We start from the raw sequence: 72,089 nt of genomic DNA on the forward strand, positions 1-72,089 counted from the left end.
TTTGTGGATGGAATATATCCGTTATTCACTCAATACAAGCGGGTTTTACTTTATATTACGCTCGAACGTATTGGCTAGCAAATTATATAATAAATTGAAGTAGAAACTCTCTTACTGGATAATTTCAGCTGATCACGATTTATTTTCTGCTGTGTTTTTCATGATATTTATACAGAAAATAGTAGTAGTAACAGAGCCTGCTTTTTGGCCGATTGGACCTATGAGGCCCAATTGGGCCCCGCATTCAAGGTGCCCCGCGCGTTAGTAAATTATATATATATATATATATATATATATATATATATATATATATATATATATATATATATATATATACATATATTGAAAGTAACTTTAAATCGTTTGAAGAAATGTTCAATTCGATATTGTTTAAAACTTGTTTAAAAGTTTATTTCTAAATGCAGTGCTCACAGGAAGCCCTTCGCGTAAATCAAGGGGTCCCGCCAAAATAATCCAAATCCAGCCCCGCGTTTGCTAGGCCACTGCGTAGTACTAACATAGTTCTCTTTCACAACTCAACGTTGAATACACATAATCTAAAAGAGAAATGAAAAGTAGGTTGCTGGATTCCAACCTGGTACACCTGCGTCATATGTGGATATGTTTACCATCAAACAGAGATTATTACGAAAATACCCTTCCATGTTCTTCGTCATAATGTTATAAACGCCTATCGATTACATTAGGACAAAAACTAGTCTAATTTGATTGGTTGGTTGGTTGGTTGGATGGTAGGTTGGTATTTGTACGTGTATAACACCAATGTATGTGGCTCTACACGGCGGTCAGTATTTGTGGTGGAAAACGAATCCGGGAAGAACCATTGACCCACATGAAGCTACTGGCAAGCTTTCTTGCATGCCCACGTAGGTAGAGTCAAGACTCTAACTCATGCGTACGGAGGGTAGTGACAGTGATATAATAAAGGTGAGCGCATTTGACCACTCGGTCACCCGTGACCCCATTCATAATTTACTCCAACGAATTATGGAAAAATAGTTTAAATGGAAAATCCACTGATTCGCAGATTAGCCTATAATAAAAATACGATAATAATCATGTGAAGTTCATGTATATAACGATTGCTATATACTTAAATAATAAAAACTTAAGCAACAACCTCTCCTAGAACATATTTGCAAAATCGAGCTATATCTAAATAACCATGCCTGTCTTTAAGATTAAAACTTGATACTGTCCGAATTAAAACCATTACGCTATTCCGGATTCCGGCCAGTTATTCCATCCCGTTTAATAAGTGTACTAAAACAGTTGCCTGATTACAAAAAGTAATCACATAAGCCAATATTTTACGGAACGCAGATATTCAGACCGTCCAACGCATGCGATCACTTTATTTCCGTCTCATTGGCAATCGTCATACTTAAATACACTGTATATACTACTGTTAGGGGACATATATAAATTATACCTAGCGAGATATATACTAAACCTTAGGGCGGCAGTAGTGAATAGGGGCACTTTAGCGACAATGGGAGTTAGCATTACAGACCCCCCCCCCCGGCAACTTTAGCGACAATGGAAATTTAACATGGAGAAAAATCGTGGGTCACTCTAGCGACAAGGGGAATTGAACATGGGGGAATAAAGTGTGGGTCTGTCTAGGGACAAGGGGAACTGAACATGGGATTTTTTTTTTTTTTTTTAAAAATAAAAAATAAAAATAAAAAAATTAAAAAAAGGGGTAGGCAATGGAAAGTCATTCTCTTTTCGAGAAATATGGGTGGCCCTGAAAAGGGCCTTTGGGTTTATGTTAATATGCCCTTAACATAAAGGGCATCTGCGGCATCTTCTTGTCCTCAAGCTGCGTCTTACTCGAGGGCCATAAATCAGTGTCCTTTTGAGGCAACCTTGTCTATCTACATACACTCTTCGTATCCACAGACTGGTGTCTGACTTTTCGACAACGGTCCACTTGGACCGGACATACATGAGCATGTCCGTCCTAAACATCATTGAAGACACATGGGTGGATGATTCGACTGTGGTCCCCATCTTGAAGCGACGAGAACAGGTGAATCAATGCAGTGAACTGCGCTTATTTATAGGTAGAGGAAGGATTGAAACGGATTGAGTTCATTCACCAATCCGAACACGCGTTACAAAATTCAGTCAGCCCGCATCCAATCCGAAGAGAGCAGTTTGTGACGTCACGTGGTCTATATAGATTCGCTAGCGCCTGTGTGCAGTCAATCTATGTGACAGTGATTCAACATGACGGAAACTCAGAAAACGATTCATTGGGGTGCACCAGCAGTGGAGACCACCCAAGGGAACCCGGACTTACTTTCAGAAGAGGTAAATTGGGATTTTGTGGATTTTCTTACCTCGCAAGAATTTGTTCCGGAACCTTCGTTACCTTCTTCATTACCGCAAGTGGAGAATTTTAGACAGAGACAGAAAGAAGAATTGGAGAAATTTATACAACGACAAAAGGAAGCGGAACAAGCTTTTCTCCTACAGCAACAGCAGCAAGAAGAAGAGGTAAGAAAAAAGCAAGAAGAAGAAGAAGAAGTAGCAGCAAAGAAACAAGAGGGTGAAAATCAAACGGTCACGGTACTGTTGGACATTTTAGCGGAGTTAAGAAGTCTGAAACAAATGTATCAGACTTCTTTATTACGACCGAAGAGAATACGACCTTCCCGAGCTAAACACGTCAACCCTGTGACTAAGCCTGTCGTACCACCCTTAGTGATTTCAACCAAATCATCATCATCAACAGTACGCAGTCCAGAAGTAGGCCTCGGCCGTGGCAAAGGCTTAAGGCAGTTAAAGTTGATTGCTTAAACTCACCCCTACACCAAAAAAAGGCCCTTTTCAGGGCCACCCACATTTCTCGAAAAGAGATAGCCTTTCAATTTGCCAATAACTCAAAAAAACAAAAAAAAAAAAAAAAAACAACCCATTTTACCCCTATAGTACGTGTCTTTGTATGAGTGCGTGAATGTACGTTCTTATTTTAAAATCAAAACTCAAAGACACTTACCTTATATAATTAATTTATTCTTTTATCCATAAGTACAATCCAATTCACAATTCACAACAGAACACTTTAAAAAAGTTCATTGACTTCTTCTTTCTCCTTGTTTAGTCTCTCTGTTTTTTGAATTTCTTCACCGTCTTTTCGTCTTCTTTCTCCTCATTTTCTTCCCTTCTTCTTTTCTTCTCCTGTTTCTTTGCCTCTTGTAAATAGAATTGTCTTCTTTCTTCCTCTTCTTTCTCTGAAGAATCCCTCTCTTCCTCTGAAGAATCCCTCTCTTCCTCTGAAGAATCCCTCTCTTCTTCTGAAGAATTCCTCTTTTCTTCTGACTCCTCTTGTTTCATTTTTGGGCAATCTGGAGACCAATGTCCTTTTTCATGACAATAATAACAGGTATCTTGACTTTTGTCTTTTTTAGCCCTTTTTTTCTTTTTTGACGGTCTGGACACTCTGAAGACCAATGCCCTTTCTTCTGACAGATATAGCAAGTATCTTGACTTTTATCTCGAAAGGAAGGAGAGTAGCCCGTGGGCTGGTCTCAAGAGAATTTTCTAATGACCCCTCGCAAAGCTCTGACGAAACGTTCGATTTGGTTAGTCTTTTCCATCGTTGTGCTCAGCTTGAGAGTGAAATGAATAGTGAAAGGACAAGACACACACCCTTTTATATACGCTGGTCTGCCATGACTATAAATTAGTCTATGGTGTTTAAACTTGAGTCATTTGACGTTTTTCACTCAAGATGAAACGATCCTATTCATTCGAGAAGAAAGAAGAAGAAAGTAAGAGGCAGAAACGTGATCTATCGCCTCGTACCAGGGCTGAAATCTTGGCACAAATTCATGCCAGTGATTTTGAAGAGGACATGCGTGAACCAGAATCTGAACCCTCTAAACCAAGTTCGGCACCCTTAGTCAACCCTGAAAAATACTATTCCATTCGAGAGAAGGAAAAGCGCTCCTCTAGAAAATTTAGAACCACGGCTTACAAATACACAGTGAAGTTTAAAGATTTCAAGGCTGAAGTACCGTTAGAGAAAGCAGAAGTGTTCATCACTGGGATGTGGGATTCTTTGCTCACCGCACTCAAGCGACAATGTCAACCCAAAGAAGACGATCGCTTGAGACTTTCTATACAACATGACGGTTTGAAATCCCCTGTTTGGATCGAGTTTAGCACCCCTGCAGAATTGACCGCTTCCAAAGTCATGGACAAGATTCAACACGTGCAACAATCTAATGACCAGTTTGACATCACCGATGGAAAAGCCACATTGGACATGACCCACGTCTCTCCTCCTCAAGGGATCGGACGCAAAAAGATGTTATTGGTGAACGAGCTTCGCAGCATTAAGCGTAGTCTTGTCCAAATTCACAATTCTCAAGACCAGATGTGTTTAGCTCGAGCCATCGTGGTGGGACGAACCTATGCCAACAAGAACGACACGGCAGAATGGAAAAGAGCCTGGAAAACTATTCAACGATCCGATCGAGCCAAACAGCGAAACGAAGCAGAACTCCTGTTACAACAAGCCGGACTGTCCAAAGACACACCCTGTGGCATTCCTGAGATGCAAAAATTGCAAGATGCCCTAGCTCCACGGTGCACCTTGAAAGTGCACCCTCAAGAAGTGCGCGGACCTCTGTTGTTTCGAGGCCAAGACTTTAAGGACGGAAAATACATTCATGTCTATTATCACGATGAACATTTCGATACCATTACCAGTATCACCGGATTCCTGGGATACAGTTATTACTGTGAGAAATGTGACCATGGTTATAATAGTCGAGAGCAACACAAGCATTGTGGATTGAAATGCTCAGGATGTTTGGCCTCTTCACCCTGTCTGAGCGAAGGACCAGTGCCTTGTTCAACTTGTCTGCGCACGTTTGTCAGCCCTACCTGTTACCAACAACATCTGAAGACGCAAGGTTCACAGCAGAAATGTGCTTGTCAACTCCTGAGATTGTGCCCTACGTGTGGACAAGGCATATGTACCAATGCTGCCAAGGCACACGTATGTCGAGGAAAGAAAAAATGTCGCATTTGTCACCACATCGTGGACTTGGAACACCAATGCTACGTGCAAAAATACCAACCCCCACCAGAGAAAGAGGACGGTCACAAGAAGAAAGGCAATTTCATCTTTTTTGATATCGAATGCATGCAAGAGACCGGCATTCACATTCCTAATTTCTGCGTGGCTCATCGAGCGTGCGAGAAGTGCATTCAAGAACCTATCTTCAGTCATTGCCCTCACTGCAGCAAGATTCCCGGAGGGCGTGAAAAAATCTTTCGGGGACCGAACACGTTAGCCGATTTTGCCCAATGGGTTTTAGACCCCGTCGACAAGACGTGGAGCCAAGAGGACATCGAACGTTACGGAGATTGTCATCGTCATGCCACGGTGATGGCTCACAATTTCTCCGGATACGATGGACAGATTCTTTTGAGATACTATACGGAACAACGCACCGAACGTCCTAAAGTCACTTTGAACGGAGCCAAAATCATTTTCATGCAAGTGGAACAAGTGCAGTTTAAAGATTCGATGAGTTACTTGGCCATGCCTTTGAGTCGAATGCCTAAAACGTTTGGAATGACAGAAATGGCTAAAGGGTACTTTCCACACTTTTTCAATACGGATGCCAATCAACACGCCGTTCTACCCCATTTACCCGAGGCTCACTATTACGACCCCGACAACATGCGCACCGAACAACTAGAAGCTTTCTACGCTCGGTACCATGCTCACGCCTCAGACCCTTTCGACTTTCAGGAAGAAATGCTGAAGTATTGTCGTTCCGACGTGGACATTTTACGGCGTTGCTGTGGAAAATTTCGAGAATTGTTCATGGAACACGGAGGGGTCGATCCTTTGAAAGAAGCTTGCACCATTGCCAAAGCGTGTTCCTTAGTGTACCGGCAACGATTCATGCCTGAAAACACCGTGGCTGTCATCAGCTCTCAAACGACCAACTTTGTCAAACGTCAATACTCGGTCAAAGCCCTACGCTGGTTACATTACTTGTGCGACAAGGAAGACAAATGGATTCAGCATGCCCGCAACGGAGGAGGCGAAAAGACCATCGGAACGTATTCGGTCGATGGCTGGGACTTAGAAAACCCAAAGATCGTGTACGAGTTTAACGGTTGCTTATTTCACGGATGTCCCGTCTGTTACCCTGATCGTAGCACTAAAAATCATTTTTAGAACGGACCATGGAAGACTTGTACCAGGACACTTGTCAGCGACGCCTAAAATGGAACAGGAAGGATACCAAGTGGTGGAAATGTTTGAACACGAGTACGATCACCGTATGAAAACCGATCCCGGGTTTAAACGCCTCGTGGAAAGTTACCAATTCATGGACCCGCTGAACCCGAGGGATAGTTTGTACGGAGGAAGGACCAATGCCACCTGTTTGCTGTACCAAGCCGACGAAGAGAAAGGAGAAGAAATCAAATACTTGGATGTGTGTTCGCTGTATCCCTACGTGTGCAAATATTGTCGCTTTCCTGTAGGGCACCCGCAATTGTTGACGGAACACATCGACCTGAAAAACATTCGACAATACGAAGGCTTGATCAAGTGCAAAGTTTTGCCTCCCACGAACCTATACCATCCCGTCTTACCTCACCATTGTCAAGGCAAACTGATGTTTCCCTTGTGCCGTACTTGTGCCGAAACGTGCAACCAAGACCAACCTTGTCAGCGCACCCAGGAAGAACGTGCCTTGACGGGAACCTGGGTCAGCGTAGAATTGTTCAAAGCTCTGGACATGGGATACCAACTGTTAGAAGTGTACTAAATTTGCCACTTTCCCAAAACACAACAATACCACAAGGGTGATCCCAGTCAGAAAGGCATTTTCGCTGACTACGTGGATGCCTTGTTGAAACTGAAACATGAAGCCAGCGGCTATCCTTCCTGGTGTCACACTCCCGAAGACCAAATACAATTCAAAGAGAAATACTATGAACAAGAAGGCATCTCTTTAGACCACATCGAGAAAAACGAAGGCAGGCGATCGTTTGCCAAAGTGATATTAAATTGCTTGTGGGGTAAAATGGCACAACGACCGTGTTTACCCAAGACGGAATATTTGACAGAACCTTCCCGCTACTTCCAGATGATTCACGACAAAACCAAATACATGAAAAACGTGGACGTCGTTCGTGAGGATTTGATCTTGGTCAATTACGAAGAAGATGTGGACTTTGTACAAGACGACCCTTTTGGAAATGTCATCATTGCGGCTTACGTGACAGCCCATGCTCGCTTAAAATTGTACGAAGCTTTAGAACTGTTAGGAGAACGCGTCCTGTACTTTGACACGGACAGTTGCATTTATATCCATCACCTGAGTCAACAGCACCCTAACATCGAAGGAGACCGTTTAGGAGCCTGGACAGACGAGCATCCCGACGACAAGATTCTAAGTTTCGTCAGTGGCGGTCCCAAAAATTACGGCTACGAATACCGTGACAAACAAGAAGTGCATACGACGTGCAAAGTGAAAGGACTGACTCTGAATTATCGTACCAGTCGTGTGGTGAACTTTGGGGTATTGAAAGAAGCCTTGCAATCGGGAGAGGATGAACACTTTAAAGTGACCACCTATCAACCGAACAAGATTGTACGTTTACCCACTCACCACATCGTCAGTCGGCCCTTGGAAAAAGTCTATCAAATCGTGTACCAGAAGCGAGTTCGACTTCCCAATCATTTCACCTTACCGTATGGACACGTCGGTATTGGTCTGTATATAAAAAGGAACCCTAGGCAAGATTGATAGTTCACTGTGACTACCAAGACCGAGCGAACAAGATGAATATTTTCAGAGAAACACAAAACAAGTTGTTTAGAAAGCACAATTCAAGTTTGGGGCTTCTGAAGTGGAATGCGATTGTGAGCCTTGCGATGGGTACGATGCTGTACGTTGTGACCTTAGCGATGCCGTAAAGCATCATGGGAACTTTAGTGTCACTACCCCTATCATGGAAAGTGATGCTGTGCGTGTCAAACCTGAGGTATGCGAAAGCGATGCCGCTCGTCCTCTTGGTCATTTTACTGGGTTTCGTTTTAAAGGGGAATGTTCACCTTCACGCCTACCCCCCTACGGATGTCATCCAGCCCTGAGCAAACTCCTGTTCATGTCACCCAACCCTCATCGAAACGAACCTGTGAAAGACGAATATTCGTTTCCTGTGCGTTTGTCGGAATACTGCGACTTTGAAAATCGTCTTCAATCGTTCAAAGGAAAATGGCCTAAGTATCTGGGAGGACCGACCCCCGAAGAATTAGCCAGAGCCGGATTTTTCTACTTGGGCGAAGGAGATAAAGTCAAGTGCTTCAGTTGCGGTGTGTCACTTCACCACTGGGAACCGCAAAATTCGGCCTACGTAGAACATGCTCGATGGTCAACGAATTATCATTACTTACCCTTAGTGGGACCGAGACATTGAAGTAACTTACCATAATCTGTTCATGGATACTTTACAAGAGAACATTCGTGCTTTGCCTGTGGAGTTGAGAGAACGCATTTACCGAGAGCTGGTCAAAATACAAGTGAAACGTAAAGAACAATTGCATCCGTTACGTCACCGGTGTTTGAACCACTGGTACCTGAAGGCTATACAAGGACTGATTGAGTTGAAAGTGTTCCATTGGACAGACATTGATCAACGACCGCCTGGTTTTAAAAAGGAATGGTTTGGTATTGACGATTCTATCTACTACATTGTAAACGTACTGCATCGAATTCCAGAGGAAGAGTTAAAGAATTACCAACATCTTGTACGCAATGTCAACTTGGTGAAAGAGGAAACTTCTGAACGAATTGTAACGTGTAAATTAGTAACTAAACGATTTAGATTCGACAATGAATTAAAACCATGTCTGTGCAAACAGTACATGTCTTGTGTCAGACAAAAGAGGATTTAGTATGACCTATTCATGGATACTTTGCTAGAGAACATTCGTGCTTTGCCTGTGGAGTTGAGAGAAAGCATTTACCGAGAACTGATTAAAATACAAGTGAAACGCAAACGCAAAGTTATTCAACCGTTTTCAAATTATGCTCTGTTCCAAAGTATAAGAAGACTGATTATGAGTGGATATTACATCAGGCACAAAGGTAAACGAGGCTATTGGCCACCACCCAAGGATTCCAAAAACAGTGTATATACTTATGGATACTTTACAAGAGAACATTTTGGGCTTGCCTGTGGAGTTGAGAGAAAGGATTTACCGAGAACTGGTCAAAATACAAGTGAAACGTAAAGAACAGTTGCATCCGTTACGTCACCAGATCTTTAACCACTGGTACCTGAATGGTATAAGAGGACTGATTCGTCAGAAATTTTTTCAATGGTCAGACCTTGTTGAACACTTTCAGTTTGTGAATGATGATGAACTAGACGTTCGTAATTTTGGTTACTTCGAGATTCACGTATTGAGGAAGACGAGTTAAAGGATTACCAACATTTGTTACATGGAATCTGCTTAGAGAAAGACGAAACATCTAGACAAACTCTGCGTTTCAGTTACAGTATGCAACATTTAAATTCCCTACTGGAGAACGAAGATGTCTAGTTAGAAATTACCTTTATTGCTTCCGAAACAAAGAGACTATAAAATCAAGTTGCCATGCCACGTATTATGTCACATATTATTGAACAGATTCCGTGGAAGGAACTTAATGACCATATTCAAACCGTGGATCATTACCATCGATTATTACAAGAACTGTATCCATTCAATTTGGGTCGACAAGTGGTGTGTGTCTTAGTGACTTGTTTCCTGGGATTTCGTTTACCAGCCGATTCTTTGTGGACTCTTTACGAACAGTACTTACCACATCCCCATGGCCTGTTGTTTGAACGTCTTGAAAGGCACGATCCCTTTGTCCAAACACCAGAAACAATGCTTATGCAAACATCGTCACGTTCTTCGCCAAATGGTTCAAAAGAAAATTCCCATTCGTCAAAAAAAGAAGATGTTGGTCCAACGTGGAGGTATTTTACCCCTCTTGTTAGGTCCCATACTGAAAGGAGTCTTGGGAACCATGTTGGGAGGACTGGTGGGAGCAAGATAAAAAGGCCTCGGAAGTCCCAAGATCTCAGAATCGACCCCTGACAATCCCATGGAAGGACGAAAACTGGCTTTAGTGCCTTACAAACGATGGATGGAATACCATCGGTGGCAAGAACAACGCACCCCGCATTTACCTCCCAATCCCAATTTGAGCGAGATGTCCCAGTTACAACACGAATTGCAGTCCTTGATGGATCGCCAAGATTTGTCCGAAACAGAAAAATCGCAAAAGTACGGTCAACTCTTGCAACGACTGCAACTCTTTCACCAGAAAGCTTTAGACGAAACAGCTCTACCCATTCTGAAAGATTTTAAGGCCTTCATGAAAAGTCCAGCACCATCACCAGTACCAGTACCAGTACCACCACTACCAGTGACCAAGACAGAAAAAGGAGAAGAAGAAGAAGAAGAAGAAGAAGAAGAAGGGTTTCAAACTCCACCAGAAAAAGTACGCAAGTTAACAACACCACCTACCTCCAGAATTGGATGCATTAAAAAGATGATGGCCACCCCTTCCTCATCACAAGAGAAAAAGAAAGTGAAGACAGAAGTGAAGACAGAAGTGAAACAAGAACCGATATCCCCTGCTCAGACATCCTCCTCTTCAACACCTATTGCCGGTCGCACACGCAAAGCATTGCAATCCAAGAAAATACCCCAAGAGAAAAAGAGTAGCATCATCCAAGAGTGGGTGCCTTATTAACACACCAACCAACACAAAAAAATGGAAGTCTTAGCCAGCATTTACTACGATCCCTCCCATCCTGCAGGTTACGCAGGAGTTCAAAAATTGTATCGTGCTGCCAAAACGCGACTGAAAAGTCTCCGTTTACCTCAAGTGCAACGATGGTTACAAGAACAAGCTACCTACACTTTACACAAACCCATTCGACGCAAGTTTGCCAGAAGTCGCACCCGAGTGGAAGGCATCGATCATCAATGGCAAGCCGATTTAGCCGATGTCTCTCATTTGGCCAGCTATAATCGTGGCTACAAATATTTGTTTTGTGTCATCGACGTCTTTTCCAAATTTGCCTGGGTCGTGCCCTTGACTTCCAAATCGAGCAGCGAGTTAGTGCGAGCCCTGCAACGGGTGTTGAAACAAAGCGGTCGTCACCCTCTTCGATGGCAAACGGACAAAGGCACCGAATTTCTGAACCAAGCTTTTCAAAAAGAATTAAAGAAACGTGACATTCATTTTTTTTACCACAGACAATCCCGAAACCAAAGCCAGCATCGTGGAACGTTTTCAACGCACTTTGAAAGAACGCATGTGGAAATATTTTACGCATCACCACACTCTGAAGTACATCGACATCTTACCGCATCTGGTGCAAGCGTACAACCAATCTTACCATCGAAGCATCGGACGTGCCCCGCAAGACGTGACTCCCGAGAACGAAGTGTAGGTGTTTGAGCGCCTATTTGGTACGTCCCCGACGAGGGCTGTCCCCAAGAATGTTGGCCGTAAGAGATTGGGTGCGCATTGGCAAAACCAAACGCACTTGCGAGAAAGGTTACTTATACTTATTACTGGACGACCGAATTGTTTCGTGTCACTGGACGAGTGCATGGCCGTCATCCTACCGTCTATAAATTGGAAGACATGAACGGAGAAGTGCTCAAAGGAACGTTTTATTTGCCCGAGTTACAACGTGTCAACAAAAAAGAAGACGACGTGTACGACATCGAAAGCATTCTCGAACGCAGAACCCGTAAAGTAGGCAAACGACGTGTCAAAGAAGTCAAAGTACGTTGGAAAGGATATCCACCCAGTTTCGATTCTTGGATCGACGCTTCGCAAGTCATCGACTATAAAAAGAAGTGACCATCATGCCCTTTCACACAGACGCAGCTACGTCGACCACTCCTTCACCTAGTTCTTCTCTGCAAGATTTACAAAAACAACCCTTGTGGATGTGGTGTGGAGAACGTGTACCTAAAACGCAAATCGTCTTTTTCTGCCAAATTTTCGTGATGTATTGTGTCATCGGGGCAGCCATGGCCAATTTGAGTTTGCAACAAGGAGACAAACAATTGTGGACCATTTTATTGAGCAGCTGCATCGGTTACCTACTTCATAATCCCTCCCTGAAATTCTCCTCGAACGGGAACCACTGGAACCTTGTGTCCAGTGCCAGTGCCAGTCACCACTCCAATAACAACCACAACCAGAACCCCATTTTGGGCGGAGACATGCCTCTGACGTCCAGTAACCCCTCGGACAGCCACAGAACTCTGGAATTATGAGTCACCAAAACCAATTTTACTTAACCTTACCCATAGACAGTTCCATGGAGGTGTTTCCCCACAACACGTTGTGCTGTTACACGGCCAAATTACCTCAGCCATCCCGTTAGATCACGAAGCCCATTGGGAAGTGGCTTTAGTGGAAATCATTCACCCGACCCAAGTCCTCAATGTCCTTCCCAATCAAAATAAATTTGATGTGGAAGTTCATGACGAACAAATGCAACGCTACTTGGATGACAACGTCAAATATGACAAGAAATCCCGTGAACAAAATCAAAAGTACATCACCTATCACTTGTTCATTCCCCCAGGCTATTATTTTAGTGGTCAACATTTGGTCAGCACCATAGCCACCAGGTTTAATGGCGTATTTCTTAGAGCTTTGGAGAGTGTCAGAAAAAGTGTCACCTTGGAATACCACAAAACAGCTCGTCGCTTCCTGATGAAATTTCCTGACGGGGGTAAAATCATGTCTTTCTTATTTTGTCCAGAATTGTTTGACATGTTGAGTGGAGACATAAACATGAGAATGACCACGATGAAGAAAAACGAATTACCCATCGTTTACGACAACGAGTCTTTTAGCAAGTTATTTCGTACCCCAGTAGAACTGAATCAAGGACTGAATTTGATGTTCGTGTATTCCGATGTGGTGGAGTACAACGTGGTTGGGACACACCTCCGTACCGTTACTGCGTGTCATTCCTTTCAAAGTGGATTCTGCCACGAACGCTGACGAGGAAGGTGGAAACACTTATCATGTCCACCGCGAATTTGTTTATCCTCACTATTTGCCTGTCAGCAAGTCGTATTTGGACACGGTCAACATTACTATAAAAGGCAATTTGGGGCAAAATATTCCATTCACCAAAGGAAAAGTCACGGTGAAACTCCATTTTCGAAAACGGTTCTCTCACGACTCTTAAGTCATGTATCCAGTGTACCGAGGGGTTGCTCGACAGCGAGGACACGGCTTAGGAGATATGTTAAAATCGGCCTTTCGTTCGGTGGCCCCCGTGTTGAAACCGATGGTGACACGCGGATTGCACGCCTTGAAAGATGCGGCACTGACGCAAGGCAAAGAATTTCTCCAAAATGTCATCATCGACAAACAAAACCCTAAAGAAGCCTTCATGAGGGCATGCAAAAATGTCTTGCTGCAAACGGGCAAAGACCTTTTGGGCCGATGAGAAACACCTATAAATGCCCTGCACGCTACCGAGTCAGGCATTCAGCAAGGACAAGGCAGAAAGAGACGACGAAGAAAACACCCTTTCACCAGTCTTCACACGTCTAAAGCGAGAAAGACAAAGAAAAGAAGAACCGTTCTAGACTTAGACGTTTTCGATTATTGAGAAAGAGAAAAAAATGATGCACCGAGAGTCTTGCGCCTGTTCCAAGTCGGAACTGGATCTGTTTGCCATGCCACCCACCATGATGACCATGCAAGAATCCCAATGGGTGGAATTTCATCCCGTCTCCTCATTGACCGATTCCGCTCCCATCGAGTTTGAAATCGAAGGACAGCCCGAAGATTACATCGATCTGAATAGCAGTTACTTGTACTTGAAAGTCAAAGTTCAAGATAAGGATGGAAATGCTATAAACACTGAGCCAGTAGCTCCCGTCAACAATTTCATGCATTCCTTGTTTAGCGGAGTGGACTTGTACTTGAATAACAAACTAGTCAGTAGCAACATGGATACTTACCCTTATCGAGCGTACCTGGAAAATCTCTTGACGTACGGAATAGACGCCAAGAACACTCATCTCAATGTCTGTGTGGTATGGGAAGCTGACGAAGCAGGTAAATTTGAAACATTCGAAATTAATACAACCAAAGACAACAATGATGGATTTGTAGAACGAAGAGACAGAATCAAAGATGGAAAGAGTTTAGAACTGATGGATCGTTTGCATTTGGACATGTGGCTGCAAGAAACGTATTTGCTGAACGGGATGGATGTTCGCCTGAGACTGAATCGTAGCAGTACCGCTTTCCATTTATTGGCTGATGCTGACGATTACAAAACCAAAATCCAAGAAGCCAGACTCTACGTACGCCGTGTGGAAGTGTTACCCAAAGTAGGTAACGACATCAGTCAGACATTGAGCAGAACGACCGCCAAGTATCCGATCCGACGCGTGGAAGTGAAAACCTTCACCATTCCCAAGGGACAGCGATCCATGATCCAAGATCATCTGTTCCAAGGACAGCTACCCAAACGTTTAATCCTTGGTATGGTCGCGAATGAAGCCTTCAACGGAGCTATCGCTAAAAATCCTTTCAACTTTGGAAACTTCAACGTGTCCAAGATTGAAGTCAGTCGCGATGGCAAAACCTTGTGTACCAGACCTTTTGAGCCTGACTTTGAGAAGAAGAATTACTTGAGATCGTACTTGTCCCTGTACGAAGCCACTGGACAGTTAGGAACCAACACCAGTCACGGCATTACGTACGAAGATTACGCAGGAGGCTACGCTTTGTGGGCTTTTGATTTCACTCCAGACCAAGGCAGCGACGAGGGACATTTCCACCCTATAAAATCCGGCCAGATTCGTGTGGAAATTCAGTTTGGAAACCGAACCGGTGATGATGATGTAACGTTGAACGTCATCCTGTATGCCGAATTCGATAATACCATAGAAATCAACAGTTTGAGAGAAGTTATTCTAGATTACTAGAAACCATGGAAGACTGTTATCCCTCTTTACCTAGTGGAGAAACTTTGGACATGGAATGTGAGGAGACCGTGGAAAAAGAAGAATCCCAAGACAAAGACAAAGAAGTTATCATGATGAAGTCAAGATGGCCAGAACAAGAAGCCCATTTAGTCTCCTGTTTTGCCAAACTCTTGGTCGAAAAAATGACGGAATTGATCAAGAAAAATTGCTATGGATGTCAAAACGATCATCCCAGTCAAATTCAACACGATAAATGCCTGATGCTGAGTCAAGAAGAAAAATTGGACGAGTATCTGGACGAAGCTTGGAGTCTCATCTCGGATGAAGACGTGTTGCATCAGTGGTATAAAGACTTGCGTGAACATTCTTGTCCACCATTGACCACTCAAGAGATCCATCGTATCGAAGCTCTCCTGAATCAGAGTGAGGAGACGAAACGAAGAAACGGTTATTTGTCAGACATTTTCAAGCAAAAAGTCAGGATCGAATTGACGACTTATTATTACCTGTGAAGAAGAAAAAAACAACACACAAAACATGGATACCTGGGAACTTTATTACCTTTTGAACCACAGTTCGTATACGGCTTCTTGGAATCCTGTCGTCTGTGCTAAAGATGAACTCCCTCATCGCAAACCTCAAGACCATCAAGCTTACGTGATCAACACTGACGACAGTCATCTCCAAGGAACCCACTGGGTAGCCGTCTACTTTCCTCAAGAAGGATGTGTGGAATATTTCAATTCGTATGGATTGCCCCCTTTGGAAGACGATATCATTGACTTTATGAGAAGAAATGCTCAGACCACCCGATTCAATAATGTGAAATTACAAGGCACAGATTCCTTGGTGTGTGGACAATATTGTGTGCATTTTCTGCATCATCGCAGCCTGGGCTATTCCTTAGAACATTTAGTGACTCATTTTGATCCTCGTTCTTCTTCTAGAAACGATGTGAAAGTAGATCGATGGTTTTGTGACCATTATGCTTATCTTTTGTCTCAAGCTAGGAAACGTAGTGTCCATCAATGGCCTAATGACTTCCAACAGTGGAAATCACAATTTCATTCACAGCGTTGTCAGCCCTGTTTAAAGTAGATTGTAAATTGAAAAAATGTTTGTCATTTGAAAAAAAAAATGTTTGATGTTATATGGTTGGATTATGGTTAAAAAATGTTAGAGTTGTTGGTTAGTGTTAAGTGATTTTTGAATAAAAAAAGGTTGTGTTTTGAAAAAAATGCCTTTGTCTTTTGTTGGATTATAAGAATGTTTGATTCATGCTCTTTGACTTCTTACTATCCCTCTCATGACACTCATTGAACGTTGCGGCTCGAAAACCGTAGAGGGATGTTTTCCTTCACGTCCGCGCTTTGACTTTAAGAACCGGGGTTGTTTCCAGTCTAACCATCCATTGTCGACTCATCCTCCTACGAAGATGTGCTCCAAACTAGCTAAGCTAAACGAAGCCTACGTGAATTTGCATAGGGTCAGACACAGTCTGATACCGAAGCCAGAAGAAATAGAGAATGTGAGAATGTTAAAAGTCACTGAAGACCTGATAGAAGAGCTCTTCAGAGAAGAAGTGAACAGGGAGAAAGAAGAATGGACAGAGAAGTACAGACTTCAGAGACAGCAGCAGCAACAGCAACAACAGCAACAACAACAACAGCAGCAGCAGCAACCTGAACCTGACAGAGGCTTTGTCGATTGTCGTATCGACACCAAAGAGTTCTTCTTCTCTTTCCGAAGAAGCAGACCTATCGTCAGAAAGTCTATCCTCAGAGGACATCTCATTCTTAGAAACTAAAAGATTGCCATAGCAAACAAAAAAACAGCCCTTTTCAGGGCTACCCCCAATACTCTAGAAAATAAATAACCATCAATTTGCCAATGTGTGTAGGTAGAGTAGTGTGAATATAAACACTAACTCTTTTTTATAGTGTGAGGTTATGTGTTTGTGTATAGGATTGTGTGTTAGTAAGTGCTCACGTACGTTGGTGTGGATAGTAGATTAAGATCATGTCTTTTTATTTTTGGTGTTTGAGGTGCGGGGAGAGTAGATTTAAGGTTAGATTACTTTGCGTATGTGGATAGTATATTGAAGTGATTAATGAACATTTTTTTTAGAATAGTGATGGGAAGTATAAAAAAGTGAGTAAGTGTTTCTTTTAGGTCCGCGCGTTGTTTTTGGTCATGATCTAGGTAAGATCAATTTTATGTTTTTAGGGGGATGTTTTCCTTCACGTCCGCGCTTTCACTATAAATTGAAACTCGCTGGACAGTCTAGCTACCCTGTTCATTCGTTGACAAAACAATGAATACCAGAATTGTGAAACTGCTAGAACTCCAGATGCACTTGGAATATGCCAGGCACATACTAAATGAACTGGCCGCGGAGGCCATTGTAGAAGAAGCAAGAATGAAAGAGGAGGAGGAGGAAAGAAGAAGAAGAAAAGAATAGGAGGAGAGAAGAAACAAAGAAGAGGAGAGAGGAAATTTCAGAATCCCAGAGACAGAAAATCGGGATTCTGAAGCCATATATTCCGCCTCTGCACTCCCAAGAAAAAAGGTGAAAGGAGACTGGGGAAGAAGATGCCTGTGTGGCGCCAGGCCAGGAAGGTGCCATCATTAGATAGGTGCATCTGGAGTTCAAAAAAAACCAACAGCCCTTTTCAGGGCTACCCAATAATCAAGAAAAGAAATAACCATGAATTTGCCAATGTGTATAGGTAGAGTAGTTTGAATATAAACACTAACTCTTTTTTATAGTGTGAGTGTAAGTGTTTGTGTGTTTGTGTGCTTGTGTTTGTAACTGCTCACGTAAATTTGTGTGAATAGTAGATTATGGGTTTCTTTATTGCTTCTTAGCGTATGTGGAGAGTATAGTTTGGGATTTATTATATGAAATGAGAAAGTGGGGGATGTTTTCCTTCACGTCCGCGCTTTTCGTATAAGAACACACAGTATTCGTCGTGCAAACCATTCTACAAAGAATAAAAAAGAAGATGGCTTCGAACCACCTTGACAAAATGCAAAAATTACAAGACGTTTTGGACAATTTGGGAATGATGGAGCAGATGTTAGTGAGACTCAATGAAGACCACTATTCCTATAGTCCCCATAGAGTAAAGATGGAGATCAACAATTTAAGAAAAGTAAAGGACATAATAAGTGGTGTCATGAAAGAGATAAAGGAGGGGAAGGAGGATGAAGAGGAAAGGATAAGGATAAGAGAATGGAATTAAAAAATTGAAAAAGAAGAAGAAAATGAGAAGAGGAAGAAAGAAGAGGAGGAAGAGAAGAAGAAAGAAGAGGAGGAGAAAAAAAAAGAAAGATAAGAAGAGAAAGAGTGTAGGAGAGAAAATAAGAAGTTGGTTGAGAAAAAGAAGAAATTAGAAGCAGAAGAAGAAAAAACCAAAGGTCCTTTTCAGGGCCACCCATATTTCTCGAAAAGAGAATGACTTTCCATTGCCTACCCCTTTTTTTAAATTTTTTTATTTTTATTTTTTATTTTTCTTTTTTAAAAAAATAAAAAAAATCCCATGTTCAATTCCCCTTGTCCCTAGACAGACCCACACTTTATTCCCCCATGTTCAATTCCCCTTGTCGCTAGAGTGATCCACGATTTCTCTCCATGTTCAATTCCCCTTGTCGCTAGAGTTGCCCACGATTTTTCTTCATGTTAAATTTCCATTGTCGCTAAAGTTGCCCGGGGGGAGGTCTGTAATGCTAATTGCCATTGTCGCTAAAGTGCCCCTATTCACTACTGGCGGCACATTAACCATTCGGCGACCGGTCGCCCAAAGGTTGATATTGTGCATGAGCGTACATAGTTTTACCTTTTGGCGAGAGTAAATAGGCGAGAAAAAATGTATGCTTGTCATTTATTTTATTTTACCACTTTTTCGTGTATTTTCATATACCTTTCAGTAGTCTATACAGTATTCACTATATTGGCACAATCATGACCCACACATATTCAATATACAACGATGTCGCCGAAAGGCTGCAATTTAGACGCTGTCGCCTAAAGGTCGGATTTGTGCATATATATATATATATATATATATATATATATATATATATATGTACACAGATATATATATATATATATATATATATATATATATATATATATATATATATATATATATATATATATATATATATATAGTTCTCTACTTGACATCAGGTCACAATTAGCATTTATAAAAAAATTATAACCAGTTGGAAAATTTTTTAATTCAATGATCCTGATGTTTTCAAATTAAATATCACGATCTGGATTACTGAGAAAATTCCAAAACTTAGACAAAAACAAAAAAAAAACAATTTTACTTCTTTTTTAATTATAATACTGATTTTAAACTCATACATAGAGAAAATAGTTTAGCTGTGTATAGTTGCTTACAATTGAGAAAATAAAGATGTCAGTTAGGGTCAAGGAGAAATTAATTCAATTATGGAGATTGTCAAGTTCAGCATACAATTCAACATTACAATACGACGTAATAGCAAATAACTCACAAACAAAGCAAATTAAATGCACATAAGATAATCAAATTAACATAACATGCAATATATATTAATATTTTATTATTATTTGTCTCGAATATTGCTGTTGTTAAGACATATTTTGGGGGTTAATTCTCGACCGGAGATAATTTCCATTCATTAATAACGCATGCTTTCGAATGATCTTTTTCTTCTGAACTCCTACATTTATCGGGATGGACTTATTTTCAAATTTATGTGACTCAGAGTTCCAGGTTGTTTATGTAATCCTAAAGACAACTGGTCGCCTTTTGAGTTTACTGGTTACAGGAAGAAATGTCAGAAAAATGCCTGACAATAACTTTTCTTCAAAGAACATAAGAAATGGATTGGTTTCGTTTAGGATAGAATTATTATAACCGAGGACTTTAACATGTTAATACTAAAATGAAGTAGAAAAGAATTTACATACGTTCTAAAATTCTAAATTTCTATTTAAGCTGAAATACTTAAACGAGTCCAATAAACAGACTACATACTATCCGATTGTTTGGTAACCATGGAATGCAATATTTCTTCGCATACATAAAACAAACTGAAGCAAATCATATTTACTTCAAATGCGACATTGATTGTGATCGTTCCATAAGGGTCTCACAATTATGCACAATGCGAGAGAGGTTATGTCCACTGACATCCACATGCATCATTGTAAATAGCGCCATCGTTGCGGGAAGTAATGGGGGAGATGTGCATTTAATGCTTGGTGAACAAAGAATATTCATGGTGAATACAGTCATCAAAAGAGATAAAACTCACGAAGCATGAAAAGAGATACCAAATATGAATTCTACTATATTGCTTTCACAAGTTATTCATCAAAGTCACAGTATATTTCTTTGAGGTCCGTGTCATTTAGGTTCAATTGCCAAATGTTACATGGAAATACTTCCAAATACGAGTCCAAATTTAATTAATATTGATAACTAATGCATTTATACAAATATTTCGGTTCCACTGAGCTGGACGTCTACCGTATGGTACATGTCATTTTCGCCTGCTAAATATTTCAATTCCAGAATAGACAAATATTTTCGTAATTTAAATGTATTAATGTTTATGCAGGGAAGACATTCGTAAGTGTACTATACCATTTCTTCGACCAAAGGAAGTTCTTCAGCGGGGGCAATAGCGTTTTGTCTCCTACTGTGTCGAAAAGATTCACTTGCTACATGAATTATTCAGTCACAAATTGTGTTCCAGGAGGGTCGAATGACAAAGTGGCCTTCATTATCTGACCAGGTTCCTCTGGTGTACTGCCGTATCAGATTTTGTATTGTAACAATTGCCCTAGATGTGTCGGTATGCTGCTTCATTAGACTTACAACTTTCCTATGTCTATCAACGGCAGCAACACATTCTTCCTGGCTCCAGTGAGACTTGAGAAATGACGATGTTATTACAGGGACTACGACTAGACTCTCAGAAATACATCGATGTATTTCTTCTATGATGCGCATTCCAGGAATAAAACTATCACATCCAGTGCATACTAGTTCCTTTTCAGTGTGGAACGTTTCCTGGAGATACTTTTTTTAAAGAAGGCAGGATATTTTTCTCTACGATTTCAGCGTCTTGGCTGCAATATGAAAGAAATACAAGAACTCTAAAAGTTCCGTTCTCCTGCAGAATTTCTCTTTTCAAGTATTCAAAGTCCTGATTCAGACGTGCCGATTTACGCCGACGATTGATCGTAATGGCGAAAGTAAATATGCTTATTATTAGTGCAACTGATGACGCAACTCCAATGCCGATAGTCTTTGCAAGCCTGCAGTTTTTTTTACCGTTTCGAAAAGTTCATTACTTAATAACTTTTCGTTATTACCATATGTACATGACAATGCTGTCCTATTGACGATGTCAATATCTGTAAACAAAATCCATTCCATAAACACAAGTGTGTCACAATCGCACACGAACTGATTCTCCAATATATTAATCGTTAAATATTGTGGAATTATTGAATGTGATTCTTCGAATTGTATATCTTCGGCAGCGTTGTATCCATACCTGTACCGCTTTCCTACAAGACTTTTATCTTGGAACTGTTTGAGCAAAATGTTTGTCACAGAGGTTCTCTGATTGCTTGCATTGTTTTGTTTCCAAAATATTTGCTCCAATTCATCCAAGACGGTCGCAGGTAAACTTTTCAGCCGATTCTTTCTTAAATTAATTAACTTCAGATCTGCTACGTTGCGGAGATCGATAGCAAAGTATGCGAGATCGTTCTCACTCAGATCAATAATGCGTAGCTTTGAATTGGATGCGAATAAATTTGATGGTATGAAAGTAAGATGGTTATCACGTAGGAAAACTATCTCAAGGTCTTTATTTTGGCAGAACAAATAGGAAAAATCGTTCATATCCTGCATCGTGATTAATAGGTTAGTGGACAAATCTAGAATTTTCAGTGAAGGAAAAATGCTTAAACTATTTGATGATATATATTCCATATCATTACTCGCTAGGTTCAGTGTCTCCAATTCATGTGCACGACAGGCTCTAGGAAATGTAATATTACAAATTGTTATCCCGTTTTTGCTTAAGTCCATCATTTTATAAAATTTGATGTCACAATTCTCAAAACTGTATTTTACATTCCGCCATAGTTGAGTATATCGATTCATTATACCCTGGGCAAACAAATACATTACAGTTGGAAAGAAAGACACTTGCCTCAGCTTTTCCTGTCGCGTCGAAAAATAGTTATGATTATAATACTGGAAACCAGTAAGATCCATAAGCTCGATATTTTTTAATAACATTTTGCTCAAGGACAAAGGCGAAACTATTGTAGAATAAGACGAATTGAAGTATTTTAGATTTGCGAACACAATTTGTGCGATGTCATGGTCCACATAGATAACCTTGACTCCACTAATATCCATTTACGTAAGATTCTTTCCATGAAGAGCCTTCGAAAAGTTATCTCCCAGGTCAACATGCTGCCGAATTGCTTGGATTCCAACTAAAGACAAATACTTAAGATTACTCAGTTTATCAGTTAATGCTGCTTCTACTGTATATAGTTTTAGTCTTGGGTTCCCATCCAAATGAAGAGCTTCAACATTAGGTGTAGAATGAAATATATCTGGATCAATTGAATGAAGATCCGTACATGACGATATAGAGAGATATTTTAACTCGTTCAGTCCGTTAAGGAAACCCCTTTCAATCTGATCAGCGCTAGTAAATCCAAGAATGGAAAGTTCTGATACATTATTCCATGTTTGATGGTTGAAAAGTCCATCGGGGAAGGAATTTTCAATTTCATGTGTTCCCACCAGCGTAACTTTCTGCACATTTGTCGGTAATACAAGAGGGAAATCTGTGTTGTTGGCAATATTGTTGCAGAGATAATGAATTCCATTCACAGTACAAGTAGAACTTGCTTGATAAATAGGTATAACAGTCACTAAGATACTTAGGTACAGAATTAGTCTCCATTCTTTAGCTAGTCGATCAAATGTTTGAATCGAGTTGGAGATCAAAAATAAATGTTCATGTTTTAAAACAAAAGCCATGCCGGAAAGAATGAGATCAACTTTACAGTCAGCAGAATAATTTATATGGTCTTATCATCTTGAATGATCGGTTTTCTTTTCTCGATTAATTTTCTTACTTTGATGCCGTTCAGAGACGCTTTTCCTGAATAAGAAACAAATACATAAGATAAGATGGAAATACACAATTATAAACATATACTATTTGTCAGATTCCATATATACGATTCCTTCACTTCTGTGGAAAACAATCTTGATTTGTAACTAAAATTCTTCAATTTAGTTTATATTCTTCTTCAGGCGTAACAAACTGATAAGAGCATGTCAGGGACATTTTTTACAAAGAACGTAAAAGAGGTTACACTTAGAAATTATTTGGTCCCAATGAATATCGTATATCTATTTCAATAAATAAATATCACTGTTGATCGTTTTTCATTCGAATTTTCATAGAGTTTCAAATAAGAGAAGAAAAAGAAAAAAAAAAAACTACTTGATTCCGCAAATCGAAAGTTGTATCATATTTGCAGTAGTTCATTGATATTTGGCTGGGCAAAGTAAAACATTTCAGTTCAATGACTCCTGGATGAATTATCACATTGTCTCGCCGATATCAATCCAATATTGTGGAAGTATAATTTAACTGGCGAGCGTCGATAAATCAGATTGTTCTGAAATTTCGCACATGGACATTCCTTGCTGCATACATAGCCATTTTGGGTATAAACCTCTCTGAAATCATCTGAGTGACAAATATCGATAAAAGTGATAGGCAACAAGCTTTGTAATATATAACATATCAATTGTTCCCTAGAATACAAAAGTACAAAGTGAGACCCATAATGATCCATTAATTACAGGAACAAGTCATAGTAAGTTAAAATTCTGAATAAAATGCAGTATAAGTCCAAACAAATTTCAAAATTGAAGTTGATTACGTTTCTGTGGTAGCTATTAAACTAGTGATAAGTCAACAGTCTTTTCTTGAATCACGGATATATAATTCCAGGTTTGAATATAATATAAATTCCAGTGAATGTCTCTATTCAAGAATTTTATCAGAGAACCTTTCTATTTCTAGAGAAAATGATCACGTGAATGCAAATATTACAACAAAAACGATTCCAGCCCACAACTACTGATCAAAATATATTATATACAATTTGAAAGTGCTAAATGTTATAGTACGAATGACCAAATATTATATAGCTTTCCATTTGACCTCAAGTCAGGTTTAACACTTTCTAAAACAAACCATTTTCTAATGGAAAATAACTTTCTAGAATGATTCTGATGTTTACAAAATCAAAACCATAATTCTATAAAATTCACTTAGGGAAGTCCTGAACCCTGACCCAAATAGATATATTTACTTCTTCTAATAATAAAGATAATTATATTAAGCCCATTCACATATATAATAATTTAGTTATGTATTAGTTGTTTATATAAAATGAAATACAAAGGGTCAAACAGGTCAATCAGAAATGAACTCAATTTTGGACATGGTCAAGTCCAACAAAGAATGTTACATTACAAAAGATTGTAATGAAATACATTTTTAGAAACCTAAAACACAAAGAATTAAATTAAATATTCATAACAATATATATATATATATATATATATATATATATATATATATATATATATACATAATTTGTTTCAAAACTTTCTACATGTTCTTAGTGAAATATTCAAACCACTAACGTTTATGAAGCCAATGGTTGTATTGGGAAAACCCATAGTGCTGCGTGTAACATATTAATTTAAATTACTCACGTGATCACTTACATTCACAATGGATCATACGAAACAACAACACATTTTTTTGAAGCCGAGCGGGTGTCTATCAAAAAAGAAAATCAGTTAAGAAATTTTTTATGTACTCGGGTCACTTTCGCATGCATCGAATCTCAAAACATTGATTTCATGTCTTGTCACATATTTAACTTATAGATCCTTTGCGTGCAACTGATGCCAATTTTCTAGGTACAAACCTTGGTAAATGCAAACATTGCAGAGAGGCTAATTCATTAAAAAAGACATTCTCTTAAAATATCAATTTCATTCAGTATAAAAATAAATACTTTGTTTATAGTTATATTTAACGTTATTACGCAACTGTGATCTATAAGATAATACATTCCTGTAGACTATATATGTGTGAATTTGAAAGTCGTATGATAAGTATAGACGTACATAATTACAGTTAAGTCTTATGATATGTATTGACGTACATAATTACAATTCAGTCTTATGATATATATTGACGTATATAATTTGTCTTATGATATGTATTGACGTAGATAATTACTGTTAAGTCTTATGATATGTATTGACGTACATAATTACAGTTAAGTCTTATGATATGTATTGACGTACATAATTACAATTCAGTCCTATGATATATGTTCACGTATATAATTTGTCTTATGATATGTATTGACGTAGATAATTACTGTTAAGTCTTATGATATGTATTGACGTACATAATTACAGTTCAGTCTTATGATATGTATTGACGTACATAATTACAATTCAGTCTTATGATATATATTGACGTATATAATTTGTCTTATGATATGTATTGACGTAGATAATTACTGTTAAGTCTTATGATATGTATTGACGTACATAATTACAGTTAAGTCTTATGATATGTATTGACGTACATAATTACAATTCAGTCCTATGATATATGTTCACGTATATAATTTGTCTTATGATATGTATTGACGTAGATAATTACTGTTAAGTCTTATGATATGTATTGACGTACATAATTACAGTTCAGTCTTATGATATGTATTGACGTACATAATTACAGTTTTCTTATGATATGCATTGACGTACATAATTACAGTTAAGTCTTATGATATATATTGAGGAACATAATTACCGTTAAGTCTTACGATATGTATTGAGGTACATAATTACAGTTAAGTCTTATGATATGTATTGACGTACATATTTACAGTTAAGTCTCATGATATCTATTGACGTACATAATTACAGCCTAGCCTTATGATATGTATTGACGTACATAATTACAGTTACGTCTTATGATATGTATTGACGTACATAATTACAGTTAAATCTTATGATATGTATTGACGTACATAATTACAGTTGTCTTATTATATGTAATGACGTACATAATTAGAGTTAATTCTTATGATATAAAATTGAGGAACATAATTACAGTTAAGGACTCACGGTACTAATTCCACTCCAATGGTAAACATATGGAAACACTATCATATTCAAAATTCAATAACTTAAAATTTATGGGTGCTGATAATGACACCTATAATTTTTCGTGCACATCTAACCTTGGTGCAAGTTTATGTGTGGAGAACACCATATGACCCGCGGCAATTTGTTTACATACATGTGCATGAAACACGTGTTATTGATTCTGCACCAAATGAATCAGGTGCTACTTTCAGTATTGAGTACTCCTGAGTCAAGCCTGTAAAAATGCTAAAATTGCATCAGTAGAAATTTGTCAATATTTTTCTTACATTACATATAGGATAAGCTCTCAAAAGATATTTTTCCTAAAATTTTAGTTTTCATTATTAACCAATTATGGACCACCAAACCTGTAAATACTCTATCATTTCTTCACCCATTTCTAGACTGGTTCACAGTTCTTCCGTATAATTAGTACCGTGTGTCCTTAAGTCTTATGATATGTATTGACGTGCATAATTGCAGTTATGTCTGATGATATGTATTGACGTACATAATTACAGTTCAGTCTTATGATATGTAGTGACGTACATAATTACAGTTTTCTTATGATATGCATTGACGTACATAATTACAGTAAAGTCTTATCATATGTATTGACGTACATAATTACAGTTCTTACATGTATAGACGTACATAATTACAGTTAAGTCTTATGATATGTATTGACGTACATAAGTACAGTTAAGTCTTATGATATATATTGAGGAACACAATTACCGTTAAGTCTTACGATATGGATTGAGGTACATAATTACAGTTAAGTCTTATGATATGTATTAACGTACATAATTACAGTTAAGTCTCATGATATCTATTGACGTGCATAATTACAGCTCAGCCTTATGCTATGTATTGACGTACATAATTACAGTTACGTGTTATGATATGTATTGACGTACATAATTACAGTTAAATCTTATGATATTTATTGACGTACATAATTACAATTGTCTTATTATATGTAATAACGTACATAATTAGAGTTAATTCTTATGATATAAAATTGAGGATGATAATTACAGTTAAGTCTTATGATGTGTATTGACGTGCATAATTACAGTTAAGTCTGATGATATGTATTGACGTACATAATTACAGTTACGTGTAATGATATGTATTGACGTACATACTTACAGTTAAGTCTTAAGATAATTATTGACCTTCATAATTATAGTTAAGTCTTATGATATGTATTGACGTGCATAATTACAGTTAAGTCCTATGATCTAGGTTGAGGAAGATAATTACAGTTAAGTCTTATTATATGTATTGAGGTGCATAATTACAGTTAAGTCTCATGATATCTATTGACGTACATCATTACAGTTAAGTCTTATGATATGTATTGACATGCATAATTTCACTTAAGTCTTAAGACATGTATTGACGTACATAATTACTGTTAAGTCTTATGATATATATTGACGTACATAATTACAGTTAAGTCGTATGATATGTATTGACGTCCATAGTTACACTTCTTATAATATGTGTTGACGTAGATAATTACACTTGCATTATGATATGTGTTGACGTACGTAATTACATTTGACTTATGATAAGTAGTGATGTACATTATAACAGCTAAGTCTTATGACATGTATTGACGTACATAATAATTACAGTTAAGTTTATGATATGTATTGACGTAGATAATTACAGTCAAGTTTTATGATATATATTGACGTATATAATTACAGTCAAATCTTATGTTATGTATTGACGTACATAAGTACAGTTAGGTCTTATGGCATGTATTGACGTAAATAATTACAGTTAAGTCTTATGATACATATTGAGGTACAAAATTACAGTTAAGACGTATGATATGTATTGACGTTCATAATTACCATTTTTATGATATGTATTGACCTGTACATAATTACAGTTGTCTTAAGATATGTGTTGACTACGTAATTACATTTGTCTTATGATATGTATTGATGTACATTATTACAGTTGTCTTATGATATGTATTAACGTACATAATTACAGTTAAGTCTTATGATATGTATAGACGTACGTAATTACAGTTATGTCTTATGATATGTATTGACGTACATAAGTACAGTTAAGTCTTCTGATATATATTGAGGAACATAATTAGCGTTAAGTCTCATGATGTTTTGAGGTACATAATTACAGTTAAGTCTTATGATATGTATTGACGTATATAATTACAGTTAAGTCTCATTATATCTATTGACGTACATAATTACAGTTAAGTCTTATGATATTTATTGACGTACATAATTACAGTTAAGTCTTATGATATGTATTGAGGTACATAATTACAGTTAAGTCTTATGATATGTATTGACGTACATAATTACAGTTAAGTATCATGACGTCTATTGACGTAGATCATTACAGTTAAGTCTCATGATATGTATTGACGTACATAATTACAGTTAAGTCTCATGATATGTATCGACGTACATACTTACAATTAAGTCTTATGATATGTATTGACGTACATAATTACAGTTAGGTCTTAAGATATCTATTGACGTACATAATTACACTTAAGTCTTATGATATATATTGACGTTCATTATTACATTTTAAGAGTGCGTTATGAGCAAGCACCGGGTTATACACAGTTCTAACTGCTGCTACAAATTTGTAGTTTTGCAAATTTTATGTTTGCTTACCGTTAACAAGAATTTAATTATTTTAAAAACAAATTTATCTTGAGTTTAAAGAAAACAAAATATCCAATTGAAAGCACCCTCCCCCCAATACTGGCTGGTTCCCCCTGGACTTCAAGTTGAAAGATGGTCCCAAATATTCAACAGACAAACCATACCATCTTTTATGTAACGAACTGAAATTGTGGATCAACATTTATATGACTAATGCGGTCATTACTTTGTAAAGTCAAAGATCAATTGAACATAGTAATAATTAAAGGTTAAAAGGCTGAAGATATGCATGTAAACAACATAGAAAAAAGCGTGGGGGAAGGTCAGTATGTGCATATAGCGTTTATTTTTGCATAAAAAATCATATTGTATTTGCCTGTACTTGTAATTCCTCCTTGACATATATCATATATGATATAATTAATTTTGCATTTCAAACTGCAATGCCTACTATTATGCAAGCTTAGTTGTGGGATTGTATATTTGTTATTGACGGAATAAACATGCAACAGTCACATTCATTCAAACCGTATGATCAACCAACCTCTTCCATACTTTGGAATATTTTTCCGACTGTCTGCACTGCTAGATCCCTGTTACGTCTACAAAACCCTGCATTACCTTTGTAATAAGTACAATGTGATTTCCGTAAGGAAACTGAAAACATGCGGTTAGTTTTGAAACTATCGAGATGGATCTTTCGGAAGCTGATTAGGCCAATAAATAAGCATGTGCATCACGCTGAACGGTATCACTTCGGCGGTTACAATTAGAAGTTTTCAAAATATCTTGCTAATATGTGGGGCTATTGTATTTAATTATCTATCAATCAAAGAACATGCTACTCAACACTGATTACTTTTTAAAAAAGTCCCATACAACATTAATATCAGGGTGTACACCTTACATTGTAATATTTGGATTAAGTGTAAATAATTCCCACTAATTACAATTAAACTTTTGCTGCCATTTGTCTGACATGTGAGAAACCTCATCATTCCTGGCACAACAGACACATATTCTTTGCTTACAATATATCGACAAATTATTTTTAACAACCCATATGTTATTGGGTGTAGGATAATACAAACACAAGGAAATGAAAAATAGGACATAATGCCATTTGCCAGAACAGGTTTGAACTTTTTAAACCGTCATAAATATAGTAGCCTATTTTAAAATGGGATAGGGGAAAACATAAATCAGAACTATTAATATTTACTTTAATTAAGGAATTTCATGATAATACAATACTTGTATGGCTCAGATTTGATGTAATTCACAAAATAATAGTAAAATACAGTACACTCAATTCTCAGTCTATCTCTATGCTAGTAATTCTCTATTTCCAATGGATATGGTATACTTTAAAAATGCAAGTGATAAATATGAGCTGAAGGATTTCATGCAATGGATTAATAGTGTGTAATGATGTTTATAAAAGTGAGGTGAAAAACAAATGTGCGTGCAATAAATTATTATATCATTAGGCAGAATAATCTCCTTATCTGTTACAGTTATGATCTAACATCTAATAGGCACGAAAAATTTCATTTATCTACTCAAAGGGTGTCCACACTAAGCTTAAGAATCAAATGGTCCATGGCGACACAAAAAGATGTATATTTGTAATGGTTAAAACAAAACGTTTAAAAAGGGATAAACTTATACTGGGAGAGGGAATTATGTCCCTTATTTTAATTTTAAGGGGTAGGAGGTGTGCGTTGTCCTTGTGGTAATTTATATGTAACCGAGAGTCTTTATAGGTAATCATGGTGTATGTCCTATTAGGCAAAAATGACTTTAATCCAAATAGTCAGTCATGTATAGGTAAACTACCCTAATCAAGGATACAAAACACACCCGACCCCTAAACTGATAATACATTGTGTAGTATCTCCACCACTTAAATTGCATGTATATTAAATCAAAAGTCAATATTTAATCTACATTATGCACTCTATCTAAGAATGATGCAAGTTACTGTGAGCTATTTTGGCCCATTTTGCAACAGGAGGTACTGACGGAATAAACATGCAGCAGTCACATTCAGTCAAATTGCATGATCAAACAACCTCTGCCATACTTTGGAATATTCTTCCGACTGGCTGCACTGCTAGATCCCTGTTACGTCTACAAATCCCTGCATCACATGTGTAGTAATTACAATGATCTTTCTGTAAGGCAAGGGTAAACCCACGATTACGTTTGAAAATATCGAGACGGCTTTTCTTGGAGCTGACTTGGCCAATATATACGCGTTCGCATCACGCTCGAAGGTATCATTTCAGAGGTTATCCCTAGAAGCGGGCAAAATATCTTACTAATATGTGGGTTTATGGTATTTCATTATATATGCAAATGGTGCGATACGTGAAAACGATGATATTACAAAATAAACTTAAAATATATTTTAGTGATATAAACATACACGCTACTTACAAAGATATACGTAATAAACACGATGTCTCCGCAAGGTTGCACCGTGAATAAAACTAAAACAATTACAATTGAATCATCTAAGCATTCTTTTAAAACAATTTGACTTAAAAATATGTTTTAACCTTATCAATCTCTCAATTATATATATCAAGTGACTAATACAGTTTTATTTTCACAGAAACAGTAGAAAAACTTGTCTGAGTTTTGGGCAACACTAGATGTATCCTATAATTGACCGCAGTCGCCTAGGTTACTCATATGTTGCGATATATATATATATATATATATATATATATATATATATATATATATATATATATATATATAATTTGATTCTAAACTTCCTTCATGATATTCTTGAAATATTTAAACAATATACAGTTTATGATGACAATGGTTGCATTGGGAAAACATTAGTTCCGCGCGTAATATATTAATTTAAGTTACTCATGTGATAACCTTTAGTCACAATTGATCATATGTAACGACAATGTAGTTTTTGAAGCTGAGTAGGGGTCTGTCCAAATATGAGAAGAGTTAAGAAGCATATTTCATTTACTTGAGTCAACTTCGCACGCATCGAAACTGAAAATATTTATTTATATCTTGTCACTTATATAAATGTATAGATCATTAGCGTTCAATGGGATTATATACAGCTGTCTATTCTAATCTGACTGTCAATTACTAAGCTTTTAAACATCCTCTGTCTTCAAAGTTGTGCAGACAGGCTTATGTTTCTATCCAACATTAAGCGTAGGACATATGCTTGTATACGAATTATATAACTCTTTGTATCAGATCTGAAAGCTGAATCCAGAATTAGTCTAGGTAAAAACCGTGCTAATTGCGAACATTGCAGAGAGGAAATTGATTAAAGAAGACATTATTTAAAACAGATCATTTTAATTTTCGTCTAAAATTGAATAATTTCTTTAAATTTATTTTTGAAGTTCACACACAACTGCGAACTATAAGATACATCATTCCTGTTGGTTATACATGTGTCATTTTCAAAATCTTATAATATGTACTGACGTACATAATTACAGTTTGGAAATATTTTATGAGTGAAAACCGGGTAAAATACAGTTCGGACCGTTGCTACAAGGTGTAGTGATACAAAGTTAATGTTTGCTTACCGTTAACAAGAATGTATTGGTATCAGCGAAGTAATTTAATGCCATGAATGAAAAGAGCCTCCCGTCGCATTCGCAATTAGCGTGTATGTAACATATAAAGCAATATATATATATATATATATATATATATATATATATATATATATATATATATAACCTGTTCGTAACTACCTTACTGGCCGTAGTGTAATATTCTAATAATTTACTACACACGAAAGAGAACTGTTATATTCGGACAACCCAACATTAAGTTAATAACTTGTACAATAAGTCAAACATAAAATCCATGATAGTAAACGATAATATATATATCTTGAAGCGCCAGCAATGTTCTGTAAGATATTAGAGATCAATGTAGAACCCTGTTTATGCTATATTAGCCAAGTTCACCATTACGATAGATAAGATAGTGGTTGAGTTAAGAAAACCCCAAATTGCGAACATATATACAAAGAATAAAGGCAAACAAACATTACATATATAATTATGCATTCTGAAATAGCAAAGTAGTTGGGTGAACACGCTAGGTACTTGATATTGTTTCAACGTTGGCATCATGAGAAGGAATGAAATTGCGAAGACCATCCCCAAACATATCTCACAAAATTCTCTTTGTGCCATTAGACTGAACAATGAATGAAAATACAGTTTCTATTGTTGCTAGGATATCAATATCAGACTGATATTTTCTAATTGAATTTGATTGAAAGAGACTCAGAATATAATCTGTTCGAAGTGATAAAATATTCATTAAAATCACTTTTTACGTTCTGATTAAGCTATGTTTTCCTCCTCTACTGAACGACCTGATTTTCATTGTTAGCGAAACTCTTATATTTGTTCATTTATGAAAAGACTATATTGCCCTTATTGAACTTTTACTTATGTTTGTTTGGCAAGATGTAAGATATTTGCTTGCGTTAAGTTAGCAAGAGCACAAACCAAATCTTGATAGGTACTAAGAATATCGTCACAATTTGCCTGTTCCTGAAGTCCCATAAAGCTATATTAAGCACTCAAAGTGAGTGAAATATTTGATTTGTTGTTGTTGTTGTTCTAGGGTTTAACGTCATTTTACAACACGATATTCACTATATATGGTGATCATTATAACTCGTGGAGGAAGAACCCTGGAAAACCCAGAGAAGCTACTGGCAGGCTTTCGCACATACCCAGGCTATCCGAGCCTTGGGTTCGAACCCAGCAGACATAGGTGATATGGCACTAATCCGGAACGCAGAAACAACGGCCATAAAACTTTTGAAGCTAACGCTTTGTTGATCCATGTAATTGAAGATTTCGAACAGCTTAATATAAATATGCTAGTGTCGGACCATTACATGTTTCAACTTAAATGGAATTGCAATGTAATTATTTCCCCAAAGTTATTCGCCCTTTCGTATACTTATGATATATGAGTGTAAGGCAGCATCGCCCCATGGTAAAAGTAACGACCGACTTAAGCACACCTCTTGCACAGACGTTAGTAAGTTCCTAGGGATACACTTTTCGCTAGACGGTTCCAGAACGTTAGCCTTACCTTTAGGTGATGCTGTCATACCTGTATGCGACGGCAATTTATAACAAGGTAAATAAAAGATGGATATACGAATGTTCTGATATGACATCGATTAATAGTAAAATTAAAATTAGTATTCTGAAGGATTTAATGCCATGAGTCCGAAAACGAGTGATTTTACGTAACATCTACATACAATGTTCAGCTGAAGTAAATGTGTTCATTGCTAGCGAGGGTCATATAATCCGAGTTGAAAATAGGCTGAAGCTTAAATTGAAAAAGTGTCATATACTGTTGGTATCCGCTAGCGGTAATTTTAAAAAAAAAACATTGGCGGCGACCCATTTATCAGGTCTTTATAGTGCAAAGAAATTCAAGGTTTCTTACATGTCAGAAAATGGCAGTAGCAATTAAGTTAAAAGCAGTGCAAATCTTATACACGTAGGTGCTATATATGTGGTCCAAGGTTGACATTGCCTGGGTGGGAGTGGGATACAAGCCCCCAACTCATCAACCCCATACGGCTTGCACATCTGATCGCCTCTGTCAACAAAAATTCAGCTCCTGGCCTTCGCGAGTGGCTTAGTTTCGAATTTTGGCTGTTTCGAAGACCATGTTTTCCACTAACAGGGGAGGGGATGAAGGCGGGCCACTGTGCCTTAAAACCAGTCTTTTCTGGTTGATGGGACTCTCAAACCTTGAATGGTAGCTCATGTTGGAGAATGAAAACTCCGAATCCAAAAGAATGTTGCCTTGCGGCTATACCCGCTGGACAGAAAATCCGGAAACGGAGTCCCTATGACGGTCTGATTTTAACGTCAAATCCAGCAACTCCTGCGACGCCGTTGCTGACAAACTGTATCGGCAATCGTAGTTCCCTTTAGTCCACCAGCTGAGTGGAGAGACAGGCTCTGCTGCATAGGCAACATCTGATGCTCCATACCACCCTGCCCAGGCTTCATAGCTCCACTGAAGAGGACACTCCAGGGCCATCGTTCGGCGTCGGCAGAATTGGTTAAATAGCAGTTAGACGGTTCTATGTCATAGCTTCATTGGCATAGAGCATGACGGACTGGGTTACTTACGATTGTGGGAGAGATCACCATGTCTAACTGGACAGCTACCGCCCGCCTCAAGCAGGGCCGTCCCAAGTCAGTAAGGTGCTGCCCGCCATGGCCTGCCTGCTTCACTGGGTGCGTGGAGCTTAGAGAATCATCTCGACAAATGGGCCACAAACTTCGCACCAGGATATACACAAAGAAGAAACAAGAAGTCTTCAACTCTTCGTTGTGCAACCTGGAATAACAGGAGCATGTTTCCTGGATTGACCGCTGTCTTACAACACAGATCGACTATGCACAGAAGACTGCCTTCATTGATATAGAACTCTTCCGACTAAACATCGACATTGTCTGCCTCCAGGAGACCCGATTGGCTGTCAGCGGCATCATCAGGAGAAGCCACTTACACGTTTTTCAGCAAGGGAAGCCCTCGAATGAATTTAGGCAGGACGGTGTAGGCGTGGCCGTAAAGAACACGCTAGTCTCCTACATTGAACCTCCGTCTACAGTTACTGAGATAATCCTTGCAGCCCGGTATCAACATCATTAGACCCGTTCAGCATCTATAGCGTGTACGTCCCAACCCTCTGGTCCACCCACGAGGAGAAAGTCGTGTTCTATGAGGCTATGGATCAGGCAATATACAGTATCCCCAGCAATGAAGGCTTACTCTCCTTAATAGGAGACTTCAATGCTAGCGTGGGAGCTGACCAAGAGGCCTGGTCCACCTGTCTCAGCTTTTACGGAAGGGGCAAGATCAACGAGAAAGGTCAGCGACTGTTGCATATGTGCTGCTCCCACAGCCTATATGGGACCAACACTTTCTTCACATGCAAGGAGATCCATCCACCAAGTGTCATGGAGACACCCACATTCACGCCACATACTCTAGCCACAACGGTGCCGACTGTAACAAGGACCATTCCCTTGTGGCCAGCAAGGTGTGATTATTACACAAAAATCTGCACCACGCCTATAAAGAGGGTCGCCCACGCACCAACACTTGCTGTACAAGCAACCCAGATAAAACACAGCCGTTCATCAGCAATCTGCAGGAAGCTCTCACGAAAGTGACACCTGATGACACCATCGACTCCAAGTTGTTCCAACTCCTTGACTATGTGTACAATTCAGACATCACTACTTACGGGAATGGGGAGCGACTAAAAGTTGACTGTTGAAACCAACTTGGAAAAGATGGAGCCCTTGACTTAGGTAAAGAGGAAAGCCCTGATGGCATACAAGGCTGCACCTAGCTCAAGAACAGCACAAGCCCTCCGGACTGCCATGAACAACGCAAATAAGACATCCTCGCCGCTGTGCCAACACCTACTGGCTGAACCTTTGCACCAGTATACAGCTGCCGAAACCGGAGATGCAAGAGGAATGTATGTGGGTATCAAGAAGTCGACAAGACCTGGCAAACACCGACCCCCTCAAGTTCAAGACGGGTGAAGTCATCACATACCAGGGGAAACAACTGCAGCGATCGGTTGAGCACTATATCGAGCTGTATGCAACCTAAATCATCCTCACTGACACTAAATACCATCCCAGACCTGCCTGTCATGGAGGAACTATACAACCCACTCACCCCGGAAGAGCTCGGAGAAGGCATTGATTGTGGGAAGAATTCTGGAAGTGACGACATTCCGCCTGAAGTCCTCCAGAGCGGGAAACCAGTACTGCTACAGCCCATCCTCTGCCTCTAATGGGAACATATATACATCCCACAGGACATGCTTGATGCTAACATCATCCCTTTGTGGAAAAAACAAAGGAGACGTAGCGACTGCAACAACTACCGGGGCATATACCTCCTCAGCATTGTCGGAAAGGTTTTATCCCGTGTTGACTTTGAGCGTTTGCAGAAAGTAGGCTCTCGCGTCTACCCAGAGTCCCAGTGTGGATTTCGAGGAGAAGTTTTGCGAGCAGCAGATGCCCCTCTACCTTGCCTTTATAGACCTCACGACGGCGTTTGACCGGGTTAGTCGGAGTGGACTGTTTAGATTCCATAACATATTGATTGCCAACCAACCAACGACTGCTTGCTGCCGTCACGCTGTTCCACGAGAACATTCACAGCACAGTTTGCTTCAATGGTGCAACATCGGAGGTATTTCCAGTCATCAGCCAAAGCAAACAAGGCTGTGTACTTGCGCCGACCCTCTACACCATGTTCTTCTCCATGCTTCTCCAGTACGCTTTCAAGGACTGGAGCGAGGGAGTGTACATCCATACCAGGGCTGACGGTGAGCTGTTCAACCTCGCCTGCCTCCTTGCTAAGACTAAAGTAACAGAGATAGTCATACGTGAATTGCTCTTCGCCGACGATGCAGCCTTGACATCATACACGGAATATAGACTTCAGTAGCTGCAGTGCAGCCCCTCCCACTCCTGTAAGAAATTTGGATGATTATCAGTTTGATGAAAACTACGAGCATGGCGCATGACACAGACTTCCCTCACCATCGATGAGTAATACTTGAAAGTTTTTGAGAACTTCACGTTCCTCGGATGCAACATCTCTACCTCACTCCCCATTGATTCTGAGGTGAACGGCAGGATTTCCAAGACACGAGAGAGAACTCAACAGCTTCCTCCTGAGATGCCAGCATATCTAGTGGCAGGACAAATTACCCAACATATACGTTCTTCATCCTCAGCGACAGGCGCATTCGCTGGCTCGTCCATGTCAAGATAATGGACATAGGTTGCATTCGCAAGGACTTGTTCTGTTCTGAGTAATAATTTCTATCCGGAATGTAGCCAACGGATCATTAATAATGTCGACTTGCTGCCTTATTAAAGCACTCGGAAACTCCTGATGTAAACGAGCGAACAGACTGATCCCATACGTGTTCTGGTCTCTTGAACTGTTCGTTTCGGTAAAAGCTGTGCAATCTACGTCCAGTTTTAAAACATTTAAAACAAATCTAAATAATAAAACTCATGCTCAAACGGAAGCATTGCGATTCTCGGTTACGGTAAACTGCAACAAAAATGTCGTTGAAAAAATATACTCTACCATGCACATTTTGCGACTGTGCTACTAAACAACCTCCAGCTTGATTGAAAACGTAAATAGGCTAACATCGGTTAAGACCACCGGGCAATTATCAGGTTAGACCTTGTACATCAATGAAAAATATTACTCAATTTTGAACATTTTTATTTATGATTGAAGCCAATTTTCATCCAAATACGTAATGCGCACAATCGACCTGGATAGTGTAGGAATACCTTAGTCAGTCCTGAACAACGTTGGAAATAATCTAATGAATCATAAGAACATATTTACATAGCGTCAGCTTGAAGATAAGACAACCATTCAACACATGTTCTCAGCCTACTTTGAGAATAACAAAGAAACAATTTTGTGGTCACAAATGTTATGATGATCACCAAAAGAAACAGTTAGGTATCTTTTCATATGCTCTGCTCACAGGAGTTTCTGTATCTTCTATCTGCATCAATCAATCTATATATCGTACCCATCCCAAGTATATTCAAAATTTATTACTTAATATTAATTTCTATCTCACCTTGCACGGATAACCAGTTATAATTGGATTTTGCGTTGTCTTGTACGGTTTATAATATGACATACACAATTCTAAGGGTATACTATATCGAGTTAGTGAAATCGAGGAAATAAATACTGTTGCTCATACCACGTTGACAGGTGCTTCCTTCATTCTGCAGGATTCTCACCACTACTCTTATATTTGCGCTTTTGGTACGCTATTCATTCATCCATTACAGATTGCCTTCTGGTGATATAACTAATGCATATGACAATATTGACAGTATCATTACGTCACACATTACAAACTAAGCGGCACGAAACAACACGCACCAAGTGTGTTGGTACAGAGGAATATTTATTTCTCTGAGAGATAAGTTTAAGCTGCAAGTCGACAATACAATCACTACGTATTACAATTACCAAGAATATGCACCCAACTGATATAATTACACAAATGATAACTCAAATGAACGAATGAAATAATAGAAGAATGCAACATCTTTGTTTAATGTATCACACATTTTTTAATTTTTGTACGCTCTAATTATCACTTTAATGAAGTCAAAATAAAATTTCAGTAGACATGGGCTGTGCAGTTCCTACTTTTCTATATACATTAATTTAAGTTAGCGACTGCTGTAACGTTTCAACTTATCTTTGTTTTGTACAATTTGTACAGTGGACTCCCCGTAGCTAATAATAGTTGTATTTATTATGTAAACTCCATTTAAGTTTAATTGAAACAACACTGATAATGTTACTTGAGCCTACATTTTGCAACTCAAGGTGAGAAAGATCATATTTGGTATAGGTCACTACGGTTATCTGGACAATTAATATAGTCATGGCGTAGCATATCCGTGTATACCTGTTACATTTTTTCACAGGTATTCAGTATAATTTATTTACAAAAGCGATCTTAACTGTAGTGACTCATCCATGTGGTTGCATGCGCAAGCTCAACTAACTTGCTATAACAATACCGACGTACAGGTAAGTGTACCCATCAACGGGTCATGCCTTTAATACAACAGATCCTACACGCTCATACTGTAATACAAATTGGTATGTACGAGTAGTAAGACCTATAATGACAACGTGCTGATTTATGCCGTCCCTACGTCTTGCCTTCGTTGTATTAAAATCATCATTGTTTGCAAAGATACAATCATGTTGAGATGTGTAATCAGGTCCTATGGCTTAAAAGTATATACATTCATGCTGATCATATATAATATTTAGGTTTTGTATGCAATCACCACGTGAAACTGACTCATAGTGAAATGGAAAAAATTTCACACATTCTAAAATAATGCGGTTGAATATCTGTTTAAAGAAACCAGCAATCCAAACAAACACACACACACACACACACACACACACACACATATATATATATATATATATATATATATATATATATATATATATATATATATATATATATGTGTGTGTGTGTGTGTGTGGGTGTGGGTGTGGGTGTGTGGGTGTGTGAATATATTGCAGTGTAAAAGGGGGCTGAGTTGCCGAGTGGTATATATATATATATATATATATATATATATATATATATATATATATCTACATATTGCAGTGTAAAAGGGGGCTATGTTGCCGAGTGGTCTAAAGCACTTACTTTTAAGGATCATTGCCATTTTACTTCTGTCTGCATGAGTTTGAGTCTCAAGTACGCCAATGTTGGTATATGAGAAAGCTCGCAGTAGCATCTCGACGGTCGATGCTTCTTTCGGGTTTTTCATGGCTTCTTCCTCCACGATTTGAAATGTCGCTTAACCTGAAGGCAACAACAACAACGGCAAATTGCGTCGGGTATTATGTGAACTTTAATTCCAAAAGCCGCTGTGGTTTGCTAAGAAAGTGAGTATTATCGTATAGAAGTATACTGGCTAGTATGAATAAAACAGTATTGAAAGATGTGCTGGATGTTGCCTGCTGTCGAAATAAATCAATGATTGATAATATATATATATATATATATATATATATATATATATATATATATATATATATATATATATATATATATATATATATATATATATATATATATATATGTGTGTGTGTGTGTGTGTGTGTGTGTGTGTTTGTTTGGATTGCTGGTTTCTTTAAACAGATATTTGTGTGAATAAAAAAATGTTTGCATGTATTTAAACGTAGCTTGACATTCCTTTAAAAATAATACTTTTCACTAAAAGAATCAGTCCTACTAACTTCGCTTTGAAATTGAACAAATAAAGTAATTATCCAGCGTTACAACAAAGACTTATCACAGGTAACTTCAACACGTCACATATATAAGCAGTGTCAGGTTTTCTAAATGTATAAGTAATGAGTAGAAGACATGAACAACAACTTAATCTAATAGTTTAGATTTGTCCTCATCTTGGTATGATTTGTATTACTAATATCAACATATCACATTGGATGTTATACCTCTTTGAATATCAGCACTTCCTGACACTGATATACCGTATATTCAATGGTAATCACTAGCATTTGTTTTGGACAAATGTGTTATAAAATTGATCATTTAATGTCTCAATTTTTTATGTTGTTCCGGGAAATGAATATTAACGTTTATTTCTTTGTTTTATCGACAAAATTCATAAACATGTTTTTAAATAAATTTAGAAGAGAAAGACTCACTTTACGGGGTATACTAGAGTATCATGGCACATCTCCAAATTACATTGTCTCTCTAGTCTCTGGCTGTCCACAATATAGTTTAAGAAATCTTACCACTTACCCCTGCTTGTTATATGCACATTTGTTATGTAAATTGTATGAGAAACTTAGGAAAACAATTCAGTTCTCGTTTGTGAAAAACCTGTAAATGTATATGAACGTAGACCGTAAAAACGCAATAACAATACTTGTTTACGTCAAGCTCGGATAATATAATATATAAAATGTTTGAATTGTATAGCCTCAGGTTACAATGTTGTTTGCATGCGTTTTATGAGGCAAGGTATTAATAACTAGCCTAAATAGCTACATATAAGCCGGTAAATACAGTATGGATCCAAGGTATGCCTAACTAGCTTGTATTGTAGACCAACGCTACATAAGGGAGACTACCATGGATATACAAACTCTGGGTGCAACTATAAAAATAAATATGTTACAAACTGACACGTGAACGAATACCTACAAGGTAAGTAGTTTCATTCCAGGTAGAATCCATGTTTCATACAGACAACAAAGTGACACAATTGATACAACAATACATTTTCCTAAACAAATCACCATCATTCCACTAAATACTGAACACTTTCTATACCACAATTATCAATGTGCATAAGTGACGTTCGAAACCCAAACGCAGATAGCGAGGAAATCACACATATATCAGAATTTTCTGACAACTGACTCCAAACGTCTTTTTATCTACAATGGAGTAGTCAAAACTCAGTTAAATGCTTCTCTCAATGGATCTATAACTAATACATAAGTCATATTAAAGTTCAAGTATATTAGAGTACATGCTTAGAAATGAGTACCAAAATGTGTTTTATTTGTTATGCATAGTAAATTGTATGTTTCGAATGATAATACACGTATTTGATACCACTACTGCTGCTATAATGCAATTCCTATACTACTACAACTACTAATGCTTAGAATAGTTAGATGATATACAAGTAACTGAAACGCATATATAGAATTGCAACTCTTAGTTGCTTTACTATTTTCAAACTATAACATAGAATTGCAACTCTTAGTTGCTTTACTATTTTCAAACTATAACAAACCTTACTTTGCATAGATTTGACAGGTATATGAAATTATACACTTAAGAGTACACACTCATACAAACCTACTTCTTTGTGGAAACTAAAGATACATGCCACATATTAGAATACATAATGGATCAGTAGCGGAATCTACAGCTCTGTTAATCTACTACACTACGACTAGTGATACTAACACTACTAATAATAATACTAATAATACCGAAGAATTATAAAAAGATGAAGGATGCATTATGTATGTTGTCGTTATCTGCTAATACAATTCAGAATAGTTTCCCCAATAATTTAGTTCTACATCATGAACCCCCACTTTTTCTAATTCGGGAGATCGTTGCTGTGAGCTCATTATGATGTTATTTGTTTCCTAGATATTTGTACACTGAAATGTAATTTTGGTTACACTTACCTGCATGTAAATCGGGAACTGTGCTAACCTATTTCAGTACAGTCAGTATAAATATAAACAATATCAATGGCAATGACACAAGTAACTTAAGAAACTTTAACATCATAACAAGACGTCTTTGACAGATGTTTTCAGAGTTTAAGTTCAGTTTTATAAACACTTAAGTTTTGTTTAATAATATAATACAATGTTATCAACACAATGAAGCAGAGCGATATTTTATTTCATAAAGCTTGGGTGATACTGATCTTTTTGATTTCGCTAAACTTTAATAAAACCGTTTTAGAAAAACAGTTGAATAATTGGCAAAGCAAAAAGGAGACGTCCGATGAGCCACATAAAACAATCTAAATTACATTAGCCATTATTCTGATTCAAATTTCATGGTTGAAAACGATAAATTAATACTTAAAGCACTAGCATAGTTCTCCATAAAACGGAATATATTTAGAATACTACTTATTTTACATATCCCTATTGCTCATTGAAACCGAAACATGCGGTTGCCTACATGTTTTGAAAAATATATGGATTTATATATCTTTAATTTTCACGGGATCTATCAACCCCGTTTTTCACAAACACGTTTTTGTTTTTACAAAGAGTAATATATATGTGTAAGTCGGTGAGTTAATGTGGGCACTATTGCACTCGAAGGCCAGCTCGTGTTCAACTCCTACATCAAGAGTTGTCGATCTGCGTATCTAATCTCATTATATTTTTGCGTGGCAACTATAAAAGGAGAGTGTTAAAAACATGTATTGGTGGACACTGATACGTAGCCATCTTAGATGTAAACTTCGATATATGCAGATAATATAGCAACCGCAATTATTATAACAAGGCATTTGCTGAAATTTTTCAATATCAACTGACTACGTAATTATTACTTTGTTTGAACTGATATTCACAGTTAACACACGAGTAACTTGTGCAAAACGTCCTATGAGCAGACATTTCAAACATTTCGTTACAAATCTTATACCATATATGTAAGTATGTATTTGCTTTGCACGCAATCTAGCTTCACCCTATTTGTTTTATTGTAAACTTGATTTTATGAAATTTCAATTGTTATTACAAGTTCATACTTCAATGACTTTAACTGTGTCCGTTTTTTGCTTGCATAAGATCATCCTCTTGTCATACGTCCGCGAATTAAAACGAAATTCGATTCGCAGTCTGTCCGCAGGTAGCTTGCAGAACACATATTGGGCAGCATTAATGACACACGAATCTAAACTTCCTTCTTGTTAAAAATGAAAGCATTCAAACCGAATTGAATAGTCTGTTAAGGACACCTCATTCATAGTAAGACCTGTAATGACAACGTGCTGATTCTTGCCGTCCCTATGTCTTGCCTTCATTCTATTGAATATCATCATTGTTCAGTGAAATGTACCCATTTCTCACATTCTAACGTGATGAGGATGAATTTGTGTTTAAAGAATCCATCAATCCGTATATATATATATATATATATATATATATATATATATATATATATATATAGATGCTATTAAACGCATATATGGAATTGCAACTCTTAGTTGCTTTACACTTTACAAAGTATAAGAAGTCCTACTTTGCATAGATTTGACAGGTATATGAAGGTATACACTTAACAGTACACACTGATGCACACAAACCTACATCTTTGTTGAAACTAAAGCGACAGACCACATATTAGAATACATAATGGAGCAGTAGCGGGATCTACCTTACTTCGACTAGTGATATTAACACCAAAATACTAATAATAATGCTAATAATAAAGAAGATGAACGATTTAATATGTATGTTGTCGTTTTCTGCTAATAAAACTGAGAATATTTTCCCCAATAATTTAGTTATACATTATGAACTCCCACTTATTCTAGTTCGGGAGATCATTTCTGTGAGTTCATTGTAATGTTATTAGTTTCCTAGCTATTTGTACACTGAAATGTACATTTTGTTACGCTTACCTGCATGGATATTGGGAACTATGCAAACCTATTTCAGTACAGTCAGTATAAATGTTAACAATATCAATGACAATGACACAAGTAGCTTAAGAAACATTAATATCATAAGAAGATGACTTTGGCAGCCCCGTTTTTCACAAACATGCTTTTGTTTTTACAAAGATTAATATAAATATTATAAGCCGATGAGCTTCGTTGGGCTCTACTGCAATACAAGGCCAGCTCCTACATCAAGAGTTGTCGATCTGCGTATCTGATCTCATTATAGTGTTACTTTGTAGCTATAAAATGAGAATTTTTACGACATGTATAGGTAGACACTGATACGTTGCCATCTTAGGTATAAACCTCGATAAATGCAGATAGTATAACAACCGAAACTAATGTATCAAGGCAGTTGCTGAAATTTGTCAGTATCAACTGACTCCGTAATTATTACTTTGCTTGAACTGATAGCCATAGTGAACACACGAAAAACTTGTACAAAACGTCGTATGATCAGACATTTCAAACATTTCTTTCCAAATTTTATGTCATGTACGTAAGTATATACTTGCTTCGCACGCAATCTCGCTTCACCCTATCGTTTTGCTGAAAACTTAATTATATGCAATTTCACTTGTTGGAAGCTCAATATATAGTCATTCCTTTATTTCTTTATCTGCACGCTGGATGTTTGTTAGACATAACGTTATTACAGCTACAGAAGGAGAATGTTATACATGGGGACATAAGGTACAGGGTAACTGATAATTTGAGGCATTTACTGTGCCAATTATCTATATTAAAACTTAAGCAAATTATCAAGCAAGTCACTTTTAAATAGTTAAGTAATAATGTATATATATTATTATTCAAAATTGTAAAGACATAAAGACACTTGTAACAAACATTATGCACGCAGTCTTTTCAAGCGTCGTTTTGCAACTACACGATATGTATTTATACGCATAATTTATTCACTTATCACGCATTAAGCTTTAATCTTACACTAACAATGGAAGCTAGATTATTTAAATTAGTAAAGGTTACTAAAAACTATGTAATTTACTTAACTTAATGTTTACTTACCTTTAGAATCATTCACTAGTATCTGTCCTGACTTATACGAAGATACCGTGTTTAAAATTGTCGGGACACAGTGTTCGAAATGATAATACAAGTAATGCGAGAATCATTCATCGGGTAATACATATGACAACTATTTCTAAACTTCCTTCTTGTCAATAATGGCATTTTCACTCCCAATTCAAGACCCCTCTACTGAGTTATAACTAATAAGTTTACATCTTGGAGTTCATATATAAAGCGTGTATTGGTTTAAAACGGCTACCCATAACAATTATACACTATTCCAGTAACCAAGCAGCAGTATAATAATAATAATAATAATGATAATAATAATAATAATAATAATAATAATACATACTGATACTATTGAACAAAGGGAAGAAGAAGAAAAGTAAGCATGAATACATTTTACTTTATTGACTATACACATGCTTTTGTCTTTATCAATGTAACATTTTGTGATCAACATTATAATATCAGAGCAATAAATGCATATTGAATGGACAGAGACACCTCATGCTTACGACAGTGTGAGCCACACTCATGAAATAATGGTAGGTCTAGTTTGACACACGTACTTAAATTTTCCACTTAGATGCATACGTATACTTAACGTTATCCAAACATCCAAGCAGACATAAACACATACCAGGAGAGAGAGAGGGAGACACAGACAGACAGTGATAGACAGGTATAATCATTTACAGGGACAGGACATGAGAGAGAGAGAGAGAGAGAGAGAGAGAGCAAAAATGAAAGAGAAAGAGGTATACAGGTAAACACCAACACAGTTCAGAAAGAGCTATCCGTGGATTGTAGAAACGAATGGTTGATAATACTTTCATTTTTTTAAAAATAAGGTAAGACAAGATAATGTATGTATGTATGTATGTATGTATGTATGTATGTATGTTTGTATGTATGTTTATAAATATGAATGTCTAGTATGTCTGTATATAAATATGCTTGTATGTTTGTATGCATGCATGCATGCATGCATGCATGCATGTATGTATGTATGTATGTATGTATGTATGTATGTATGTATGTGACAACGTTCTGAAGAAAAATAAACTATTTGGTGTTTCCATATTTTACCTATGGTCGTTTAGAAAATGTAAAGCGACTGTAGAATATGAATTAAGTTTCAAAATATGATGACAGTATCATTATTTCACCCTACGAATTACGTTGTGCATTATGCATTTTAGTCCTGCCTTTGAGGATGCCCGAGTATCAACTTACTGTCTGGCAATACTCATCTTTAACCATAGGTTGCAGACCTCATGATTGTTTCATTTCTACTGCGGCAAGAGATGCAAATCAAATTTAAACGTTGAGCTGCCATAAATATTTTTTTATATAATGCTGAGGAACATAGTTACATTTAGGAAACATGAGTCGTTTAGACGATTATATTTACGTAATAAATTTATGAAAATCAGGAACTGTACAACATCCGCTATATTAGTACATAATGTCCATGGATATATATATTGCATGCATGTATATCTTAATCGTAAACACGGAAAATTAAGACAAACATTAAATAAACTATTAAAAGCACTGCATGTATTCAGTTATCTACATCTATAATGTATAATGGTGGTAAAATTTATTGAAAATGCAAGTTATCGGACGCTTGATGCGAGTTAATGATAGGAGATGCATATATCAACTTTTAATTTACCGAATTTAATGTTTACTTACCTTTCAAAACAATGTAATACTATAACGGCCGTCGTAGAGGATCTTTAAAAATAATACCAACTATATATTCTATTTGTTCAGCAAATGGTATATTATTAAATTACAAATCATTTTTGCATTGTACTACTACTATACTACTACTTCTAATTTTAAGATATGCATTTTCGTTGAGCCTAAACCAGTCTTATATGTAATGCTTAAACATCAGCAGTACATGCAACATATGTGAACAACAGAAAATCTTACAGACGACTGTGCCTTGCACACACATATGAAACCATAATTGGTCGCATTTTCCATAAATACTACTATTTAATACACATATACCTATAAAGTTATGACTAACGCTAAAACTTCTCATTTACTGAATTTAATGTTTACTTACCTTTAACAAAATTATCACGGCTGTGGTAGAGGATAGTGCAGTAGTTGAAAATTGCGCACATTACCTTCGAAGTTACAGCTCATTAACGTGGTTCAGAACTTCCTTCTTGACAATGCTAGATTATTCAAAATGAATTCAATACTTCGTTCAACGGATGGATGATTAGTTAGGTTACATTATTGTGTATGATTTAAAAAGGGAATCTCGAAGTTGTGTTCAACCAATAATATGATATTGACGAAATACATAATCGTTATATGCTACTAATACTACTACTGTCAGTACTACTAATAATAGTACTACTACTACGCCTCTTACTACTACTACTACTAATAATAATAATCATATTAATTATAACAAAATAAATGATAGTGAAAAGATGAAAAAAGGAAGTTAAAGAGGCACACCTTTCATTTGTCTGAACACAAACTAATACATTCATTTTTGTATTTGATGGACATCGAGGACAAGGGTATATAGCTCAGTAGCATGGAAATTTCTTTTGGCTATCTTGGAGCTAAAGAAAATATATTTTATGACAGCAAATTGATACCAATTGACCATATATAGAGAGGTACTGGATGAGTAATTCAAAGGAATATGAAATTTAGCTCTGCAAGCGGGGACAAACACACTTTCAGAAACAGTCTGTAAAATACATTCAAACTATGGAAACAGTCCGTATATATAGCAGTGTCAATTTATGGACAACTGGGATTCACATTTTCTTGCAGAAGTAAACTTAACAGAAACATTATAAAACCATAACTGTTCTGACTTGAATTGTTGTGCTAGCAGAGGTAACAATGCTTCATTGTTTCATAAATGTTGGTGCCCCGAGTGGCCATGTGGTCTAAAGCGCTCTCTGTTACGGATCACTGCCATCTCACCTCTGTCTGCGTGGGTTAGAGTCCAAGGCTCGGCTAACGTTGGTACGTGGGAAAGCCTGCCGGTAGCTTCTCCTGGGTCGGTGGTTCTTCCCTGGGTTTTCCAGGGTTCTTCCTCCACCAGGTATACAGGCCGCCATATATAGCCTTTCTTGTGCTGAAAAATGGCGTTAAATCCTGGAACAACACCATAAATGTTATTATCTTTGCATGTTTCGAGAACAAAAGGACGATGATAGTATTACTAGAGATAGTCTATCCAATACACCAATTATTAATTGCTACTTCAAACAGCAATGTGGTAAGAATGTCGTAGCATTGTGATTCCAAAGAGTCCATAACTATCGTTAGAACGAAGCACAGGACGGAATATGCGAATAAGCTCGTGTATAATAAATGTTTTCGGCTGTAGTAATGGTCCGTATATATATATATATATCACGCAAACTATTAGTATTGACATTTCTTTTGTGGATATATGTATATCATGGACAAATAGAACGTGGTTAAATATCTTGGCTGAGCTATGAGTACAAATTAATGACGCAAGTTATTAAGAAAATCATGGAGAGCATGTATATATATATTTGTACAAAATGGACAACAATGACACCTGTATATATCTTGACTGAGTTGTCAGTTGAAACTGACACACACTATTAGCAACAAAATAAAGCCCGCAAACATATATATATCATGGACAACGGGGACGTGCTTACATATCTAGTCTGAGGTCTCAATACTAAGCAAGGACGCAGACAATTCAATTAGAAAACCAGAAAGACAGTTAACATTGGCACATCATGGACAGCAAGGACATTAGTACATATCTAGTATGAATTATCAATATAAACTAAGGAAAAACACACTGGTCGCAACAACATCTATACACATTGAACATCGTGGACAACGAGTATATAAAAACTGCATGCAAACATTTTACATCGATAAATTACAAATGAAAATACAGTCTGACAAGTTCATTGGGTGGGCAATTAATGTCATGTTGCAGGTCCCAAATATGCCAAAGAACGCTGTCCTTTTGATTTTGTTTTCATAGTGGGAATACTGTGTATACGATTGTCAGAAGAGCGGCGTAAATATTATGCTGGTGTTTAAATATGGTTGAGGTTGGGTAGGTATGTTGGACTGGAGTCCGTCAGTGAAACGTAGCACAGATAAAGGATATTCTGTTTGATTTTGAATCGAATGCATAGCCAGCGTAAGACACAATGCACCGTGGAGGTGTGCTCTGATAGTGGTACCCTAAGTATGATCCTAGAAGCTGTGTTTTAAACGTTTTGAAATTTCTGGGGTAGATATTGAGATGAACCATACATAATTTTCGTTACAATAGTCGATTCTTGGAAGTACTAATAAACACACGAGTGTTTTAATGGCATCACCTGAAATATATTTGTCTCAGTTCAAGATATGCAACACTGGTGTAATGTGGGAGTACTGTCCAGAATAACACCTAGGTTTCGTACTGATTGTGTGAATTTAATTTTGGTGTTGTCTCATATGTTACTTATTCTTCATAACATAACCATGTCACAGTCATACATGGTAAACGTTCTTCATGACATAAACCAATTAATCAAATCAAAGATTGGTCATTTTGCATGACATAAGTCGTAATCGCATATGGTAATTGTTCTTCATGACATAATGTCACTATCTCGTATGGTACTCATTCGTCATGACATAATCAAGTCTAAAGCTCATGTCAGTTTTCATGAAAAAGGAATCGTCTAGCTTGGTAGGTGACAAAATGCAAACAAACATGCGTTAGTTGACGTACAGTTGTCAACAATATGGTGGAAATTAACAGTGGGTACTGTGCATACAGTTTATAAGATTCGTCATAAATCATCGAACCCTTACCAAACATATCAAAAAACTAAACCGCTGTACCAGCTAAGAAGACTTGGCATCAATCATAAAACACTTATTTGGTCTGCCAAGAAACTAAACCTCTATCAGATAGTGTACTATATCATGTGAGACTTGCTGAATCACTGACAAACGCATTATTGTTATATTATTTCATGTGAGAGAAAGTCAAATATGCATTGAATGAATCAACGTTTGACATAAGAGTTTAAAGTGTTCAGCTAATCCTATCAAAGAACATGTCCATGAACATTGTTGAAGGAAAAATGTAGAATACTGCCTCGAAGTACTTTATTATGTATATATTGATAATAGTGTAACTTCAAGAAGAAACTGAATGCATTTTTGTAAATAACGATTATAACTAGGACTGATAGGTCAAACCAGACAAGTGTGGATATGTCCAGCACTACGTCATCTAAAGGTCTTAGTTACATGTCACATTTACATCGCACGTGACGTCTGAAGGTCTTGCTTACATCTTACATGAAGAACAATACTTTATCTCAAGGTCTTAATTACAGCTTACATCTGCATTATTGCGTCATCGGTAGGTCTTAGTTACAGGTTACATGTACATCAGTACGTCAACTCATGGTATTAATTACACCTTACAAGTACGTCATCATGCCATCTCAAGGGCTTAGTTGAATGTTTTATGTACATCAGTACGCGATATTTCTGTCTTAAGTACAGCTTACATGTACATCAATACTTCAGCTGATTGTCTTAATTGCAGCTTACATGTACAATCAGTACGTCATCTCAATATCTTAAGTACGTCATAGCAATGTTTTCATTACATATTACATGTACATCATTACATCATATCCATATCTTATTTACAGCTTACATGTACATCCATACGTCATCTAATCGTCCTAATTAGAGCTAGCATGTACATCAGTCACAAGATATATTCATGTTCATTGTCGTATACATCTCATATGTTGTAAACTTCACAGCCAGTGGGCAATAAAGTCTTGTCTGGTCGAGTGAATACTACTTTTTGTTTTCTCTAGACTAATGTTCTTATCATATAAACACAAAACAAAAACTAAAGTTGACATATGACTATATAGAGGAAAAATGTGACAATATTTAAACTTTATTCCAGTTACACTAAGCAATATTGGGTAACGTTCTACATGTGGCATCTTCGACGAAATCCAGACAACTGCAATACATCACACTGCTGCGTATACAATAATACGTCCGTTATCCGATTTTATCACCATGGCCAATCTCTCTTGATGTAGTGGAAATCCCTCATTCGCAGACAAAACAACAGTACTTAATGTATCAAGTCTGCCGACAAAGCAAGAGAGCGAAACCCTTCAAATGGCGTCAAAGCTGCCATTGATGTTGATTATAGTTTATGCACCTCAAAAGTTATTTCATGTTTGAATAGGTTTCCTTCACATGGACTGTACGACCAACTGGAATTAATGACATAACATTGCCATAATGACGCAAAACAGATTTAAGACTCGTTGTCGATGAATCGATCCACATTTTCCAATGATATAGATCATATAGGATGTTGAGGGCTGCCATCACACCATCGATGTTGTTGCAGGCTGCAAGATCACATTCCGTGAAGAAGAATGGGACAGGAACCTTTTGATGGTCACAGAACAGTGAGACCATAATATCACCTGCCAAACTGTGTTACTGCTGTAGTCTGGAGCCCAACATATTTGCCTTAATCTTAGATAGTTCCAAATCCCTGTCAATATCATTTAGGCCAGATGTGTTATGAGGCGGGGTACATAGGAGGACGGTGGGGAAATATTGGTCACGTGACATTGATGGTTCAGGACGAGAAGTTTCATCCGTTTCCTCTTGCTCATCTGATTCAAGTGAGAATGATGATGGTACATCAAGAACTGGCAGTCGTTCTCCATGGGGTACTGAACGTATAGCTGATAGATTATTTGGATATTGCACCAGTCCGCATTTCTTCCTTGACACACCTTTCCCAACTGGAGGTACCAAACTAAATGAACAATTGCCGATATGATCGGCACTCTACAATGAATGTATATCCTTTCCCACTGACGAGGTTATGTTGCACACGTGTTGCAGTATATGTGTGGGAACCATATCTGTCCTGATCTAAACCTTTGCAGCAGAAATAAAGGTGATAGGCTTTTTTAACAATAGTGGATGAATAGAAAAGTCACTTCACCACATAGTTTACTTTAACTGAATTGTTCACGACACTGCATGATTTATATAGCTGATATAAGGCAATGTATTCCGCAAAGGGATGTAAGCTTAGTTATGAATAACATGATGCAGTTCATATAATGTATTACGCAATATCAGCTTCAGATTGCATCATTTATGTTTTGGTCTTATAAGCAAGTACTGTCCAAACCCAGTCATAGATTTATGTATAAATCCAGTCAAAGATGTAATATAATCATTTCAGGTTTAACTTGGGATCCCTAAAGCGTAATGACTCACTTTCCCATGTCACGGGTCATATGTACGGATCCAGTATCATATCATAAATTTAGAGCCTATCAAAATGTGTAAGCATTATTTTCGTTTTCGGTGATCCAGAAATACGAACGTTTGACTGCACTTATTTCGGGAGAATTTTGGCTGTAGGTCAGGTTGATCAGTTAACCAAACCGTAGTCTCCAGATATACTTGAGATGTAGCAGGAATTTTGTAAAAAATATAAACTAAATAATGAATCAAAACTAAGCCAAGATATATCTGAGAATTATGTAAATAATCAAATAATTAGTTAACCAAAATGTTGTCAAGATGTACTTGAAATGTGAAAGGAAACATTTGTTTCATAATCATACTCAAAACGTTATCCACGCCTTAAATCAATAAGGAATACACACATGCCATACTGAACAAATTCCACGTGTCAATGTCATGCATTACTGCATTGTCATAATTGCTAATTACTAAATATAAATGTATACCAAATATAAACTTGAAATGATTTAACTTGAAATTCTTATATATTGTTTTAAATTCTTATATATTGTTTTCAAGCAGTTACCATTATTATGTTGACATTTCATATGATCAAAGAACTTCAGATCTGCAAAGAGAAAGTATCAAAATATGTAATTTGCCAAGATTCGAATAATTTCATACCTGTTAGGAATGATAGATGGCTGATAGGATTGAAGACACAGCTACGCTTGGTCTGTCACCCAAATACTCCTTAATTAGGTTTCCTTGTCCGGAATTTTGCGAAATTTGCCAAAGTACAGGCACATTATCCCCATAGATAAATAATGTTTATCATTACGTTCTGTATCCATGTTATCAGTATATGATTGACATAACGTTACGGGAAGGAAAGAAGACGGACTGATAAAGAAGTGGAATATGCATGTGACTGATAAAATACAAGAGAGAGCAGCAGAAACGACAGTTACTGGCTCTGTTCCTAATAATCCATAGGATAGGAGTCCAGATAACGTACGTTTAACAGTACACCGTTTAATGCTTGTACTGAAAAAGGTTCGCGGGATGCATCTTTATGTCGACAAGAATTATCTGTCCCTAACTGACAATATCACGGGAACGCTGGAACGATGAAATTAACAATACCTTACTGTTAGTATGAAATAAGATTTTTCAAAAAAATCTTATCAATTTCAGTCTTAGCAATGACATTGCAATTTTATTTGTATGAAATGCTTGTTCACTTCAGTCGTAAAAATATTATTGTAGCTTTAATTTTTTGAGATAATAATGATCGATCATTTGCTTCTGTTTTCTGTTACTCTGTTTGTATCACATTAGGGATATTTTTTGAAGTATCTAATAGCTATACCTTTTTAATGAAATGAAGTAGGGGGGAGCAGATCGGAAATACATCCAGAAGATCTGAAGATCAGCTTGTGTACGTAATATGTTTATTTGCTGATCTATTAAGCAACTAAGGAAGTCGAAACAGAAATCTTCGCGGAGTAACTTTGAGTTTGATAAATCAGTAATGCATTAATAACACCCACTTTGCATTATCTAAGTCAGCAAATCTAAAAGGTAAAACATTTGAAACTTTAACATATTTCTTATAAACTGGATGTATCGGCCTTATCAAGAATTTTCGAAAGTACTATGTATGACACATACATTGATTCGTGTCAGTTTCACTAATGGAAACTCAAAATAAGTAAATTTCTCCACATGGATATAAATCCCAATGGAAGAGCTATTCAAATGCATCACGGGAATTGTTATAAAGGTCAATGGAAAGATGTGCGCACGCACCTAAGCGGAAGGGGGGGGGGGCACATTCCTCCTCCCTTCATTTTGGATTTCACTCTTGAACACTTTTTGGCCTTCATCTGAAAACGCAATAACTGACCACTACGTGTTTGCAACGAACATCCACACCCAGACCGACAGATTATATATGTGGACACCCGTGCATGGAAATGCTATTAGGACACATTATGGAAGGTCCATGAAAGTGCTATAAGAAAGCGTTATGATACTTATTATAAATGTGCTAAATGTCCATCAAAATGCTATTATAATGCATTATGGGAATTTATATAAAGCGCCATGGAAGGGCTATTATAATGTATCATGGGAATTGTCATAACGGACAGTATGAAAGTACTGTTAAACTGTGATATAAGTGATACAAATAATTTAATTAATTAAAAACTTCACTGTTTCTTGGTGATATAGTGGCAGGTTGTGTACATGGTAACAGTTGGTTTGACAGAATGCTTTTAATTGATATTTCTCTCTTTCGCTCTCTCTCTCTCTCTCTGTTGACTTGCAGTAATAACGTTATACTGACTGTAACGTTTCAATACACAGTGGATTGTTTGGGGATCGATAACTTGGTATTTATCGCAAGTAGGGGTTGGGGTGAATTGGAGTTTACTTTCAAGAATTTATTCTTTCATCTCAAGATATTAGTTTAATACACTAATATAATGTATAAAGTGGTTTGTCAACGTTACTTTAAAAAAAATATTTTAGTTATTTAGGAGGCGATTTTACATTTTAAACAAAATTTTAGCCCCACAACCCGGGTAGTTAAGATGGTCCTCTAGTAGTCCGAAATAATGAAATTCCAGTGGCATTCAAGTAATATAATATACTTGTGAGTTGTATCAATGTATGTGGCATCCTACTGAAATACAACGATGTGTGTGTATATATATATATATATATATATATATATATATATATATATATATATATATATATATATATATATATATATATATATATATATGCGTCATGCCATTGGTTCTGTCATGACACTGCTGGACTAGCATACATATGAGTCATGCTTGTGTCTTTGTCATGGCACTCATAAACTATTATACATGTGAGTTGCACTATATTCGCAGTATTAGGCCTGAAGTACTACCATACATGAAAGTTTTACAAGTGGCTGTGTTATGTCACTAAGGTAATGCCATACATGTTAATAGTCTCAATATCTAACACATGACACTGATGTATTATTATACATGTGACATGTTAGTCCTGCCATTGGCTGTGTTACGGCACTGAAGTACTACCAAGCATGCGACTTTTGTTTGCAGCAGTGCTTTGGTCACCATACTAGTCTAACCAATGTATATGTCAAGGCACTGAAGAACTAATATAAATACGAGTCTTGCCAGTTGCATGTATTATCCTGGTTATATGATTCGTATCACTGTATGTGTTATCACTTATGGCAATGAAATGCTACCACACTTGTGAATGGTAACATTGTTTATCGTATGGCACTAAAGTACAACCATAAATGTGAGTGGTACCAGTGACTGCAATGTGTCACTGGGGTATAAACGTGAATGGTAACATTTGCTATGTTATGGCACTTTTTATATTACCATGCACGTAAGTGGTACCATTGACTATCTTATCGCACTGGGGTATTATAATACACGTGAGTGGTAGCAATTTCTGTCTTCTGACACGGAGGAGTTACCTTACAAGTGAGTGGTAAATACGGTTCTCTTATGGCACTGGGGTATTAATACTGTTCCAGTGGTTTCAATTTTGTTGTAGAAGCGGGGAAAAGTCATATATATATATAATGACATATGGTTGGGTGGGCACGGGGACAATCAGTCAGGCAGAGAGACAGATAGACACAGTGACAGACAGACAGAGGGACGTATATATATTGATACGTAGACAGATACATAGATAGATAGCGATATTGATATATGAATAGATGGATATATATATATATATATATATATATATATATATATATATATATATATATATATATATATATATATATATATATATATATAATTTCTTTATTGTCATAATCAGCGGTCGTCACATGATAGAAATACAGTTGATCAGCATGTCCATAGGTCAGGTTAGAGCACACCTGTAAAATATAAAATAAAAATGCCCTTTTAGCCTGATACTTCAGATATTCCAATCTATTCAGTACACTTATTTGCACATTTGTTGTCCAATCCCTTTTTGTAAAGGTTACATTTTTAAATATGGTCTTTCATTCCGAGACACAGTGCTAACGGTTAGAAATGTATTGTTGCCTATCACTATTAATCCAGGCCACCAATAAAACATGACATTACTTTGTTCAGAGAAGGATGTTTGCCCGGTCTCTATAAGATTAAAACTTGCATGACAAAATCCTTTTGAATGCAATCATACAGCATTGAACGTGTAAATGAGTCACTGGAAAATATTAACTTATACCTGAAATGTATGACTCATACACCTTCACATCGGCACAGGGATAGGTTTAAAAGGAAGTGGATGGGGCTGGGTTGTGATTTGCTAGTTTTAATGTGGCATGCAAATATTGAAGTCCTTTATAACCTAACATAACAAACCACGTGACAATCGTAATTCAATCGCTCAATAAATCATCCTTACATAAAATACATACCCCCTCTGTGACATTCGTACCTCAAATGAAACTTCATTCCGGAACGAAAATAAATTTGCATTAAGTTTTTTGTTAAGGAATTGCAATTCAAGTACATCATTTCAAATTTAAATCATTTTAAATTAATATTGTCTGATATATTGGATGATATAATTGTTGTCGCATGTAATATGAGAGATCCATGGAATCTGTTGTTGTTGTTGTTGTGGGGTTTGACGCCAATTTTCAGCACACTATAGGCTATGCATAGCGGCCAATATCAATCGTGGAATAAGAACCTTGGAAAACCCCGTTAAGAACCACTGACCCACGATAAGCTACTGGCAAGCTTTCTCACATACCACATAGGCCTAATCCTAGACTGGCATGCAGATGTGAGATGGCAGTGATCCGTGACGGAGAGCGCTTTAGACCACCCGGCCACTCGGGGCCCCTTCTTGAATCTTGACGCGACAGTTGCTAATGGTCATACAGTACAATACATTTTAATATTTGAGAAGCATAGAGTCAGGATAAATCAATTATATTAAACGAAGACCATGTAATTTGGTGTATGTATGTACGTCAAGTCCTCGTTTTCATATCTACATATTTTATGTATGCTGCTTTCAATCTACGAAATGATGAAATAGAAATGAGTGAATAAATAATGCCCCATGCATCTGTTCTACGCAATAAATAAATGACTACCATGCGTCTGTCCTACACGATGTATTAATCCCGAATCGTGAGTTTCTCCTATATAAGTAATTTTTTACGACCCATGAGCTGACATAAACACTGAATGAATGGTGACCCATGCATTTTGTATAGACCCTGAATCAATACTGACACGTGCATTTGTATTACACGATAATTGAAAGTCGACTCACGCGTCTGTCCTACACAATAAATGAATGACGACTCATGCGTCAGTTACACGCATTAAAAGGATGAAGACTCATGCGTCAGTCTACCACAACGAATGAATGTCGACCCATGCGTCGCTTGCAAACACTTCATGAATGATGACACACGCGTGTGTTCCTTACATTGAATCCAGATTTATGCGCTTACTCTACACAACTAATTATTCTTCTAATATCGTTGAAGACAGTAGACAATAAGACGAAAATGTGTTATAATTTTAACATGACCATATTTATTACTAAAGGTTGACAATGTGACCAAATTTATCGCATATATTGTGTATGATATATGAAGTTGTGTGTGTGTGTGTGTCTGTGTGTGTTTAAGAATCATGCAAGCTTCTTCGACCATTCGTGGACTTATATTTTCTACTTTGAATATACAGGTTCAAGCTTCTATGGATTCTGGTCCCTGACTATATAGCTATATAATGTTTGCCACTCTTTCCTTCATCATCATGTACTCGGGGTGACGAAGGTCAATTCATTTTATTTTCGTTAATCTTTGTTTTACGTATTACGTTATGATAGTGGTATGGACACGTTTAGACAAACATTCACGTTTCATTCTGCTCCATTCTTTGTCTGCCTTTATCCAGTGATGTCCAGAAAGAAACCTAGTATGTAAATCGTAGCCATTGGGAACACTATTTTGAGTTTCATTTTGCATGCAATAATATCGCCGTGGAAGGAGACAAAGTCACGATCACAACAGTGTTATTCATTGCAGCCGTCACCTATGTGGTGTTCTCCGCCGGATGTGAATTACAAAACGCATCAGGTGAATGTGTTATATTTCATGTGAAAAGCAGTCTGTTTCCTCTGGAGTCTCCATGACTCACTTAACCATCCTTCTCTCTCCACCGTCTATTTTTTTCTCTCTCGTCGTGTAAGTGTCCTTTAGGGATCAAGAAGCAACGACATGGAATATAAAATACACCAGGCATTCACCTTCCTCAGAACCTTCAAGACATTAAACACGTGCCAAGAAAGGAACTAATTTAAAATGGCAGTCGACGAGGAAGAAGAGTGTAATCATTCAAACACGCTTACAAATATTATGTAGGTATTATAAATAAAAAAATAACCTGATAAAGGACAAAACATAATAAGCTAGTACGTTGCAATATGTTTCAAATTTGTTATCTCTCTTTCTCTCTCTCTCTCTCTCTCTCTCACACACACACACACACACACATACTCACACGCACTCTTGTATTTGGTGGATATCGAATATGTGGATATGGAACCGCGTTCGGAGGACATTTCTTCTGGCTATCATAGACTGAAAATAAACATAATTTATGGCAGTAAATTAATTGCAATTTTTGATATATTGGGTGACTGTCACCATGCAAAGTCATGCTAATTCTCAACAGACTAAAGCCTCAAGCAGTGAAAATCTCAATAACTTGATTATAATTGAAAAAATATTGGTTTTAATTTTGATATCCTGAATTGAAGTTTGTCCTGAACACCTCTGATTTGAACATGGGGAAAAGTTGTATTATTAGGTGCGGACCAGCCGCCCGGTGTCAAAACCACACGAAATCCCCATGCACACAACATAACACCAGTCTCTTACATTGATTATAACTGAAATATTTTGCACGGAAATCCTTTTGCAGCATTTTCATTTTATAATATGCTATCGTTAGGTCTTTAAAGAAATCAATCAGGGGTCTGTTTCTGTAATATTCAATCGATGAATTTGTTCCAAATTCGTTATTTAATGTATGAGACATTGCACCAAAATGGATAATTCTGGAACGCTTTTGTGAAGACGGAACAAATGAAAGTTTGTATGTAGAATATGTTGCATGACCCTTTACAACTGCCCAAGATTTAGATCAATTGATGGATTCTATTCTATTTATATGAGATTTAAGTTTACTTTCAAATATACGTGCTATTGACCATTATTGTACATCACTAAAACTCATGAATAGTTGCAGCACAGGTACGGTTAATAACTGAGAATATCTGACGTATTATGTAGAGATGCATGTCGTTTATAATGTAAAAGCAGCAAGTAGAATCGCAGAGTGTAATACAGCGCAGTCACTAAATGCACAGTGCTATTATATATGTCATTACATTTGAAGTCAACAATATTGTCTGTAACATCTACAAGAAGATCACGTGTGTTACATCATCTCTGATCCGTGTCATATGTCACGATTGCACTATTCTCACTGGAAGTGCCATGAAAGTGTGATATATTGCCACCCTTCTCGCATACATTGCAATCCAGAACGGTTTCCAATACCGGGATGTGTATATGTTATTTTCCCTTGCCATTTGTATGAGAGTTTGCGTATTATCCCTTGCTAGTTTCAGAACGTTACATTTTATAGTAGGACCTGCATGAATAATCGAGTCATTTAGAATAAACGATCGTAATGCCCATATTAGGTCAGATGTATAATAGGGAACTGTGTAACTTCATTCCTTCTATTTCATAATACCCATATGTGGATATTTCATGCAGGCACATCTGTGTTGAATATAGAGGATACATTAAAGGCGTTTCAATTATTGATATACATATGTAATGTATGAGCAGGGTAAAACAAATTTAATATTTGTGAACCACTAATTGATAATAATCCAGAGAACTAGTATAATGGTGGGGGATAACATGTATCGTACTCAAATCGTGGAGATGTATCATTCGCATGTAAATGGATTTAAGCTTTTCCACTGTACATTAAATATACTTCAATCTGTATACTGTAGCTGAAAACACAATTATTTTTTTATATCATGCGTTCAGTGTCCTACAGACAAAATAGAATCAGGACCGTGGTTACAGTATTAGGTGTAGATCAAGGAGTTTTCTTTTTTAGCAACACTAGTCGCAAACGCTCGAACACTCTGTCAAGGCTTATGACATATCTAAGCTTAGTGTACGGAAGCATATATGGATGGAATGCCAAACAAATGAAGAAATTAATTTTAATAGTATTAACATTAGCTTCAGTGGGAGAAGAATGCGCTAACTGAACCGATCAGTGAAAGGGGTTGGGGTAGTGCATGTATCTATGACATGTATGTATATTTATGCATTCTGTTCAGTGTCGTTGAGTGAGGTATTGGGATATTACAGTACAATGAATCACTTCGAGAGTAATGTAAACCAATCACAAACATAAAAGGATATAGTTATGGACAGTATGCTATCGAGGGTTTGCAAACTAATTGACCCATCGTTTGCATCCACAACAATGAAGTTTAAGTTTAGGTTCTAATACAACACAACGCTGTAACCACCATCGAAATCCATAATTCCAATACATGCAGAGAAATCAACCTCTTCACTTGTATGAAACTGATCACAAGATAAAGTTTGATTGTTATATTAATTGCCTTAATGCAGTTACAGTTTCATCCTATATTTAACACGCTTGAGTTACGGGGTGGAACAAAGGTTTCCCAACTCATGAATGCACTGTTGTACCTCCGCTATTGCATTATAATGCCATTTTCTTGGATTTGCTCTTATCAATGGTCCTTTTGAATGTATTACCTCTCTTGTCATATATAATCTAATATTAATCATACGCTAAGATGTAGAAATGGCCGAATAGGTTGTCTCCCATCGAACATCAGTCTAAAATTTAAACATGTACAATGATTTTTGAAGTTCAAGATTACATTTATCAACTGTTTGAAGAGCTCTATATGGGAGAGAATAATCTTGGGGGCAAGATCTTGTCAGTTGCATTTTGGAAGATTTTGCTCTTTTTATGCCTTGTTTGTTGTTGCGGTGGTTATTTTCTTTGCATTATATTACTAATGCCATCCTTTTACTTTCTTGTATGATTTTTCAATAGCAACTCTCCTTCCTTCGGAGTCTCCGGCACGCAGATCTTCTTAAAGATCGTTGTTTTAGCCTTAGCTCCAAACGTCTTTTTAACTAGTATGATCTCAAAATGGTATTGTCCAATGTGTTTTATATTTTGTTTTGTTTTGTTTCTTCATTTCTTCTCTTTTAATTCCCTTGGTATCAGAATATTTATTATTTTGAAATAAAAGAGTCATTTATTAAAGTAACTGTTTGAATCCTATTGCATTTGTTGACTTATGAGCTTCATTGGTGACATAATTTTTAATGTGCATCTGTAGTAAATATAGCACCCAGTTAGCCGTATAGTTTGTACTGTTCATGCTATTTCGTTTCAAAAAGGGGAATAACTATTAACTGGTAGTCTTGCATAATAGATGAACTATAATCTTGTGGAAACATGGGTTGTGTTAATTTGATATATATATTAAATATTGTCATATTTGTGCTTTTTAAAAATATGATTATGTTTTCACAAAACCAACTCATAAAAGTTCTTTAATCATTCCGGTGTTGTTATCATTTATTAACCCGTACACATTTCGTGCAAAGCAACGTATACACTTATTATCTGACGGCATTCTATAAGTGATGATTCTTGTTACTGAATGTGCTTATAATACGACCCACAGTATGGATGGTCTATAGTTAATTTGCTCATTTCACAATGTTTGCTACCGGCTGGAACTTTGAGATCTAACCACTTCTCCATAAGGTGTTTATATTCTGTATCTAGAGGGAACCATACTGACATAACTCGTTTTCATGGAATAACTTTCCTCAATGGTATTAAGAAAATATGTGATAGCAAAGTTGAATATTTACGTTATGTCTTAGAATGTGTGATATGACTCATTTACCAAGAACTATAATTTTGTACGTACCTGGCACATAAAAATACGTATTAATGAAAATAAAATGAGTGACAATTTAATGTAATACGCTAGCGCAAATATTATTCGCAAGAGAAAAAAAAAATGTTTGGAATGTATAGAGGTAATAAAATGTGCTCATTCTTTGAACTAGACCATTATTTGGAACTGTTGTAAATATTCGAAGGAGCTCATCCCCAAAAAACAATTACAACATCACGATAACGTGCGAACAATTACATGTCAGGTTTTGAAATTGATACCGATCTTTTCATTCGTAGTGAACTTCATACATTTTAATTCATTTCATAATACTGTAATTTCCTCATATATTAATTACAATTTACCATACAATGTTATCTCAAAAGCAACATTACTTAACATGTTCGGGGTATATATATATATATATATATATATATATATATATATATATATATATATATATATAATATGGTATAACAATAACACATATTCTTAAACGAATAAGCAACTTATCGCAGATTTCGACCTTATCAAACCTTGCCATTTGCCAATTTCGAGCATTTTATCTTTTTTTTATCTTTTTAAGACACTGAAGAATGATTGATATATCAAGTGATTCACATTGGATCGTTACACCGCAATCTCGTCTTCTTTGCGACAACGTGACGAAACTATTTCTGAAATAGTCTTCAAATACACGTTCAATAGGCTAAATCAATGCATTATGGAACTTCTGTTTGCCAAGTTAAAAGTAAATTGACTCAAACAACACATCCTCTTCTCTTCCTTGTTTGCTACCACCACTATGACTACAACAATATCAAAACTCTTTTTTATATGGAATATATTATATCTTATAAAAATATAAAATTTTATGTTTTATTTATATTTGATCTGTTCCATGCCAAACGAAAACTACTTAATGGCACAAGTTCATATTTTTTAATCTTTACGACTTATTGTATTGGCATCCATTATAAGAGAATAACAATAAAACTATACTTGAAACCTGCTATATCATGCGAAGACATACATAATATTTATATGTAGAATTGAACATACCGATGCAATGACGATTCGACTATACAGTAGAGCTTTTGGTGGAAAACATGAACTAGAGTGAAACCTCTTATGTGATGTTCATTTTGAGCAAAGTAATACAAGATTTTTTAATATGCGAAATAATAGACTATTCGATATGGCTACGAGTCTACTTTCGCTATAATTTATGTTTACTTGTGATGCTCGCTTATCTTTATATTAAATGAAAGGTTCTGAGATGTTCCAGTTTGACATTCGATTGGGAAAGAGAAAATATTGTCGTGCTGCAGGCGCAGATATACGATGTAGACTGAATCCTATTATCTCTTAAGTTATATAACGACTTAATTACACTTTATATATATATATATATAATATTATCTCAAAAGCAACAATACTTAGCATCTTCGGTGAATTTAATTTCAACCAGCAAAATAAAGTCCTATTGAAAAACAAATAGTTCTGACGTGAACAAAATATATTGATTCAAATTTTAACATATGCTAACCAACATTTTGTGTTATGCATAATTGCATTTTGTAATTGACCTTAGTCATTAATTCACTTGGTGGTGTACCTGAATGGTAACACCTTAGGTTGCAAAAAAGTAAATAATATTACTTTGTGATTATATATAAAAAAATTGTCAATATGCAATATATATATATATATATATATATATATATATATATATATATATATATATATATATCCAACTACACCAATAGTGACCATATTGGATTAATATATATGAGACAGAAACGGAAATCAAACGAATGATGGGAAAAAACATCTTGGTGTTATGTATCTCATAAGTAACAATGATGTCTAGATTCGTTGTCTCATTTGTACCTGGATATATATTTGATGCTTAAGTTCTAATCACGTATGTGCCATTCTTTTGTAAGCAAAATATCAACTAAAAATGTTATGTTTGCAATATGCGCAAGTTTATTCTTTTTAAATTTTGGTTTATATTACATAAATGCACTTCATGTCTGTGTACACGCAAAATGACAAACAATTTGAATGAGTGTACGTTTGCATCACTGAATAATGATGGATGTACTTTGACCACAAATATTTACTCTGAATCAAGCGAAACAACATGTCTGCAGTCATATCTTCATTGGTATCATTAGCAAGGTGTGGATCTGTTGTTTAATGTGTTTTCTGTTTGTTGTATTTGTGAGTTTTCTCTCTACAGTTTCAAACTCCTAACAATGTCGCAAGAATACATATATCAAGTATCTGCAATGAAGGAGTCTCATTTTAAAATTAAATCTTTGGTTTTCCATAGCACCTCGCAGATTTTATACATTTGAAAATGACTGTAGCTTCCACTTTGAGTTTCGAAATGTGACTGGAACATCGGTTTTTCATTGTTAGTTTTCTACTATGCTGTGCCGTAAGGCAAACTAATAGCAAATTACAGTTTGTCCAGATTTACTTTGGGCCTTACATTCCAGTTTATTACAAGAAAGAAAAATATCTAGTTAGGGGCATTTTATGCATTTGAAAGATATCCTTAATACCAGACGGTAAAAGAAATAAAGAAGTTTGACTCTGGATACGTTCTGATACAGATGTCGGTATTTTGTGCATTTCATGTCTCCAATGCGGAAAAAGGAAATACAACAACGGGGCCAAATTATTACAATTGTTTTCAGTTATAATAAATGAACATGGTGCATTTATCTTCAAATGCATCATGCATTCTCATGGAATGTCGGTATTTATTCAGGGTTGATTATTAATATTTAATATCCTTAGATAATTGGCAAACTAGCAGTGTGTTTGCTTGGCATGAAAGGTTCTAAAAACACTAAAAATTGTTTTACAGCAATGATTTTTGATGTAACTGTGTTTCCTCACCGAATTTGATAAGCCAGAAAACGACTCCATCGATATGACGATTAATTGGCTTTATTCCAGATATAATTGCACACACTACAGTACAGCTTAAGATTTGCTTTTTCAAATCCTGAATCGAAGTTCAAACCGTACAAATTTAGTACAAATATTTCGTGTGAGACATTGCTATTTTGTCTGATCATGTGTTCCTCTATGTTTGTACGATGCTCACTATAATGATGCATCATTCTTATTTCAAGGTAGAAAACAATGTATATAAACTCCAGTGAATGAAATCATACTTGGATTCCGATCAATGCAGAATTGTGTGCTTAGGTATAATAATATTAGGTCCTATTGGACACACTTAATGGTCCAATCCTTATAAGAAGTACAAAAACACTGCTTTCTAATTGTTATACGTAGGAGTCAGGGACATGTTCTTTTCTTCTTCTAACGAACGTTGGTATCTATCGTTGTGGAAATGTGGTTATATAAACATATTAATGATGCCCTCAGAAAGACAAAAGCGTTTCGGCAATGTTTCAAAATATAAAGCACATCGTCAGATCCTTGATGATCAAGGATAAAATATATGTATGGCTGTTTGTTTCCAAGAATATTAATAAAGTTGATATCCTAACATATATAATGTGTGAAAAGGAATATGACAGAAGAAAAATGAAGCTACATAAACAAATTTAATATAAAAAACGACAGTGACATGGTATCACGTAAATATATTTACATTTCAAATTTGCTTCACACATTATTCCATATCAGTATAATGTCAGTCATAAAGTTTGAAGGTGAGAAGATATGTAAACAGTCGAGCACTTATTTGATAGACGATACTTAAGTGCATTTAAAATAAATATTTGTTAACAAATAGTGAAAGGAATTATTTTCTGTTGAGCACAAATGAGGAATGGTCATTATAATACAGGAACCTGTTACTAGTCTATGCTCTTAAAACATAACATAAAATAGTTAAAGACAAGCTCTGTAATATTTAACAAATAATTTATTTCCTTGAATAGACAAATAGAACTTACGGTGTTGTGAGATCAACCCCCAAATAATCTAAAATTATAGACGCAAGTCCTAATAATTTAAAGTCCTGATGAAACTAAGTACAAGCCGATAATAGTTCCAAAACCTGTCTGTTATAGCGCCTAGTTTGTTCATGTACCAACAGTGTTTTGTTGAATCACGTAAATTAAATTCCAGGTTCGAAATATATATATATATATATTATTTCGTATATATGATTTAATTCATATTTATTTTAATTTAATTCTTTGTCAGTCGTAGATTTATTATTCTATTATATGCTATTATAATGTAAATTTATTGACTAAAGATGCTGACCTTAATTCATACTTATTAAACAAGCTTTATTTTGGTTTGAAAATAATTTTTTATTGTCAGGCTCTTCTTTATGGGGGAAAGAGTTACATACGTATTATTTAATTCATATTTATTTTAATTTAATTCTTTGTCAGTTTTCATTATTTTATTTGAATTTTTGCTACTATAATGTAAATGTGTTCACAAGAGATGATACTTTTGCAGGAAATGGTTTAACCTTGACTGTTAGTTTTATAAATACCAAGTATTGGCCTCGATGTTGACCTTGAGTCAAAATTAATAAACAAGTTATATATTTGCTTTAAAATGATTGCTTGTTGTCAATGTCATTTAGGGGCTTTAGGTGTAAGATGTAAACAACTTGTTTTATTTTTATTTTTAAAATGATTGGTTTTAGTCAGGGTAACACTGGGTGGACGTGATCTTGACAGCTGTTTGATCCTAGAAACTTCCATGAGATGATCACGTGACCATTGTTTATGTTTTAGCGAGCCCATATAACATAAATTTCAGAGAATTAATTTTAGTAGAAGTTGAGTGGTTAAAGTGTTATATTGTGCTGTTTGGACTTATTTCAAATTACTTGGATTCAAAAGGATTTATGTTGTTATTTTTCTAGAAAATATGTGTGCTCATTTAATATTGTGGAAAAAGAACGGTTTTCTATAAAATTTATTCAGCTATCATAAAACAGAGTGATAATTGTTATTGCTTCAAGAAACTGTAGATTTCACCATACGTCATTGTCTTCCATCTTGCATTCTGCATGAAATTAACAGAACATTTTGTTATTTGGTACACGAATATTGTATTCTTAGATAATTCACGAATATTTCTGGATTTGATCCTAGAAAACCGTAAGTTCATAGTTTAGTTTGTTTCTTATTTTTCTATAATTTTTCACGGGAAATAAGTTATCATATTTTTCAAAGCTTGTTTTCACTCTTTCTTATGATACTGGTTCTTCGAGCCTAAACGTGTAGCGTAAGATATATATATATATAACGTGAGCGAGATACTGTCCATTGATATCCACATTCGTCATCAAAAAGAACGCCATCGTTGCGGGAAGTAATGGGGGAAATGTACATGCAATGCTTGGTGAAGAAAGAATATCGGTGGTGAATGCAATCATTAAAGAGAGGGATAAAATTCATGAAGTATGACTGGGAAAAACATTTGAATTCTTATATATTTAATTGTATTTCATTGCACCAATCATTCATTAATATCATATAAATTTTCTGTACGGTCCGTGTAATTTATAATCGATTGCCTTATACTACATATTAACACTTCCAAATATGAAACCCAATTTCTATAATATGGATAACTAATGCATTTGTATCACTCGTTCCATTTATTTGAGCTGGAAGACGGCCTGAAGGTACAGGTCATTTCCACATGCTAACACTCATTTTTACGGATTGTGCAGGGAATACAATGGTATGTGTACTATATCATTCTTTCGACCATAGGATGTTCTTCAGTAGGTGTGATAAAGTTTTGTTTCCTAAAGACTCACTTGCTCCACGAATTATTCCCTCACAAACTGTATTCCAAGAGGGTCGAATGACAAAGTGGCCTTCAGTATCCGACCAGGTTCCTCTGGTGTACTTCCCTATCAGATTTTGTATTGTAAGAATTACCCTAGATGTGTCTATATGCTGCTTCATTAGAATCACAAGGGTGCCTGTGCCTATCAACGGCAGCAGCACATTCTTCTTGGCTCCAGTGAGACTGAAGAAATGCTGGTGTTATTACAGGGACTACGACGAGACTTTCATTAATACATCGATGTATTTCTTCTATGATTCGCATGCCAGGAACAAAACTATCAGCTCCAGTGCACACAAGGTCCCTTTCTGTGTTGAACGTTTCATTGATATACTTATTTAATGAAGGCAAGATGTTTTCGTCTACGATTTGAGAGTCTTAACCGCAGTATGAAAGAAATACAAGAAATTTGAAATATGCGTTCTACAGTTGAATTACTTTCTTCTGGTTTCCTAGGTCCTGGTCTAGACGTGCCCATTCACGCCTACGATTGATCGTAATGGCGAAAGTAAATCTGCTTATTATTAGTACAAATGATGATGCAACTCCAATGCCGATAATAATCGAATGCCGGCAGTTTTCTTTGATCATTTCAAAAAGTTCATTGAGTAACAGCTTTTCGTTATTGCCATATTTACATGCCAGTGCTGTTCTATTGACGATGTCGATATCTGTATATAAAGTCCTTTCCATAAACACAAGTGTGTCACAATCGCGCACGAACTGATTCTCCAATATATTAATCATTACATATTGTGGAATAAGTGAATGCAGATCTTCGGATTGAATATCTTCGCTTGCGTTGTATCCATATCTGTACCGCTTTCCTATAAGATTTCTATCTTGGAACTGTTTGAGCAAAACGTTCGTCATAGAGGTTCTTACATTGCTTACAGTGTCTTGTTTCCGAACTAGTTGCTCAAAATGTTCCAAGAAGGTTGCAGGTAAACTTTCTAGCCGATTCTTTCTGAAATTAATTAACTATAGATCCACTGCGTTGTGGAGATCGATAATAAAATATGAGAGTTCGTTCTCACTCAGATCAAGTATGCGTAGCTTTGAATTGGATAAGAATAAATATAATAGTATGAAAGTAAGATGGTTATGGCGTAGGAAAACTATCTCAAGGTCTTTATTTTGGGAGACCATATAGGAAAAATAGTCCATATCCTGCATTTTAATCAATAGGTTACTGGACAAATCCAGATTTTTCAAGGAAGGAAAAATGCTTAAAAAATGTTGCGATATATATACCATATTGTTACTCGCTAGGTTCAATGTCTCTAATGCATGTAGACGACAGGCTCCAAGAAATGTAATATTTAAAAATGTCATGCTGTTTTTGCTTAAGTCGATCATTTTGGGAAATTTGATGTCACAATTCTCAAAGCTGAATTTTGAATTAAATTTGAGCGTCTGGATTCACGATGCCCTGCATAAATAAAAACATTGCTGCTGGAAATTCACCCACTTCTAACACACGTTCCCCTTCTATCGTATATTTCACCACAATATACTTGGAACCAGTAAATTCCAAAAGCTCGATGTTTTAATTAACGACATAGGATCATTCGTCGACAAAGGCGAAAACATTGTAGAAGAAGACATATTGACGTATTTTATATTTGCGAACAAATCTTCTACGGTAGCATGTGTCACAACTATAACGTTGACTCCACTTATATCGAAATATGTAAGATTCATTCCATGAAGAGCCTTCAAAACGTTATCTCCCAGAACAACATGGTGCTCAATAGCATGGATTCCAATTAAAGACAGATATTTCAGATTGCTCAGTTTATCAATCAGTGCTGCTTCTACTATAGCAAAGAGCAGTCTTGGATTCCCATCCAAATGAAGTGCTTTAATATTAGGTGTAGAATAAAATATATCTTGATCAATGTCATCAAGATAAGTACATGATGACATATAAAGAAATTTTAACTCTTCCAGTCCGTTTAGAAACCCTATTTTAATACTTTTAACGTTGGTAAATTCAAGAATGGAAAGTTTTGATACATTAGCCCATGTTTGATGGTTGAAACGTGCATCGGGGAAGTGTTCGTTAATTTTATATGTTCCCATCAGCGTAACTTTCCGTACATTTGCCGGCAATACGAAAGGAAAATCAGTCTTGCTCGCAATAATGTTGCAGAGAAAATGAATTCCATTTTATGTACAAGTTGAACTTGCTTCAGAAAACAGTTTAACAGACACTAAGATACTTATGTACACAATTAGTCTCCGTTCCTTAGCTAGTAGATCAAGAGTCCGAATCGCATGGGAGATCAAACTTAAGTGTGCACGTTTTGAAACAAAGCCCATGACGGAAAGGATGAGATTTTGGGTTATATGCCAATCTTGGGTGATTTGGGGAAACAAATCCCTATTAAAATTTTAAGGGTCACTTAAACTTCTCAGAGTTTTTTAGTGTCAGGTACTTTGCCGAGTCATACCAGATATTTTAAAAATGGTACTAACGGTTGCCTCGCTTGGCGTGCAGCATTAAGAGGTTAGTGTTAGGACTGGCCGGCCTGGTGTCAGGATAATGTGACTGGGTGGGACATCATGCTACATGCCTGCGGCATGATGCCCCAGTGCTAGACATCACTATAAGCTGCCACATTGTATACATAGTAGCGATATGACTGAAAAAATGTTAAAGCTACGTTAAAAATCCAAATCACATCACACATCACATATAATCAGAACAGTGATATTTTACTGAAATTTAAAATCACTTAGCTTTGATTTTGTCTTAGTCCCAGATATTTTAATTTCACATATAGTACAACCTGCAATGTTTCGCAATGTGGACATTAACACAGTGAAAATGTGGACATTCACACAATTGAACACGCAAAAAGACACTTTTATACTTAAGGAATACAAGCCATGAAAAACAACTTAGTCTAATAGTTTAGATTTGTCCAAATCTTGGTGTTATATA

The 72,089-nt window shown here is 36.5% G+C and overlaps 1 long non-coding RNA gene across 2 annotated transcripts; it reads right to left on the reverse strand.

Moving 5' to 3' along the window:
- Positions 1-19,387: 19,387 nt before the first annotated feature.
- On the reverse strand, positions 19,388-48,127 carry LOC149787266 (uncharacterized). Of its 2 annotated transcripts, XR_016425140.1 has the most exons (3): positions 48,027-48,127; positions 24,910-24,964; positions 19,388-23,260 (listed from the first exon to the last, which is right to left on the reverse strand). It is a non-coding gene; the product is annotated as an uncharacterized LOC149787266 (long non-coding RNA). The 2 variants fall into 2 exon arrangements; XR_016425139.1 differs by lacking the exon at positions 48,027-48,127 and having other exon boundaries at positions 24,910-25,471.
- Between the last annotated feature and the right edge of the window lie 23,962 nt (positions 48,128-72,089).

The sequence above is a fragment of the Sinohyriopsis cumingii genome, chromosome 12 (genome assembly GCF_028554795.1).
Source record: "Sinohyriopsis cumingii isolate HCF-2022 chromosome 12, ASM2855479v2, whole genome shotgun sequence".
NCBI lineage: Eukaryota > Metazoa > Mollusca > Bivalvia > Unionida > Unionidae > Sinohyriopsis > Sinohyriopsis cumingii.